The sequence below is a fragment of the Malania oleifera genome, chromosome 10, assembly GCF_029873635.1.
Source record: "Malania oleifera isolate guangnan ecotype guangnan chromosome 10, ASM2987363v1, whole genome shotgun sequence".
Taxonomy (NCBI): domain Eukaryota; kingdom Viridiplantae; phylum Streptophyta; class Magnoliopsida; order Santalales; family Ximeniaceae; genus Malania; species Malania oleifera.
In genome coordinates, this window is record NC_080426.1 from 1,302 (window position 1) to 62,249 (window position 60,948).

Genomic DNA, 60,948 nt, shown 5'->3' on the forward strand with positions numbered 1-60,948 from the left:
TATTTATTTTTTATTTTATTTTTTTTGGGAATCACTCCACTAATCTTCAATATCCCTTTTTTTTAGGGGTTATTACTGTCTAAATCTCGTCGATGAGAAGTAGGCGTTCATCGACAAGACTATTTCTTGGACTCGTCGATGAGGCCACGTGGACAACACTCTTTATATATTCAAAAACAAATTTCCTGCGAAAAAAATTTGTTTTAACAATTTTCTCTCTCTCTCTCTCCCTCTCTCTAAATGAATTCTCTCACTTCTCTCTAAGTTTCCGGTTTCGTCTCTCCTCGGTTCAATGATCAGAAGCTACCACGGTGATCCTGAAGAGATTCTCTACAACATAACCAAAGCGAAAATGTTGATTTAAGAAGTTTGAGAATCATTCCAAAACCAGGGTCAGTGGATTATTTGAGTATTTCCAATATTACCAAGTTCATTTGAGTTTAGATTTTGTATTATATGAGAATATACTGGAGTTTTGTGAAGTAAAATCAAGGTATTATATTTTCAAGAATAGGGTATTTTGGGACCCTACATGAATGAGTTAAGGACTCCAGTGGGTGGTATTTCAGGAATCCAGGTAAAATGATAACATGGTTATAGTCTAGAAATTATGCATATGGATTTGGGGAAATATGTATGTGATTATCATTTAAGTGAATTTAGTTGTTTGATTGGGAATTATACGTGTTATCTCAGGATTTTGGAATTACAAATGCTGCACACGTGAGATTGTAATAGCAGTTAGTGCTCAGATAGTCTGATAAAGGAAATATGCTAAGTTAGGAAATTTTAGTATGGTTTCAGTATAAATTATATATTTTACCAGATTATTATTTAGACCATAAAATATTAGTATAACAGAAAATACAGATTCTAAAGCATGTGAATATTATTATTTAATTATGTGGCATGAGCTTGGAACGGACTAGTACAGTATTTATACAGTTTACAAATACTATGTTTTACAGTATATTAAATAGAAAGTATCATGGAATATATATGTTCTATAGAATGATAAATTTTTAGTATACAACAGATAGGAATTTTACATAATATTCAGAATACCATGATTTATGTAATTTCCATGATACCATGATTTACAGTATATGTATAGAAACATATATTTTCAACATTTTCAAAATACCATGATTTCAGAACCATAACACCCAGATACTCAAATATACAGATATTAAATATTCAGTCAGTTATTCAGATTTTCAGATTATTCGGATCAGTTTTGTAGTGTTATGGTTATTTCAAAATCATGGTAAAACAGTAATATAAAAATATCGGTTATGTATATATATAGTATCAAACCCTGATGGACCACATTCAGTCAACAGACATGGTACCGTAGCTATTTTCAGTTCAGAGTGCAACCACATAACTCTAATAGTATGTGAATTTTCAGCAGTCGATCGTGCCTATGTTGTGGATAGGCTCCCCATCAGTTAGGGTTGAGGGGGCCGATCTGACTTTTGGAGTTTAGTTGACTTATCCTGGTCGGCCAGTGATAGGTCCCGCCTTCGGGCCGCACAACCTAAAAATATAGAAGTTTAAAGGTACAAATTTTGATGGGGATCAACATGCTTTGACCATCTCCTTTGCCAATATGGTGACATGTGAACGACCTCCTGATGTCCACTATTACTCATAATTGTTTTGTGGATGCATTCTTGAAAATGAAACTTCACGCTAGATTTTATATTTTGCATGGACACTTTAATTTAGACTTGGACATTTTATTTCAAGACTTTATGGACTCATGGATCGAAGATTTGAATACTTAGATATTTATTTTTGAAGACTATTAGGTGCATGAAGACTCCAGTGAAGATGTTTAAGCAAAATCAAGCCCCAAGACCCATATAGGTTCCACACGATTTGTGAGCCCCACACGATTTTATGCTCCATAGGCCACATGGTTTTGGCCTCCTTTTGGCACATGTTTGAGTCTCTAGTTAGTCTATATGTGAATATTGAATAAAAACTCCATTGTTGAAGCTTGAAACTTTGTCCAATCTTGTAATTGTGTAGAGTGAGATTACATCGTTTTCTCCAGAGATCAAATGGTGAGTGACCACCCTATCCAACATCTCCATCACCCCCTCCTCCTTCTCTCACCCACACGGCCTTCCACTATAAACACCCACACGGCCTCCCCCTCTAAACACCCACACGACCCACTTTTCATCTTTGTATTTCAAAGCTTGATTGAAAGACTTTCGGCGTGGTCTAAGCTCATGCTGAACAATGTCAAATCATCCAACGATTCTCTTAGGTAAACTCGTTACTTTTCTTGAATCCTTACTTGATTGTGTGAGTCATTGCTTAAAGCCTAGAATCTCATATTAAAGGAGCCCACTTGAATTCTTAGATTTCAATATCGTCACTTGCTAATATCAATCGTAAGAATATTAAGAACTTGCATTCTTGAATTTTGACATTAACATCTTTCGGCATAAAAACTTAATTCTTTGATAAAGGAACACTTGAGACTTGATTTTTGGATAAAATCATACACGTTTTCAAAAATCTTACAACATGTGAATCGTCACATGATTTATGATGTTGTGTTTGGTTGATTAAATTCTTAAATCAAAGTGTTCACGTGTATGTGCTTGTTTGGACTTTCAGTTATCTATCCAGGGAAATTTCTCAGTTATTATTATATATATTTAGATTAACAGAGACCATAGTCATACCTATAAGTATTAGAAGTATTATGAATAGAAAATTCAGAAAAACAGTTTATGTTAAGTAACATAACTATGAGCTATACTGTACATGTTTTCTCAGACTCAATTATTTATAGTATTTTAAAATCAGATTTTACAAATATGTAAACTCACTTGCCACACACTAGCAATAGTATATTTTGTCTTACTGAGCATTTTCTCATCCCAGTGATTTAGCATTTTTTAGGTGATCCAGGTAGGTAAGCAGATCAGGCTCGCAGATAGAGGGGACTACAGTACTGTCCTGTCTGTTGGGTGAGTATTTTGGGAAGTCATTTTTGAGTAGTCCCTCGGTTTAGATGAGAGTATTTTGAGAATAGTTATGTATGCATATTTTTGGGAAGAATTTTGACACTCTGCTAGTGTATATATTGACGTGGTTGTATGTATTTTGCTCTTCGCTGCATAGGTAGTTTATTGTGTCTCAAATTCGACGGTTTCTATTAGGACCGTGATGATGGTTTGATTTATATTTGAAGGTATTGGAGCAGTGAAATTTTATAGTTTATATTTGTAAAAAAAAAAAAAAAAAAGGCATGTACAATCAGGTCGTTACAGGTAGGCCACATAAAACCTGACTGTCCATAGCTCAAGAAAGAAGCTAAGAAGAAAAAGAAGAAAGCAATGAAAGCCAGAACTTGGGACAACTCTAGCTCAATAAGCTCGGAGAGCAACTCGAGTGATCAAGAGGTAGCAAACTTTTGCTTCATAGCGATAAATAATAATGTAAATTCTTACTCAAACTCATTTACTAAATCTAGTGATGAATCTTGTAATGAATCATGTGAAAGCATGTCATCATACACTAAAATGCAAATTGAACTATTTAAATTGCATAAAAGATTTGTCAAGGTGTCTAAAAGAAAAAACACACTAAAGAGTGAGAATGACATGTTAATGAAAAAAATAGAGTCAACTCGATCAGTTGAAAAAGAAAAGGATTTGTATATTGCTGAACTAGAAAGTAAAATTAACAAGATGTCCAAAGAACTAGTATATGTGAAGTTACAAGCAAATTGTGAAAATGCGAAAGCCTCAAAAATAACCAGTCTAGAAATAAAAATAGAAGACCAATCAAAAATCATTTACAATTTCATAAGAGGAAATGAAAACTTTGATAAACTGGTTGGATCTCAAAAGATGTCCTTAAACAGGAAGAAAAAGAACCCCTACAAGGGGTATTTTGTTAAAGCTTCCAAAAACTATGCCAGCACCTCCTTAACCAATACATGTGCACACACCACATGTTTCTTGTGTAAGGAGAAGGGACACAAAATTTGAATGTCCATTTAAAAGAAAACATGTTAAAACCAGAAAGGTGTGGAGAGTCAAAAATACCTCTAAAACAAACCAAAAAGGACCTAAGAAGCTTTGGGTACCTAAAGTAACATCTTAAATCCTTTTTGTACCTATTTTAGGTCCACCCTATCAAAAGACAAGTGATACTTGGACAATGGATGCTCAAGGCACATGACGGGAGATAAGTCCAAGTTCACCTCATTGACCCTAAAGCAATGTGGATATGTCACTTTTGGAGACAATGCTAAAGGTAAAATTATTGGCATCGGCAAAGTCAGTAAGGAATCCTCCTTGATAATTGAAAATGTATTATTGGTTGAAGGGTTAAAGCATAATCTACTAAGCATTAGTCAACTAAGTGATAAAGGTTTCGACATAACATTTAAAAAGGACAAATGCATAGTTGAAAATACCGAAAAACATGAAATATTGTTTATTGCAAATCGAGTTGAGAGCGTATACTACATAAACTTTGAAAACCTGGTATCTAAAGATGTAAAATGCTTCACAGTATTAAATGAATCTAGTTGGCTATGGCATAGGAGACTAGGACATGCTAGCATGGACCTGTTATCCAAGTTAGTTAGAAAGAACTTAGTTGAGGGTTTACCCAACACAAATTTCACAAAAGATAAAGTCTGTGATGCTTGCCAAATTGGGAAGCAAATCAAGACAAGTTTTAAAAAGAAACAACTAATCTCCACTAGAAGGCCATTGGAATTAATTCACCTAGATTTGTTTGGCCCAACTAAAATACAAAGCCTAGGAAAAAAACAATACGCATTTGTCATAGTTGATGGCTACTCTAGGTTCACCTGGGTGTTATTCTTATCCTCGAAGGATGAGGTGTGTAAAATGCTCACTAACCTGTGTAAGAAACTACAAAATGAAAAAGGGTATGGTGTTTTACACATAAGAAGTGATAGAGGTGGAGAGTTTAAGAATAAAGATGTTGAAAACGTCTGTGATGAAAATGGGGTTTCTCACAACTTTTCAGCACCACGTACACCTCAACAAAATGGAGTTGTTGAAAGAAAAAATAGATCTTTATAGGAAATGGCTAGGACTATGCTAAATGAGCATAACCTGTCTAAATACTTTTGGACTGAAGCGGTGAACATTGCCTGTTACGTGATGAAAGTGTCCATTAGGGCTAGTATAGATAAAACCCCCTATGAACTTTGGAAAAGAAAAATACCAAACATTTCATACTTCCATGTATTTGGATGTAAGTGTTTTGTCCTAAATGATGAAGGGGACTTAGAAAAATTCGATACTAAATCAGATAAAGGAATCTTTTTAGGATATGCTGTAAATAGCAAAGCATTTAGAGTATACAATAAAAGAACACTATCCGTTATGGAATCCATACATGTAGTATTTGATGAAGCTAATCCATTTTCTTCTAAAACCACTTATGTTGATGATTTAGACATAATAAAGAGTTTAAAAGACCTAACAATTCACGAAATCAAGGATGAGAGTTTTGAATCCAAAGAACCATCTAGTGATGACTCTAGAACAACCTGAATTGCCTAAGAAATGGAAATTTGTGAAGAATCACCCTAAGAACTAAATAATTGGTGAACCATCACTTGGGGTGACCACTAGATTTTCACTAAAGAACCTATGTAATCATTGTGCGTTCCTATATTAAGAGGAACCTAAGAACATTAATAATGCAATCAACGATGATTCAAGGGTGGTAGTCATGCAAGCAGAATTAAATTAGTTTGAGAGAAATAAAGTTTGGAAGTTAGTTCCTAGACCTGTTGATCATTCAATAATTGGCACTAAATGGGTATATAGGAATAAAAATGATGAAAATGGAATTGTTGTCCGTAACAAGGTTAGATTGGTAGCATAAGGTTATAATCAAGAAAAAGGTATTGACTTTAATGAAACATTTGCTCCTGTAGCTAGAATGGAAGCAATCTGTATGCTATTAGCCTACACATCTCATAAAAACTTCAAACTCTATCAAATGAATGTGAAAAGTGCATTCTTAAATGGTTATATAAATGAAAAAGTATATGTAACACAACTCCCTGGTTTGAAGACTTCCACTTTCCAAATCACATACTTAGACTAACAAAAGTCCTATACGGTAAAAAAAAATAAAAACAACAACAGAAACTCAATACCTCAATAATTAAATTAAAATAATAAATTTTATTTTCGTATAATAATAAATTATATTTTTTTATTTATAATTATTAATTAAATGTATGACAATAGAATATTATTTATACTAAATTAAAAACTTTAACCTAGAGAAAATTAAAATTGAATTATTAATCAATTAAAAAAATTCAAATTTTAGATTTAGTTACCGATTCATGTTTAATTTAAAATTAGTTTATAAAATCATGTTTGAATTTAGTATTTAACACTTAAAACTTAATTTTACATGTCCTACCTGACAATCCTGTGGAAACATATGAATCTGCACAGCCTTCCTCCAATATGTCCAGAATGGATAAATATTCCTCAGAAATTGAGGAACTGCCACCAACAACAATATTTATGCTCTTCAACCTTGAGAAAATTAAAATTAAAAAACAACATATTCAAATATTATATATTAATAAGTTAAAATAATTCAAATTTTAGATTCAAGTTTAATTTAAAATTAGTTTATTAAACCATACTTGAATTCAGTATTCAACACTTAAAGCTTAATTCTACCTGACAATCCTGTGGAAACAACTCATGGGTTATTCATCACCAGGTGCAGTGATTAATGGTACAGTGCAGGGACAGGCTCGTATTATGCAGAAAAAAAGCCCAAGGTCTAGAAGCTGATGGATTGCAGGTAATGATCAACACAACAAAATAAAAGCCTGTAGAACTTCTCAAAGTGTTGCGTAAGTATAAGGACAGTAATCCAAGCAAAGAGGGGGTGATGAATGGGAGTTTACAAACCAAGGTTTAGAACATCCAAGTTTGTTAAGACGATATTGTTGGCATTTTCTTCTAATTCTGTAAAGGTGATGTAAAACTTTTCTTTGAACTCTGTACAAATGATGCAATGTTGAACACAGTTGTCTGGGGCATGTAATAGCAAAAACCTAGCTTGAATTGTTGTATTTGCTCATAATTGATAAGCAATAGTAGCTTGCTTGTGTACGTTTTCTGATGGCATTTTTAGGGTGCATTAAACTGGTAGAATTAGTCCTTTGAATTTTAGTTTGGTTTTCCCAGAAGGAACATAAAGTCGCTAAGATTTTGGTTGGTGCAAATTGGTCTTTCTGTAACAGGGATGAGCATAGTGAACCTTCCATTGCTTCACAAGTTTGACAAGTGCAATGATGGTCCATGTGGAAGGTCAATAGTCACAATTACCATCCTGCTGCCTGGTCATCCAAATTGGTATAAAAAGTTGCACTAGGTGGTGTTTTTCTGAATACCAATGCCAAATCCCAAATTCCCAATTCTAAATGAGGCAGTTATATACGTGATCAGCAGCAAGGTGACAAGTTAGGGGAGCTTAACTGCCATTAGACAAACTAAGCAAAAGCTATATATACAAGTCCAATCATAAGATGCCATAAAAAATAATATTCAGATTGTAATGGCGTGTTCTGGAGCAGAAGAGGAATTATATACAAACACTTCCTACCATGGTGCACACTCTGCATTCTTTAATGCTCCTACCAAGAGTTTCTATGGAAGTGAGCATTTTGATTTCTTTCAGAAATTGTTTCGACATATATACAAAACCAAAGCCACTGGAGCACCAGCTGGCAAGGAAAATTATGTTTATATTTATATTAGAAGCTGTCTCTACCTCTGCCCCTTCGATTTGAGATAATGGTGATTCTCTGATCTTGGAGCATGTTCAAATTGGGTGCTAACAAGCGGGTGTATCGGTCAAAATACAGAAGCTGTTTCATGAGAAGTGCAAACTCCCTTGGAAATCTGAGTCCATATGATTCACTCACCCGAACCTGTGGAACAGATTAAACAAGCTGTTTAAACAGATGTATTGCAATTCAAGAAAAAATGCAAGCAAAATAATTGCAACTTTTTAGCAGATAAGTAGTCACCCTATGCAGACTCAAATAGTCACCTGTGATTGCCACAAAATTCTCCACATCTTTAAAGAGCCCCCAGTTATACCTCACTAACAATATAATCAGCGCACACAATTTAATTTTCTTACATAATTTCTTAGTTTTTTTAACTATTCATGAATTCTAAATCATTTCAAATGATTGTAAATTCATAAATTATTTCCTAAAAATTCTAAAATGTAAAAATATTTAAGCCTTTCCTTTAATTTCTTTGTGGCCAACCACTAAACACCCCCCCCCCCCGCCCAAAACCTGCTGCTCAAAACTCATCCTTGAACCTTTTTGTGATTTGCTCAAGATATTTTTCCACTTAATTCCAGAATTCTTCCTGTTGTAAAGTTGAGAGACAAGCAAAGAAGAAGATAAGAAGAGATGAAGAAAAGAAGAGGAAAAATCAAGCGGCTTCTTGTAGCATGTGTACAGCACCGGGTCTGCCTTTTAATAACAAAAAAGGCATGAAAGGCAAAGATGCCCCCACTCAAACCACATAATTACTAAAATAGCATATTCTCTTCTAACAGATCCCATATTGTTAATCATATTGTTGCCTACAGCAGTGACACAAGTACACCAAGATACTGCAGACAGAGATCCAGGTCTCACAATGAATTGAATAGCGCAGCTTATAATCTCTGAACACTTCAAACAAGCTGTTTGGCCGTTTTATAAGCATCAAATAATCATTCATAGCAATAAGTCCATAAAACATTCATTCACATATCCTTGGTGTTGGAGCTAATAAAAACCTAGTATCACATCACAAGCCCTATATAAAGTAGCACCATCTTCAAAAAAATTTAAAATTGATATCTTACCACATCAAGAAACAGTACATTCATCTGCCTCTCATCAACCATGAGATTAGCAGAGACAGCAGTTCCAGTTGTACCTCTCCCCCTTGCTGTTGCAACAACAACTCGTGTATCCAAATCCTGCATTTAAGTAACAGATGGCACCAATTCAAAAAACCTTCATCATGATTTAGCCAGTGCATGAGAGTTCCACATTGGAGGTTTCAGGTTGTAACCTAAGAAGGGGGTAGAAAGGAGGGCAGATGGGGGATAGGCTACCCCCACCCCCCTCTCTTCCCCTTGTGTAGCCCAGGCCTAATGGGCCTCCCAGAGGACCAAACAAAATGTGCTGAGAAGGCCATTTAACATTTTCAAAACAAGATGCACCTATTATTATTTATCTTGAGTTTTGGGATCATAAAAATATAAATATATCCATTAACTGACTAAAATATTGCATTTTTACAAACAATTAAGAGCATTCCCTTCCCTTCCCTTCCATCAATCATAGTTCTCAAGTTACAACTTCCCTAGAAAATATACCAATGAAGACAAGAAAACAAGACAGCTTCATGTTCTCAACTTCCAATGAAATGAACTGAGAGAACTTGCCTGTACTGAAGAAAAAATCTTTTCCAACTCCCTTGCAAAAGTTTTATCATCAACATCCTTGTTTGCAGCACCCATTTCAATTAAGGCAGATGCCATTGACTCGTACTCCTCAGTAGCAATTGATGCCAAAAACATATCCATAGCAGCCCAAGTTTTAGGAGATATGTGTCCAACAATTCCTGAGGATATTTCATTTTTTAATAAGAAAACTATATTTCATGTTGAATTCATGAGAGATTACTATCATGAACTGATACTCGATGGTAATCACTATTATCAGCCTGCATTAAACAAGATTTATATAGCATTTCTATAAATGTCACAGTAATTATAGTTGGTGCATTCATGAATATCTCATAATGTAAATATAGTTCCATAAACATCATACTAGAAGCTATGAGTGGTAGATAGTGGTGGGTGGCCTGACTATAGTAATGAGTAAATTTTTGAATCATAGAAGCCAAATCAGATGTGTGTGCGGAGGTTTTGAGCTAACAAAAGTCTATCTCATCCAATAGATCACATTAAAGGAGGAATTAGATTATATTAAAGGTGGGAGGTTCAAAGCACACATCCTAATGAGAGTTTTTTTCCCTTCCTTGCTAGTCAAAAGACAATAGGACAAAAGGTATGATCTGCCCTAAATAGGTAACTAGTTTAACCTAGAGATGCTTTAATCACTTACTAGCCACTCTTGCCCCCGCTCTCTCTTCTAGGTTTCGGAGACACTTTGATGGTTTCACTCTAGATTGAGTATGGGAGAAAAATTCCACAAATCAGTGGAATACAAATCTTGCAAGCTGGTGCAGATTGAAAGGAAAACTGCCAGTCTGTAATTGGAAAAGGTGAGGGTAGGGGGCTTCATTTGTTGGGAGGAGAAATCTCAGTTTCACGGCCGGTGGATAAGAACTACCTTAACGTCTGCAATATGGATTTGTGTATGTTTGCCATTGTCATCAAGGTATGATCAGGTCAGTCGCTACACGAAGTTTGGCAAGATTCAATATTGGGCAGCAATTAAATCAAATAATTACGTTTTTTTTTGTTCTAGAGCTGGGCCTACAATCGAATGGCAAGGGTCAATTGATCTTCATTCCTGGCGGCATGGAAGGGGAAGGTTAGCGTAGATTTCTGCAATAGATGCAGGAGCTTGTAGGGTTGGAGGAGTTGAGCAATATCAAGGCTCAACTTTTGGGAAATTAATGTCACCGAGATTAGAAGGATGTTCTTTCCAGTACTTTGAGGCAACGAAGGGTGGATGGTGTTGCAGGAGTTATTAAAGTTACCAATCACCGAGTTCGGCAACGGCTGGTGGTTCAGGAGGCTCCGGGGAAACTAGGGTTAGCAATGTGAAGGGGATGAACATGTGTGCATGAGAAAGACGGGTGGGCCTTGAATGGGTTGGGCAAGGGATAATTAACATTACAATTAATCTGACCCAGCTTTTGGAGAATTAAGTTATGGACTTGTCAAGGAAGTGTGGCATATTTGCAAAATGAATTTAGAAATAGAGGCCAAACTGTTTTGAACGGCTTTGCAGGGAGTTCTTACAGGCTTGTAGGCTTTCTAACACGCACAGGGCCTTGCCAGACTGCTACAGGACTGCCTTTTTTTTTTTTCGGGTCCATGCCCATCCAAACTCAGGGCCTCACAGCATACATGAAGAGGGCATCCAGCTGAACCCTACTCTTACCTCAGCCTTCTCATCATAATATTGGAGTGTGGGAGAGGATCATGCAGCAGTATATGTCACTAAATGCAGCAGTATTGGTCTTGGTCAAAGTGAACATGTGGAAGAGAAACAGCATTGCAGTATTTCCTCTCTGAGTGGGGTGGTCAATGTGAATGAACTACATGAGCCCTTTTCCAGTGGGGAGAGAGAGGAAATATGGAAGATTGATTAGCTTACAGAGAGTTTCTAAGGAGGATGGCAGTCGGAAGGCCCACACGGAAGATAATGGTATGTTGGATTGTACTGGAAATCAAGATTGTGCAAGTTCCAGTAGAGACAAGGTGAGGTTGGATGGGATGAAACTTCCTTAGACTGCTCAAAAATCAGCAAATTCAAACGTTTACGCTTGCTGGGGGCATAAGAGTAAGGGGAAAGGGTTGATTTAATTGAAAGGCTTTCCATGGCTGCTGAGAGGCCAATTAAGTTCCTGAAAAGAAGTAGCGATGATAATTTTTACATTGAAAATTCGAAAGAAAATTTTCAACACATTCCAAAGACTCGTCTCTACCAAAGTGAATCTCGAACTGCTCAAGATGAATGGCAAATTCAAATTGTGAAATTGAGAATTGGGGGATGAGGTATGGGTCAAAAACATGTCAACTAAGTCACCACTAACCTACTTTAAACTATGTGGGGTTAGAACACCTATTTGATTACTACTGATTAATTTGGTCAACTAGCTATAGCTAAAGTCCAAATAACCGATAGTCAAAGGTCAACATACCAAAGTCCAAATTCGGGAGTACATTTATTCGAGGGGATGGTATTAGTACCCCCTACAACTCGTTCCACAAACAGTAGCGACTATGCTATGCATAGTGTCACAAATAGCATAGTGTCACGGTCCGACTCTTTTCACACCATTGTGAAGGGCCGTGCGGCGCTAGCTAAAGTACTTTTTCTTAACTAGCCAGCCTATCGTTTACCAACATTCATCCACGAAGCACTTTCATTAACATTCATTCAGATAACAGCGGAAACAATAATCAATTCATGAAAGCCGTGGCAAGCAAGCAGTAAACATTGAAGCAAACGTAATTCATTAACAAATCCTTAGTTGACATGTTGTACTTAACGAGGGAGGCAAGTAGGCTAAGCACGTTGACAATTGCTAGTGAGTTTTACAATGACTAATGAACACTCACCCTCCCCTAAAGAGGTTTTTATGTAATTATCATCCTAACACTAGGAAACATCAAAATGACCGAGGAGTCATACTGCCTTATTTGGCTTACAAAGACTCTACTAGCAGAAAATAACCCTAAACTAGTATTTACATGATGGAAACGCATCCCAAGCACACGAGATAAGCGGTCACAGGCAAGCATAATGCCCTGAACAAGCTTAGCTCATGACACATAGCCACGAATCCACATTTATTGTCCTTCAGTTTATTAAGATTACATTGTCATTTAATATTGTTGCACCTTGCATTCCTAAGGTTTTTCAATTTAGAATGCAAAACTTCCATCACCTTAATAAAACTGATATAGAGTGCTCTTGTGTCCCCCTATGGCATCCATCGTCGGATTTTTTAATTAAGGTTCTTTCAATTTTCATTTATTTCAGTCCATTCTCTACTCAAATAAGAATTCAAAGATTATCACCAAAAAAACTAAATTACATCACATGCACACGGAGCATCACATATCATTAAAGTCATATTAAACAATTCTAAGATTTTTTTAACATTAAAATAGATTAATAACATGAAATAATTAAACAAATTCATTTAAAAAATGGAGACCGGTCGACCGATCTGGCTTGACTAGTTTACTTGGACCTATCAACTGATCTACAACTTGTTTTAAACTTGCACTATCCTTCTTTTCCAATTGTCTTCTCCGGTGAAACACTGGAGAGATGCTAGAACCCTAGATTTTTGTGGGCCTGATTCTGGCCATCTCTTCCAACAAAAAGGTTGTTTCTACCACTCGATTCCTCGTGTGTCCATGATCCTAACGGAACTAAGAAAACAAAACAAAACTGCCTAAATTCAGCTCCCTAGCACTCGGTGGCAGTCGCAGCAATAATGGCGATGACCATGTCTTCCACATTTCCATGACTATTTGGGTTCCCGAACTCCACAATTAAACTCCTTTGGCCATGATTAAACTCCCTATGCCATACCAGACTGAACATGCACACATAAATAGCCTCAAATCACTCTTCTCCATATTTTCTCTCATCCTTCCATCCTCTCTATCTCTCTCCTCTCTCGCTTTTCTCTGCTTTCTCTAGTTATTCTCGACCTCCTCTGACCCAAACCTACCCTCAAACATGCATAGCGTCGAAAAATCTAAGGTTGGACCCATCCTCATACCTAGCCCTATTTGATTGTCCATGAACACAAGCAAACAAAAGCATGCTCTACATGGTTTGTTTTGTGTAAATATGTTCTAAAAATTGAAACTTTAACATTGCACATGTTATAAAAATTAATTCTTTGCCTCATACATGAAGGACATTATGAAGATCCCAACTTTGGCATGTAATAAATGAAAATTTCCAATTATTCATCTATGCATACCACTAATCTTAAGCCAAAATTCATGAAACCATGCCAAGATGTATGAGGATTAGGGATTTACCTTACTCTTCTTGAAACTTTTGAATTTTCTAAGACCTTGAGCAAGCCTTGGTCTCTCCTTCTTCTAGCTTGACTATTCCGTCTTCAATGGAGTCTCCTTTTCTTTCCTTAATCTTTCTCCCCTTTCGCTCTCTCACAAGCCTAGTTTTTCTTTTTCTTTTTTCCCTTCGAGTGAATGTACATTCCCCCTCTTGTGGCTCAACATGCGTGTGTGTGTGCAAGTCTGCAAGAGAGAGAACGTATGCCTCCTTCTTGTACCCCTCTTGCTTACTTTTTATAGAAAAAGAAAAGCAAGAGATGTTGTCCTAATCCCCAATTTTCAAAAATACTCTCTTAAGAAAAGGAAACCCATTACTTGTCCTACAACAGTTTTTGGAATCTAGTTTTCTCAAAGCCAAGGAGCAAATCTCTATCCAAGATAGGGATAACACCCCTATCAGATGGGGAAAAGGCAATTAAATACCAAAAACATAACATTTTGGTCCAAAATCAAATTGCACAGCAAAGGACTTAAAAAGTGAGGGAAGTCACAATTAATTGTTTCTTAACCAATTATTGTCCGCCATACTGCAATTAATTGATAAATCCCAAAGTTTATTCAAGTCCACCCCAAACAAAATTGGGTGTCTATAGGGAGAATATAGATCTAAAAAAGAAGATTTAGTGAAGAAACTCCTATCTGGATAGTGATCTTGATTATGATGGATGGCCACTTATAGATGAGGTAGTGAACAAGTGAGTTTTGGATAAGATTTATCAGCTTTTGTTGCGTGCTTTCCTCTCCACTGGATGATTAAAAGGGAAAGGGAGTTCTTGGTTCAGGGAATGATGAAGTAAATGAGGTAGAAGACAAGATTGGGCAAAATGAGACCTGCTTCTCTCCTTTCTTTGTGTCACACTAGCAACATTTGTTGGATTAAAAGGATTCACAGCTAGTTGAATCAGAGGGGAAAGGAAGTCCGCTTGGATGGTCAAAAAATAACCCTATACAAGAACTAGCTAATTTTTTGTGCTCTATCAACTAAGATGGGAAGGGTTTGAAACCAAGCTTTCTTAGGTAGCATGCTGTTGGGGAGTGCACAATGGTGTTTTGGATTTTGTTTAGGTTTACATTTGGGAGGTGGGCATTTGTGGTTTTTGGTAGTCTTTTTTTCTTTGATTTAATTTTCTTTTTTGAGGATATCTTTTCATCACTTTCTTGTGTTCTCCTTTTCTCTTAATATATCTCCTAACTATCTATAAAAAAAAAAAATTATATTGAAGAAGTTGTATACCTTCCGCCCCCCCCCCCTCCCAAAAAATAAAAAAAACACAACCATGAGTTGTCCAATAAAATAAAAACATACCAAAATCAAGAAACCCAATACGCCCATCCCGTAACAGCCACAAATTCCCTGCATGTACATCTGCATGGAAGGTTTCACAAGCAAGCAAGCTACCAAACCTGCAGAAACAATTGCATCATTGGATTAAACTTGTAGAAGTTGTCATGGGATCTTCTATAGAAACATATATCTTTGCAAGCATGAAATTCCCAAAATGGCTCAAAATCCTACCACACATTAAGGGCAGTTATTATACAGGTTTCAGGACTTGAAACAAGTGAAGTTAAAGAATCTAGATCAGTAAGAGGTACTCCATAAAGCCTCTGCATTGTTAAAACTCTCCGGGTGCTGCACTGCTGATATACTTTTGGAGCTGTTGCCTGCCTTGTGAGTCCCATGGATTCTAAATATCTCCTGAAAGACTCAATATTTGCAGCTTCCTTATTAAAGTCTACTTCTTCAAGCATCGAATCCCTAATGTCTTTGACAATACCAACCTACTAATAAATAATGATATATTATTATGAAGCAAGGAAGAATACCACAGCTTTTACAATTGAACAGGTGAAGTCAGTAACACTTTAAAATTACAAAATAGAGCATACGTTGATCCACTATTTCTTAACAGGTTCTAGTAGACCATAAGAAAATGAAGCAACATTCTCTCTGCATCGACAGCAAAAAAGAGTCATTTATTATCTGTCATTGTTAATGGTTATTTGGTATTTTACAAGTCTGAGTTAGTAAGGCTATTATGGTCATTGGTATTGTACTTGAGATATAAATAGGGGGAGAGACATATCATTGAGGTTTGATCTTCCATTTTATCCAATTGTTCAACATGGTACCAGATCTGGTTAGTAGGAGGTCCTGGGTTCTAGTTTTGTTGCCCGCCTTTAATGTAAGTTTCTTAAAAATTCTCTTGTTCCCAATATGGGTGTTATCCTTCATGTGTTCTCTCACATGCAATCAGGCTGCACATGTGGGAAAGTGTTAAGACTTGATATACATTGTTGGCCAGCCTAACAGCTTAAGCTGTTGCATAAAGTGGTAAGCTGACATGGTATTAGAGCAAGATCCAACCTAAACCCTACCACCCCCACCAAACCAAACCCTAAACCTAGCCATCCAATGCAAATCAGTCAGTGGAATCCGATGCAAATCAGTCAGTGGAGGAGGACCACACTACTACACCTAGAAACAAGGCAACAGATTGTTGGAAAACTCATCTGTCGTTGGAAAATTCCCTAGCCATTGCTGCCCTTCTCAGAACCTTCAAAACCTTCCATACACAAAACCAACCATATAACCAACAAAGAACCCTATGATTTGTAGATCTGCAAAACCTCATCGCCAGAAACCTCCTCATGCACCTCCACGTGCCTGCTACTTGCTGGCAGTGCCAACCCCGCACACTGATGCATGACACAATTTCTAGCCATCTTTTTCTACATGTTTTCCCACAGAATGTCTTGATTACTTTCATAGACCATAATATCAAGCTATTGGGCATGTTTTTTTTTTTGTTAAAAAATCCAACCTTTTTTGACTATATAGTCATGATAATCTGATATTGTTTGGTATTAGCAAAGTTCACTGGTGAGTCTCTTGAAGCAATGGCAGCATTCATACATTGACTTTGTAGGGCTGTGGCAATGCTATGCCCAGTTGTTGGTGACTCATGCGTGGTTGAATCAGTGGTTGACTCATTTTTGGTTGTTTTCGTTGGTTTAGAAGTTCACTTGTGGTGGTTTTGGTTGGTCCTGAAGTTCACTTTTGGAATCTGAAAAGCATTTTGTTCACTGTGTCTGATTTGCTGTCGTATTGAGGTTTTTTCCGTGTGTTTGGATGGCCTCCTCAAATCCCAAGTGTGTTTCCCTCTTCAAGCACTTTGTTAGGTGAACGATGCACTATAAATATCTAAAGGAAGAGTATTCAAAGTTCCTACAATATCAAGCATCCCAACAAACATCTCATCACATTGCATCTTTTACACAGAAGGGTAATCCTACAGTCTATATGCCATCTAGTATCTCTCCCACAAGTCCTTCAAATACCTACTCTACTGCTACTGACCATATGACGTGTAACTAAATTCTTTTCTACACTCCAATATCCTAAAAATCTACCTCAAGTTACCCTAACTGATGGGTCCACAACTATTGTTAAGGGGATAGGATCAGTAAATCCTACTCCCTCCATCTCTCTTCCTTCTGTTTTGTACATTCTTAAGTCCCCTTTTAATCTTATGTCAGTTAGTAAGCGTACAAAGACACTAACCTGATATCTGTGCCCAATCCTCTTACATCTTCACCTAGTTTAAGTCCTCATTACTCGAATCATCCCAATTTGCAAGTATACCAATGGTGACTCAAGGTAGGTGAGCCTCCTCTAGCTTCCACTTCTACGCATTTAGTTCCCTTATCAGATGATCATATTTCCCAAGGTGTTGATCCTCCCATTGCTATTCAAAAAGGTAAAAGTAGTTGTACCCAACATCCAATCTCTAATTTTGTTTATTATGATTTCTTGTCACCCTCATATTACTATGTATTAGTACTTGGCCTTTTGTTTCCCTTCTTAATTCTATTTCTAAAGTGTTGTCCCATTCTAGGTGAAGGAATGCAATGATTGAAGAGATAAATGCATTATAGGATAGTGATATTTGGGGAGTTGGTACCTTTACCTCTTGATAAGTCTACGGTTGGTTGTTGCTAGGTGTATACTATAAAGGTCAATCTAGATGGTTCCATGGCTCGATTGAAGACCTCCCTATGTTGCCAAAGGATATAGTCAAGTGAATGGTTTGGATTATTCATACACATTCTCTCCAGTTGCTAAACTTGCTTCAATACATTTATTCATCACCTTAGTCACTACTATTTTCTTTTTAATAACAAGAGAAAATATTTCATTGATAAGAGGAGAATTTACAAAAAGAAGAAAAAGATTTCTCCTGTCAAAATTCTGGAAAAATCTAGAAAAAAAAACAAACTAATAAAACAAAAGCTGGAAGAAAACATTAATTCAGAACAGAAGATTCCTCCGATCTTACTGAATATTTTGAAAAATTAACTTCCCAAAGTAATCAAACCCAATACACGATAAAGAAACCAAGTAATGAATCTTCTCCCAAACTAGCTGCCAAAAAAAATATGCATTACACTCAAACCATAATCCCCACAACATCACAAAAATATCACATTTCCAAAGTGTCATCCTCTCCTTCCTTCTGCCAAACCCCTCAAAAGAAATAATCAATTCCTCCACCTGCATCGAACAAACCCAAGATTCTCACGTCACACCAAATAGATATTCTAAAAGTCTCCAAGCATAGTCACAATGTAAAAATAAATGAGGTGCCGTTTCACAATTCAAATAGCATAACAAGCACATCTAGAGACAAGGCCTTCAAAGGTCTCTTGACCTACAAGTCTACAATAGGTTATTAGTACTGATTTTACAAAGCAAAATCAGCCATATGAAAGCCTTAATTTTTGAGGGTGCTTTTGCCTTCCAAATAGATGAATATAGGAGATAACAAGAATTAGAACGGGTCAAAAACTCAAAAAAAGGATTTACAAGAATATACCCCCAAATGATCCAAAACCCAAGATCAAGTATCCTTAGCTAAAGAAAGATCAGAACTGTTCAATAGCGACAACAAGGATGAAAGTTCCAACAGCTCTCTAGCGTTAAGAGGTCTTCCAAAATGGAAATTCCAAGAAACCAAAGTTCTACACAAATCAACCACAAAGAAAGAAATATACTCTTGCCTTGAGCACAAACGAAAGAGATGTGGAAAAGATGCAGCTAGAATGTCTTTCCCCAACCATGGAACTTTCCAAAAACAAATCCAAGAACCCATTCCCACCAAAAATTTAATGTGAAGCGTAAACAAAGGATAAATTTGAGAAATAATCTCCAAGAACATCTCAAACGAACATTGGTACCCCACCCATTCTCAAACTAACATTGGTACCCATTCTACATCAGTTAGATGTAAAGAATGCTTTCCTACATGGTGATCTTCAGGAGGAGATCTTTATAGACCAACAACATGGGTTTTTTGCTTAAGGGGAGTCGGGCTTAGTGTGTTGGCTCAAGAAAACATTATATGGTTTAAAACAATCTCCAAGAGCATAGTTTGGTCGATTCAATGTTGTCATAATTGAGTTTGACCCCCAATGGTACGTCAATTTGTATTTTATCGTCACAATCCATCTGGCAAGATTTTGCTTATTGTGTATGTAGATGATATTGTGATTACAGGAAATGATGCTCAACGCATCCAAGATCTAAAGTCAGGCCAAGCATTTGGGACGTTTGAAGTGCATCTTGGATATAGAAGTATTGTGATCTCATATGGGAACGGTCTTGTGACGAAGAAAGTGTGTTCATGATTTTTTAGATGAGATTGGGTTGTTAGGGTCCAATCCTATTGATACACTCATCACATAGATAAGCTTAGCACCAGATATAGGTGATTTGTTGCCTAATCCAAGATAGTACCAGAGACTTGTTGGAAAGTTGAATTATCTCACAGTCACTCAACTTGATATATCTTTCGCAACAAAGTAAAAAGAGCACATTGAAGTTTATTGCCACTTTGTTTGGTAGAGACTTGTACAGAAGCTCATTGCAACCACTCATGTGAAGTCTAATTTTCAGCTTGTCGATTTATTCACTAAAGCCTTGGGAGGTGTTCATGTAAAATTTATTTGTAACAAGCTAGGAGCATATGGTATAGATGCACCAACTTGAGGGAGAGTGTTACTGGTTATTTGGTCTTTTAGAATTGATGTTTGTGCAAGTCAATAAGGATATTATGGTCATTGGTATTGTACTTGACATACATTATAAATAGAGGGAAAGACCTATCATTGAGGTTAGATCTTCCACTTTACCCAATTATTCAACAATTATTATAGCATATAGTGTGCGGCTAGTACAAGGACATTCTTCAAATTAAAAAAAGATAATTATCGATAATAATATAGTGAAACAAAGATGGTCTTTGTAAAAGGTCAAACAAGCACTGAAGTCAAATATTGCAAACTTAAGAACATTCAATCCACAACGTACCAGTGATGTGCGGTCCAGTTTAGGATTCAAGAACTCCAAAATACGAGCAACAATGTACACGAAGTTTAGATCTGCTATTAATATTTCCTTTATTCCAGGCTTCAAGACCTTTATAACTACATCCTCTCGACTGCCTTTGAGCCTAGCACCATGAACCTAGAGAAAATGACAATTCCATACATTTACCATCAAATGCAATAGTGAAAAAAAAATTAAAAGGAAAAATGCAAGTATGCACCTGTGCGATTGATGCTGAGGCAATTGGAGTTGGATCAACATATTCATAAACACTATCTATTGGTCTCTTTAACTCCTCACGCAAAATTGTTTGAATATTTTCAAAAGGAACCACAGGAGCTCTATCAAAACAATTCTGAAACTCCTGGACGTATTCAGGTGGGAACAACGTAGGTGTGGATGCTATGAACTATATTATACAATTAAAAAAAGTCACATAAGCCCTTGCATAAGAATGAAACACAAAATGAGGTAGTGAGAAATGAAAACTAAATTTAAGTCAATAACCCTTTGTCCCAACTCCCAAGTTCCAAACTATGAATGCTATGAACTATCAAATTGCATGAAAAGAATTGGTCAACTAACAATTGAAAAATATTGGTCACATTCACATTGTATTAAAAGGTCAATCAAAATGTTCTTTGAAAATATAAGTGGAAACTATAAATTAAATTCTACAAGGAAGACAACTGGTACAACACATGAGGCTCGTGGGCTTTACTACTTTGAGTCACTTTCTCCTCCCATTGCCTGCACAACCACAGTCATCCATCTTTTGAAAAGTTGAAACAGCTAGTTCCTACATTGAGTTTTGTGTCTAATCTTGAGTCTGAGTCTTGTTAATTGGGAAAATATCATCATGTTCCTTTTGCATCCCAATTGACAAACAAGCGGCTAGTCCTTTCATGCTAGCCCATTACGATATTTAGGGTCCTAATCGTGTCATGTTTCTTTAACATCATATGTGCCTTTTGTTCTCAAATAAAGACTCAATTTGATATGCCAATCAAGATACTTCATAATGAAAATGCTAAAGAGTACTTCAATATCCAATTCACTACCTATATGAGTAATTTTAGTATGATCCATTAGTCCTCGTGCCCACAGTCCAGAACAAAAAGGAGTTGTATAGTGGAAAAATAGACATTCTTCAAGTCACTCATACCCTATCTGTCAAATTAGGAGGATCTTTGATTGACCTTTTTTGTACATTCTTTCTTCCTAACTAAAATCATCTTCATTTGCATAATAAAAAATAAAATAAATAAAATAAAATGAGATTAGGCTTTTGGTATACTACAAATTTGGTGATCAAACAATAATCTAACATAACTAATAAAAGAAACAACAAAAATTTACCTGACCCAACTTAATATAGGTTCCCCCCATTCGTTCAAATAACCTCCTCAGATAAAGAGGAGAAAGCAATCCAAATTGCATTTGAGTTTGTAATCCAGTGGACGTATTCGTTGGCTGTATAAAATGGAATACATTAACAGTTTCACCCATGCAAAAAAAAAAAAAACAATGGGTATTTCAGAACCACTAAAATGGCATTTACCAAATTCATTTACTTAACTAAAAATAAACAATAACCTAAACAGGAGCCATCACACATTTGCATGCACGAGTCATAACCAATTGCTTGGTCAATCTCACCTGGATATCAAACCAACCAAAAACCATAACTCAATAAAACTACTTATGGTTTGATTTTCAACCATCTTTTAAGAAACTAGATATGCTTGTAGGACTACAAGGTGATATGCCAGTGCAAACATTAGTTAAATAAAAATAAGTAATCAGGTATATACTAACTTTTAAAGCTTGATATACATTTTTGGCCCACAATCTAACAGCTTAAGCTTTTAGGTGAAGTGGTAATCTAACACAGTATCAGAGCTAGTTACCAGGAGATCCTGGGTTCTAGTCCAATTGTCCACATTTATTGTGTGGCATTTTAAAAAATTATTGCATTCCCTATAATGGGTATCGTTCTCTCCACATTTTTTCGGGCTGCATGTGTAGGGGAGTGTTAAAGCTTGATATACATTGTTGGCCCACAACCTAACAGCTTAAACTTTTAAGTAAATTGGTAATCTAACACTAACTAATTCATGAAATGGCTAGAATATAAGTTTTTTTTTTTTTTCCCAAGTACGTAAATAAAGGCGGTGCATGATACAACCCTACCATTTGATTCACATTAAATCTAATTAACTTGCAAATTTTGCATGTTGTTTGCTTTTCCTATTATTTAAAAAAAAAAAAAACGCATAAAGGTGTCCCCAGGCCACAAGGCTTTCTACTTTTCCTATTATGTTGAATAAACTTATGCTAAGCATATGTATGCATTTGTTTTAATAGGAAGTCTCTGCATTTTCCTTTAGGTTAATAAACATAAAGACAGTTATTGACTTTAATATAAGATGGTTATCCAATTTGATTGTAGAAGGAGGGGCATGACTCGGATCAAAGTAAGAGGGGTTAAAAATAGAATAATAAAGAATTGTGGTCAAAAAAAAAACATTAAAGAGCTGGACATTTACAGCACCAGCATACCAATTGTCTAGCAGAGCTGTCTTATTCTAAAATCCTACTGATGCAGCCAGCATATGGAGGATCTTAATTTTATTTTTTGTTTTTACTTACAGCATTTTTATCAGCATAATATCCTCAAGATCCTAGGCTATTTTGTATTTAGGAGCTGGTATTTTGGCTTAATTAGGTTTTAATTTAGTTTCCTTTCCTTCCAAGCATTGTAAGCCTTTTTAAAAGGCCCTTATGTATTAGGTTTTAAAGGGATTAGAATAGAAAATGAAGGTCGGTGGGTCCTGCATCAAGTGGTATCTGAGCACACACTAACCCAACATGGCTGTCAGTGTCATTTGACAGGTTCACTATTTTAACACAAGTCACTGCAGCTATTAGTGTTTGGTAGGGTTGTCTATGAGGTTCAACTCAACCTTGCAAGGTTCACACTTAGATTCAAATAGCCTTGCATCAGCTACATCTCCCCTACCATCCTCATCAGCAACCACACCTGCCTGCCTCAGGATCTTCACCATCAATCCTTTTCTTTTTCATTTACAGCTATACAACAACAACAACAAATCAAGCCTTAAGTCCCACTAGGTGGGGTCGGCTACATGAATCTTTTTCCGCCAATTTCTGCAATCATGGACAATTTCATTCACAACTATATATATGTATATGTATATTCTGAATTGCCACGACCAAATCAAGCCCCAACATCCAACAAATCCTAAGGGAGGCAACAACTTTGCTCATCATCCCCAAAATTGACGAAGGCAGACCTCCATCATTGCAAGTTTTCCATCATCGTCCATGACAACATCACCATAATTTTTCACTTTGACTTTGCACGCCATCCCCAAAATTGATGAAGGCGGACCTCCATCATTGCAAGTTTTCCGTCATCGTTGTCACAGTCCCAATCGGATGTATACTAGGGAGATCTTAGGCTTATAAGAAGAGTTGGGCTCCAACTAAATGAGGCATATTTTATAGGACAAATTCGTGAGGCCAATGGACCAAAGCGGACAATACCTCATTGGAATTGGACCCAAGACCATTACATTTCGTATTAGAGCCTCCCTAGGGGTATTATCATGTGAGTGGATCTACCCTAAGGATGCTATCATGTGAGTAGATCCTATACAGAGGTGTAACCCATTTTGACGAGGACTTTAAAGATCGGATAAGAGGGCCCGTCGCGGTCTCACATTGGATATGTACTGGGGAGATCACGCTGACGAGAACGTCAAAAATCAGATAGAAGAGCTTGTCACAGACTCACATCATATGTGTATTAGAAAAATCATGTTGACGAGGATGTCAGAGATTGGACGGTAGGGCTTGTCACAGTCCCATATTGGATGTGTACTAAGGAGATCTTAGGCTTATAAGGACGGTTTGGGTCCAACTAAGTGAATCACCTTTTATAGGAAAAACGGACAACACCTCACTAGGGTTCGGCCCAAGACCATTACCATCGTCCATGACAATGTCACCAAAATTTGAGTTCACCCAGATTAACCCGCATTAATCATCACTCGTGGTTCTTGTTGATGACGAGTCTAGCTAGATTAGAGCTTTGTTGGGCTCTTCAAGGTTTTCCATCAATGTTCCTACGGTCCTACCACCACCATGCCACATTGTCGCCACCAAAGCTTCCCATAAAGCTGCAAGATCAAAGCCCTATGGTGTCACCACCTTCAATGGAGTCCTAGGGTTGTGCAAGTAACTTCACAAAAATTTACTGTAATTCTAGATTTTTCATAGAATAGACCATGGGAAAATACGAAAGAAATTAATTAGGGAATTGGAGGTGGACAAGGGAGTGATTATCTCAAAGAGTACCAGGATTGCCTCTGAGATCATTGATTTCTATCAAAAGGATCTTCATTAGGGTTTTGAGTCAAATAAGAGAAAAAAGATTTACCAAAGAAATCCCTAGAAGGATCTAAACTCCAAATCCTTTTATCATTTCCTAAATGAAAGGGAAAAAAAAATAATCAAATTGGTTAAAAGAGCCAACTCATCAATCTCTTTATCGTTGAGATTTCTCCCAAAATGGAAATTCCAAGAAAGACTATCCCCCTTTAAAATATAAAAATCAGAAATATGGGTATCATGAAGAACAAAGATTCAATAAAGACGAGGAAAAGCAATAGCCAACAGCATCTCCCCAATCCAAAGGTCCTCCCAAAAACGAATTCGCACCCCCTTTACCCACCAATGTACTAGGTTTTCAATGAATTTTATGGGAATGGGGTTTTAAATAAGAGTATTAATTCTACCTTCATTACTTCGGTAAAAAAAGTAGGTAGATTAAGATTTCAGATTATAGGCCTATCAGTTTAGTATCCAGTGCTCTTATAAAATAATCACCAAAGTAATAGCAAATGGGTCAAGTGGGGTGCTGGACAAGACTATTTCTAAGGCCTAAAGTGCTTTTGTGGGGAGGAGACAAATTGTTGATGCCATTTTTTGGTTGTGAATGAAGTTGTTGAGGACATTAGAAGGAGGAATAAGAAGGGCTTCATCTTTAAGCCAAATTTCGAAAAGGCTTAAGACAGAGTGAGTTGGAGCTTTCTTGATAACATTTTTATAAGGAAGGGGGTTAAAAGAGAGAAGGCGAAGATGGATGAAAGGATCTATGTCTAACATGTTTTACTCGTTGATAATAAACGAGCCTAAAATCTTGCTTTAGGGCCACGAAGGGGATTAGATAAAGGATAATCTTTCCCTGTTTTTGTTGGTTTTGGTGGCACATGTTTTGAGTTGGTTGGTTGATAAGGTGATGGATAGAGATTTTGTGAAAGGTTTGGAAGTGAGGAGGGAGGAGACTATGATCTCATACCTTCAGTTTGTTGATCCATATTTTTCTTTGGAGGATCACAGGCCTTCTTTTTTAATATTTTGGGGCTTCCCCATCTTTTTTAAAGGCTTTCAAAGCTTAAAATTAATATGGGTAAGAGTGGTATCACGAATTAATGTGCTTGTAGAGCATGTTAGAGAATATTCTTTGGGGATGGGGTGCCTCAAGCTAGAGTGGCCATTGTCCTATCTAGGGGTTTCTTCATCAGGTAATCCTAGGCCAATTAGCTTTTGGGACCTAGTAGCTAATAGAGTATCTAAGGGTCTAGACGGGTGGAAGGGACTAGGGAGATATTGTCCACAAAAAGCTATTTAACATATTTACCCTCCCTTAATTCCCCATACTAAATTTGTGTTAGGTAAGGGGTGTAACATTCGTTTTTGGAAACACCTTTGGTTAGGGAATATTGTCTTGTCCACCTCTTCTCCTCGACTATTTTAATTGAGCTCAAGACAAAATGATCCCATTTCCACTTTCCTTGTTGATCCGAATGGTCCTCTACCTTCTTGGAATTTTCATTTCAGGAGATCCTTGAACAATAAAAAAACAAATAAGTTATCTTCATTGTTGATCCTGTTGAATAATTGTTGGGTATCCTTGGAAGCTAATAGCCGATCTTGGCTATTGGATCACTTGAGGGTATATCTTGCAAATCTTTTTGTGGTTGGTTAAAACCTACTTTTTTCCTCCCCATTCTACATATTTGCAAGGCCAAAACCCCCCTAAAATCAAAGCTTTTATTTGGTTGGTTGTGCTTAATAGGATAAATACTAATAATGATTAGGGCAACTTAAAAGGCTCTCTCTCCATATATATGCGCGCTTTGCTTTAACTGCTTAGAATATTCTCTACATCTTTTCTTGCATTGTAATTCTGCATGGAAGGTTTGGACCATTTATTCAGTTATTTTTGAGAAAGTTGGGTTTGTCCAGGGACAGTGGAGGAGTTTTTGGCAATATCTTTTCTTAGATTTGGTAGGTAGAAGGAAGACAAAGCACTATGGATTAGTGCTTGCAGTTTTTTGGGATTTGTGGAAGGAACGAAACTCGCTTATATTTTCAAGGAAGAAATTAGCATTTTTATTGGTGTGGGAGAACATTCATTTTCTAGCTTCTTTGTGATGGGTGGGTAACGATAATTTCAAAGGGATATGCTTCTCAAGTATTTTCTTATTTTGTTTTCCCTAGGGTTTCCTAGACTTTGTTAGGGAGATGTCTCTTCTCTTGATTGTACATTCTTATTCGATCCAATGAGTTTCTATTGTTATCAAAAAACAATTAAATCTTTACTTACCATTACATTCCAAGTTATTTCAGCCTTTCTGGTATACCCTTACCCCTTCTACCAACACTAATAGTAACCCAGTCCTCATTGCTACACTAAATGGTCTATGTTGTAGATGCCCAAATCATCTAAGTCACCCCTCCCTTACCTTACCTTGGCACTATCCCTAACTTTCAACAAATATATTCATTTCATAATTTATCTTTGCACGAAAGTCATCTTTCAATATTGCAAGTTTCCACCTCTCTCTTACAAACGAAATTCCACTGGGTATCCTATTTGTCGAACTCAATTTCATCGTATCGGAATTTGTCAATAGAGCTAGCAAGGGTAATAAGATCAACGGCTTGGGAGAGCAGCTGAACGAGTAGCTATGCATCTACGGACTATTAGTAACTCTATACCACTCATCCACCTTAGTATTCTCACTTTGGCAGCTTCTACTTTTTGGATATGTTGTTTCTTTAGTTGTCCAACATTCTTATCCTTATAGCATAGCTAATTTTATAGCTGTCCTATAAAACATTCCTATTAATTTTAAAGGTATTCTACAATCACACAACACACCCGAAAATATGGAGGAAAAATTCATTTTAATCGATCATTAGCGAGCAATGTACTTCAAGTTATATGCCTTGAGCTAACAAGACAAAGATGTTGATGCATACATGTTTGAGGATGCAGACACCTATTTGAAGGGAATAAATAGTAGCGTAGCCTGCAAACAGGATATGGAAAAGGCTTTTGATCATGTGAACTAGAAATGTCTGCTTTATATTCTCAAGGCAGATGGATTACAGGAAAAATTTGGTGCAGTTGGATCAATCAGTGCATATCCACGCCCTCATTTTCAGTGCTCATTAATGCCCCCCCCCCCCCCCCCCACGGAGTTCTTCAGATCTTAGTGCAGTTTGTGTCAACAGGACCCCCTCTCTCCCCTTTTGTTTATCTTGGTTATGGAAGTTTTGAGCAATATATTAGTCAAAGCCAATGAAGGTGGCTTGCTTAAGGGGCTTAGCTGTCAACGGAACAGCAAACAGCAAAGCAAAAGATTTCTTTCCTTACTTCAGCCCACATTTATTTAGGGCTAGAATCATGCAAGACCTTATCTACTTTCCATGTATAGCATTCTTGTAAAGTCCATATAAAATATACTGAACTCAAGGCCAATTCATTCGGCCACTCACAAAATATTTGACATGGGATCAGAGTGCCGACTGCTAGGTGTTTTTTTCCCCCTTCGATTGTCTTCTCGGTTTCGTGGCTTTTGGTTTTGTTTTCTCTTCTGTGCCCGCGTGGCTGTCGGAACAGCAGGTTTCTGGGTTGCCATTTATTCCTCCAGTTTATGTCCTTATGATTCTCGGCAAGCAGGCAACAGTTTTCTGTTGCTGTTTGTGACTTTTGGCAAGCAGGCACAGCAGGTTTCTGGTTTGCCACTTATTTCTCCACTTTCTGTTGCTGTTTGCGACTCTCAGCAAGCAGGCACAGCAGGTTTCTGGTTTGCCACTTATTTCTCCAATTTCTGTTGCTGTTTGTGATTCTCGGCAAGCAGGCAACAGCTTCTGTTGCTGTTTCTAGCATTTATCTTCTCGGCATAGCAGGTTTTTGGTTCAAGATTGAATTGTTAGTTTAGTTTTTTGGTTCAAGATTTAATTTTTTAGTGCAGGGAGGTTGTTGGTTTTTCTTTGTACCTGCATTGTTTATTTTGGGCTTCTAGATTTTCTGGTGGTCTGTTTTTTTTGGCAGTCTTTTTTTTTTTGGCTTCTCGATTTTCTCCATTATTTAGCATGGACTTTGCACCTATGTGCGCCAAGTTTACAGGCAACAATTATTTTACGTGGGCTTTTCAGTTTGAACTTTTCCTGAAAGGAAAAGATCTTTGGAGTTGTATTGATGGCATGGATTGTGCACCCAATCCTGATAAATCCAAGGAGTCCGCAGCTTGTCCTTCATGGGTTGTACTTGATGCTCAGATTATGTCTTGGCTTCTTGGCTCGGTTGAGCCACATATTGTCCCCAACTTGCAACCTTATCGCACCACTCAATCCATGTGGACTTATTTAAAAATAGTAGATCATCAAGATAACGGTACCCGTCGTTTTAAGTTAGAGCATGCAATTGCCATGTTTCAAAATGACAATCATTCCATCCAAGACTATTATTCAGGGTTGCTGACTCTTTGGAATGAATATTCTGATCTGGTTATTGCGGATGTTCCTGTGGCTTCTCTTCCCATTATTGAACGTCTTCACGGGACTAGTCGTTGTGATCAATTTCTTATGAAACTCCACCCTGAGCATTAATTTGTTCGCTCCTCTCTGCCAAATCGCTCTTCTGTTCCTTCTCTGGAAATTTGTTTTGGTGAATTACTTCATAAAGAACAACGGCTTAGTACTCTCAAGTTACTCTGGCACAATCTCATGGTAGTTCCGGGTCTGTCCCTGTGGCTTATGCTACGCAACGATGAGGACTGCCTGCACATTCTAGCACTTTGCAGTGTTTTTGCTGCCAAGAATTTGGACATATCGCTGCTAATTGTTCCAAGAAATTCTGATCTTATTGCAAGAAGAAGGGTCACATTATCAAAGAATGTTGTATCCGCCCGCAGAATCGTCAGGCCCAGGCATTCCAAACTTCTATTAGTGTACCCCCCACAGTGACTTTTGCGGCTCCTGGCTCTTCGTCGGGGACTTCTCTGTTCCTGCACGTCCTCCAGCAAATTACTACACCCCCGAAATGGTGCAATAGATGCTAATTTCGGCATTATCAGCAATAGGGCTCCAAGGTAACAATTCTACTAATCTCTGGTATATGGACTCGGTGCCTCTAATCACATGACGAATAGTACCACTACCTTGTGTCATGTTCGGCCCTACGCTAGTCAATCTGCTATTCAGACTGCCAATGGCAGTTCTTTGCCAATAGCTATTGTCGGAGATGTCTCTTCTAAGTTCACTAATGTGTTTCTTGCTCCTCAACTTTCCACGAATCTTTTTTTTTTTGGTCAATTAGTTGATAACAATTGCGCTGTTAATTTTTCTAATAATGGTTGTGTTGTGCAAGACCAGGTAACGAAGCCGATCGCGAAGGGACCTAAAGTGGGGCACTTGTTTCCACTACTTTTGTCTGTTCCAGCGCGTTCTCCAGTTTCTTCTGTTAAGTCTTTTGCTTCTAATAATGTTTCAGATCTTAGTATCGTGTGACATCGTCGTTTAGGCCATCCCAATACTCAGATCTTATCTCATGTATTGAACTTTGGTTTACTTGGTGATAAAGAACGTTCTTCTTTATCTCGAGTGTGCCTCTTGCAAACTTGGTAAAAGCAAAACTCCTCCTTTCCCTTTGCATGCTAGTAGCGCTTCTCAGTGTTTTGATCTTATCCATAGTGATGTTTGGGGACCTTCCCCAATTAGTTCACATGAAAAATTTTAATACTATGTGACTTTCATTGATGATCATAGCATATTTATTTGGGTCTACTTTCTTCGCTCTAAATCTGAGGTTTTTCGCACTTTCACTAAGTTATTAGCGTATGTTGGCAATCAATTTTCTGCTTCTATTAAGACATTACGCATAGATTCTGGTGGTGAATACGTGTCTACTGATTTTTAGGCATTTTTGGCTTCTAAAGGTATTATTCATCAATGCTCATGTCCCGCTACTCCCCAACAGAATGGAGTAGCGGAAAGGAAAAATTATCATCTCCTAGATGTGGTACGTACTCTCTTGCTGGAATCCTCTGTTACATCCTTGTTCTGGGTTAAGGCTCTGAAAATTGCTACTTACTTGCTTAATCCTTTACCTTCTCAAGTCCTACTCATGGAGTCTCCCTATTTCTGTTTTTTTGCTAAGCAACCTAGTTATGATAACCTTCGTACCTTTGGTTGTGTATGTTTTGTTCATTTAGCTCCTCATGAGCGACATAAATTATCGACTCAATCTATTCGATGTGCATTCTTGGGATACAATGTGTGTCAAAAGCATGGTTTTAAATCCCCACGAAATTGTCGAAATTTCCGATTTCCTTCACCCCCGAAATTGAAATGGCAGTCGATTTCCGTCTTGCATAATTTCCATCGAAATCTCAACGAATCATCCGAAATTTATCGAAACCTTGAAATTTTAGTGAAATTTGTCGAAATTTTAACTATACAATGAAATTTTGTTGAAATTCAAACGAGAGATTCAAGAGTGAAGTGAAATTTCTCTTTTAATTTATTTTATTTATTTTATTGAAACAAAAGGTTAACACAAGTGCTTTTGAAATTATATGAAAAAATAAACTTATAGTAATATTTTATTCAACCATTCATGTCTAAATTATCAATATTTGTATAATAAATAATATTTAAATGAATTATGAATTTCATTTGCATTAACTAAATCTGTTTAATATACATTATCTTACAAACATGTCTGATACACATACTATTTTACAACTTTTCCACCCTATACAAAACATAGATGTATTTAATTTGTAATATATTAGTCTTAAAACTTATATTATTATATTTGTTAACCATTTCTAAAGTTTCACAAAGAATTCCATGCTTTACTACTAGTTTCCGTTATTTTTTCAAATCAAAATCGAAATTGACATCGAAATCGAAATTTCTGTCAAAATTTCCGTTCTTTTGGAGCTTCGAAATTTGAGTCGAAATCGAAATTTAAGACCTTGGTCAAAAGGGATTTGTATGCTATGATCCTACATTACATCGTACACACATTTCTAGGAATGTTATTTTCTTTGAATATCAACATTTCTTCCCTGTGCTCTCTATACCCTGCTCTCCTAATGTGATTCTCCCCTCCTTTGAGGAGCAATTCTCATATCCTTATCTTGTCAGCTTTTGTCTTAAAACAGGTATTGTGTATACAAGGCGCCCCCGCCCACAGTCTCTTCCGGTCTCTTATCCGATATCTGACCCTGCCACGCTCCAAATTCAGTCAGTTGTAGCACCTCCAGAGCCTTTGGTACGTCGCTTTTCTCAAGTGTCTGTACCCCCAGACAAGTATGGGTTTCCCTCTTCAAGTTCTGGTAACTCTGTTTCAGCTCTTACTGCTACATTGTCCAATTTAGATATTCCCACTTCCTACTCACACGCTGCCAAGCATAATTGTTGGCGACAAGCTATTGCAAGAAGAAATTGCTGCTCTAGAGGCCAATCACACCTGGGACATTAAGCCTTGTCCTCCCACCATTGTTCCTCTGGGTTGTAAATGGGTTTACTCAATCAAGGTCCGATCTAATGGAAGTCTAGATAGTTACAAAGCTCCCCTTATTGCACTTGGGATTAATCAGGAATATGGTGTCAATTATGAAGAGACCTTTGCTCCTATGGCTAAGATGACTATTGTTCATACGATTCTGGCTATTGCTACTTCCAGTGAGTGGACTACATCAGATGGATGTCAAGAATGCTTTTCTTCACGGGGATCTTAAAGAGTGCATTTATATGAAGCCACCCCCTAGCTTGTTTTCCTCTCCAACTTCACATGTGTGTATGCTTTGTCGTTCTCTTTATGGTCTCAAACAAGCTCCAAGGGCTTGGTTTGATAAATTCCACACCAATTTATTACAATTTTCATTCCAGCAGCGCAAGTATGACACTTCATTGTTTCTTCGGAAATCAGACATGGGTATTGTTGTTCTTTGGTTTATGTTGATGATATTGTGATTACGGGTTCCGATTCCGCTTTACTTGCTCAGCTCAAGACTCATCTCTCAGAGTCCTTTCATATGAAAGATCTTGGGTCTCTCACATATTTTCTTGGTCTTGAGGTGCATCGTAGTCCCTCTGGTATGTCATTCAATCAACATAAGTAGGCTAGTGACCTAGTGGCCACAACTGGCCTTCAGAAGGGTACTTCTGTTGATACTCCCACGGAATTAAATGTCAAGCTTCGCAAAGAGGAGGGTGACTTACTTGCTAATCCCAGTTTATACCGGAAGTTGGTGGGTAGCCTTGTCTATCTCACTATTACTAGACCAAAAATTTCTTTTGTTGTACAGCAAGTCCACTAGTTACTTCAGACTCCTCGTCATCTTCATTTGGCTGTTTTTCGTAGGATCATACGCTATGTTCAAGGCACTACTGCCCGTGGTTTATTCTTCCTTGCAGGCAATTCTACTTGCCTTGCTGCTTATAGCAATGCTGATTGGGCTAGTTGTGTGGATACACGTTGCTCCATCACTGGTTGGTGTGTGTTCTTAAGTGATGCATTGATCCCTTGGAAGAGTAAGAAGCAAGACAGAGTTTCTAAGTCATCGACAGAATCTAAATACCGGCAATGTCTCTTGCTTGTTCTGAAATTATTTGGCTTCGAGGCCTGCTTGCTGAGCTAGATTTTTCTGAGACCGATCCTACACCTCTACATGCCGATAAAACGAGTGCTATCCAAATCACAGCCAATCCTATCTATCATGAGCGCACAAAGCATATTGAAGTCAATTGTCACTCTATCCGTGAAGCATTTAAAGCTCATGTTATCACTCTTCCACAGATTTCCACTAAATTACAAAATTGCAGATTTCTTCACCAAGGCTCTCACTTGTCATAGACATTGCTTCCTAAGTAGCAAATTGATGCTTGTTGATCAACCCGCATCAATTTGAGGGCAAAAGATTTCTTTCCTTACTTCAGCCCACATTTATCTCCTTAGATTTCAATTCATTATTTTGTACACTTAGCATATATTTAGTTTACATGTATATGGCTTGACAGATTATAGTTTACTTGTATAGGGCTAGAATCATGCTAGACCTTATTTACTTTCCACGTATAGCATTCTTGCAAAGTCTATATATAATATACAAATCTCAATGCCAATTCATTCGGCCATTCACAAAATATTTGACATTAGCATCGGAACTAACAGCGAGATCTTAGTGGTCTTCCACCTAATTTTTGTAGATGATTCTATTATTTTTGCAATGAATGACCTACAAATCCTTAACCTCACAGGCATTCTTCTTGGTTTCTAGGCAATTACAAATCTAAAAGGTGAATTTGGGTAAAAGCAAAATCAAGTTCAAAGAAAGGGTGTTTGTGATCCTATAATTGGCAGATTTGAAAGGAAACTAGCTGGATGGAAAAGGAATTAACTCTTAAAAGGGTGGCAGATTCACACTCATCAAAAGCACCATAGCTACAAGACTGGAAGGGATCCAAAGAAGATTCTTTTGAGGGAGCACAAAAAAGGAGTTCAAGTGTCATCTTGTGAAATGAGGCAAACAACCTATGCAAAAGGGAGAGCTCGACCTTAGATCCCTCCTTGCCTTCAACAAGGCTCTCTTAGGGAAATGGTTGTGGAGGTTCATGTCCGAGAGAGACTATATCTAGACGGATGTTATTGCAACTAAATATGGCCTTCATCATAACAGTTGGTTTCCAAAAAGGTTACTAAAGGCATGGCACAAGTGTTTGGAAATTCATCCAAAGAGGTTGGGAGAATTTCCTCTCTCACATACACTTCAGCATGAGTAATGAGGAGGATATATTTTTTTGGCATGACATTTGGGGTGGCAAATCCCAGATTAGCTTTTCTTTCCCTGCCATTTACAAGCTTTCCTGAAATTGAAAAAAAAAAAAAAACCCTCATTCGTCACCATCAAGAAAGCACTAATAATGGGGTCTTCTGGAACATTCCTGTGATCAGGAATGTTTATGAATGGGAGATTGACACTCACACTAATTTCTACAGAAGCCTTTATCATGTTTAGACACAAGCCTCTACCAATAAGCCCATTTGGAACCTGAGCAAGGAGGGTTTTTGATAGTCAAGTCTTATTACAATCACCTTTGCAGGCAAGTGTACTTTGTGACCAATTTTCCTTGGAAGCTTGTATGGAAAACAGCAGCCCCTTTGAACGCAGTTTTTTTCACCTACGAGGCTGCTTTAGGGAAGATCCTCACCTTAGATAAACTCCAATAGAAAAGTTTGACTACCATGAATAGGTGAATTGGTGAACCACATCCTTCTCCACTGCACGACCAGGAATCTCTAGAGCTTAGCCATTTCCATGGGCAAATAGAAGTGGGTCAAGGCAGCTTCGGTTGAGGATGAGATTTGGGCTTGCAAAAGGATCCGCTCCAACAAGTAATAGGAAGGCCATTTCTCTTATCCCTCTTGCTATTCTTTGGGCTGTTTGGAAAGTTGGAAAGAAAGGATTAGGAGAGCTTTCAAGGGCAAGGTTTCTTATGTGCAGAACGTCTTGGATAGCTGGATTTTTATGATCTCTAGTTGGTATAGTGGGTTGCCTCGGAGAGACTTGTCTGCAATTCTCAATTTCCTTGATGTACTCCCTTGATTGGGGTTATTTTTGTTCTTTTGATGTTCTTTCCGTACTGTTCGGCATCCCCTTGATGCCCAGTTTTCTCTAATAAAATCCATTTCATTGCTGATCAAAAAACAGAAGACCTCTGAAAAGTCCCAAGAGAACTCATTCCCATTAGAAATAAAGAAGTCAAAGCAGAATCTCCCACCCAAACATCTTACCAAAGACAAATGTTGTGCACATTACCCACAATAAGTGTAGTACAAGGAATAACACGAAACACACTCCCAAGGAGACAAAAAGAATATGGCAACTCCAAATTAGCATCCCACCCATTACCCTTCCTTACACATTTACTTCTAATAACTTGTGCTGAAGGGAAGACTCTCTAAAGGAAAATGCCAAAGCTATTTACCCATTAAAGAGATTTTCTTAGACACTGACCTGCCAAGACCCAAAACCCCCCTCCTTGTTGGACCCACAAACAATACAAACAATCTTCCAACTAACCAAATGGTCCCTTTCCTCCCCAATCCAAAACCATAAGAAATCACTCAAATTAATACAAGCTAACCCACTCCTCCCAAATTTATTTTTAAATAAAAGACCCTCTCAAATAATTGCAGAATAGTAATCAGTTTTTAAAAAGATAAGACACCACCGTCCCCTCACTCCCCACCCTAATCCCCCTAACAAACCCTCTACCAATATCCCTATGAATCAGTAGAGGGTGGATCACCTTGCCAAACACTGTTTGAAGCCCTTAACCATGATTTAGGCTCTCCATTAATAATAACAAGAAAATAGGCATTAGACAAACACACTTTCATCCAAGCCCTCCATCTTTCACCAAACCCCTTGCTCATATAAATTTAATCTAGAAAGGTCCCACTTATTGAATCAAACCTCTTCAAAATCAGCTTTAAAAACAATGTCCTTTTCTTTTCCCCTACAAAGACCCTCAACAAACTATTTTGCTACTAAAATAACATCCACAATCTACCCATTTCCCACAAATGCACTTTGAGGCTCTAAAATAGTGTCTCCTATCACAAAACTCAGCCTATTTGCTAGGACCATATCAATGATCTTATACACTAAACTGATAGGTAGAAAATCTGCAACATTAATGGAAATATTCTTCTTAGGCAACAAAGCAGTGAAAGTTGAGTTAATACTCTTGCTCAAAATCCAATAAAAATAGACCTCATGAAAATCTTCATTAAATCCCTCTTGACGGCATCTCAACAGCCCTTCAAAAGAAAGCCATACTAAATCAATCCAGAGCTGGAGCCTTATCCTTCTTCATCCTAAACACAACACGTCGACCTCACTTCCCTAAATGGCTGTTCCACCCAATGAACTTTCTCTCCATACATAGGACTCCGCTCCAAATCCCTTACACATAGGTCTACGAACATTCTCTTGAATAATAATAATAATAATAATAAAATGGAAAAAAGTAATTAAAAAAATATAACAACAACAAAACCAAGCCTTAGTCCCACTAAGTGGGGTCGGCTATATGAATCATTTTCCGCCAATTTACGCGATCATGGACCATTTCTTTTGATAGATTCAAGGATATTAAATCCTTACTCATTATCTCCTCCCAAGTTATTTTAGGTCTACCCCGACCCCTTCTACTGTCCCCCATAGTAACTAAGTCACTCTTCCTCATAGGTGCACTATGTAGTCTACGTTGCAAGTGTCCATACCATCTGAGTCGTCTCTTTCTTATCTTATCTTCTATTGGAGCTACACCTAACTTACCACGAATGTGTTCATTCCTTAATTTATCTTTCAATGTTATACCATTCATCCATCTAAGCATTCTCATCTCAACAACTTTTACTTTTTGGATATTATGTTTCTTCGTTGCCTAACATTCCGATCCATATAGCATTCCTGGTCTTATAGCTGTCCTAGAAAATTTCCCTTTCAATTTTAAGGATATTCTACGATCACATAGCACACTTGAAGCACTTCTCCATTTTACCCAACCTGCTTTAACTCTATGCATTACATCATCTTCAATTTCTCTTTCAGCTTGCATAATAGATCCAAGGTATCGAAATCTACAAGTACTATTTATTTCTTCATCATCATGTTTAACTTTGTCTCCCATATTCTTCCTATCATTACTAAAATTACATTTCATATATTCTTTTATTTCTACTTATCCTAGAGTCTCTAGATTCCAAAGCTTCTCTCCATAACTCTAACTCAACCTCTACTCTGTCCCAAATTTCGTCAATTAATACAATTAATTTTTTAAAAAAAAAAAACGTAATCTTCCTCAGTTATCAAACTAGAATCGATAGTAACCTCCCTCCAATCAATTCCAAATCGCTAATCATATTCCTTCTTCTCTTTCCCTCATTGTATAGGGGAAACAAATATTTGAGTTGCCTCCAACTCTTTATTTGCCTTAAGATCACCTCCTCTAACCCATTTTCAATAACACCTTCTTAATCTTATAACGATCATGTTAACAACCACTTAACCTAATAGCTTAAGCTGTCAAATTGTCAAGCAAACAATGCATATCAAGAGGATAAGAAGGTTTTGGGAATCTATTGTGCAAGTGGACAAGAGGGTGCCTCTAACTCCACAAATTTTTCATTGATTATTAATGGGCAGCCTAGGGATGGTTCAGTGTTTCCCAAGGGTTAAGGCAAGGAGATCAAATTACCACCTTTCTTTTTTACTCTAGTTGTTCATGTTCTTAGTAGGATGATTTCTTAAGCCCAGGACGGTAGGGCTTGTGGTTTTTTTTTTATAGAAAAAAAAATTCATTAGATAACAAAAGAATGTACAATCAGGAGAGAAGACATCTCCTTAACGAAATCTAAGAATCCCCATAAAACAAAACAAAAAAGGGAAACACAAAAAGAAAAACAGCTAGCTCAAATCAGCACACCCTTAGAAGTGGCTTCCAATCCCACTAAACATCTGTCAAACACAACCCCGTAAAAGTTCCATTGCCCACACACCACAAAGAAGCCATAAAAAGCACTTTCTCCCACACCAACCAGTATGGGATCTTCTTTCCTGAAAAATTACATAGATTACATTCCTTCCACAAGCCCTAAACACTACCAATAAAGCACAATTCCATAATGCAATATCTTCCTTCCTCCTACCAACCCCAAAAAAGATATTGCCAAGAACTCCTCCACTATTCTTAGACAAACCCAGCTTTCTCCAAAACAATTCATTAACTTATTCCAAACCTTTCATGCAAGATTGTAATCCGCTGATATTGAATGTATTGTTCTTGTTCGATAATCCACTGCACAGGAATCTATAGAGGGGCTTACAGCAAAGAAGGGCTTTCTCTTTCCTGAAATGGGAATAAGCGCTCTAGGAGCTGTGAGTGGATATAACTATTCTCAACGTCGGTATTGCTATGCTTCCCCCTTAGCTTAGTTCTTGGGGCATTAAAAACAAGTTAGCAGGATTCGCAGGCGAAACAGATATTTTCATGTCCATAGTAGCTTGACTCTGAGTCTGTATCCACCCATAGGATAGGACCAATAGACGGGGAAGTATGGCATCGGTTGTTCTTGAATCCACAATCAAAAGGGCAAGGACATCTAGACTAGCCATGGAAATTCCCTCAGAATCTGTTTACACTTTATCCACTCTTGGAGCTATGAGGGAAGGGAATATTTTATCTATGGCATCAGTCGAAGAAGGGGTTGTGACAGAAAAGGAAGCAGTCAGTAGCAGTAGCAATTGGAGAAGGTATCTTATGGCTACAGGAGGGGCACTTCTGCCCAAATCTATGATTGATCTAGGATTCCCCAAGACGAGACGAACTGTCGATTCTAAACAATCCAAACGAAGCAAAAAAAATATTAGGGGATAGAGCCTTTAAAGGTCTCCCCATCCACAGCAAGCGTTTAGTATTTATTCTATTAAGCACAACCAACCAAAGAAATGCTTGATTTAATGGAGGATTTAGACCTTCCATATTACTTGGTAGTTTGTAGAGTGGAAACGAATGATTAGCACCAACCAAGAGATCAAAGAAGGATTTACATGAAAAAAAACACCTGAGGAACCCAACAACCAAAAACGACTATCATCCGTGGACGACACCCTACAGTTGTTGAACATAACCAACAAAGAAGATAATTCAATAGTTTTCCTATCATTCAAGGCTCTCCTAAAACGGAAATCCCAAGAAGGTAAAGGACCGCCCGAATCAACAATAAAAAAAGAGATGGGATCATTTTGCTTTGAGGTCAAATGGAATAAGTGAGGAAAAGAGGTGGCTAGAACAACATTCCTCGACCATATATCTTTCCAAAAAGAATGTTACAACCCTTACCCATCACAAATTTGGTATAAGGGATAAAGAGAGACTAAATTTAGGAAATAGCTTTCCACAACCTTTCTGAAGAACATCTAGAACCATAAATTAGTATCTCACCCATTCCCATCAAAACCAAATTTACATTTGACAACTTTATGGCACAAGTAGGAAGCCTCTAACAAGAACTGCCAAAGCCATCTAGCCAATAGAATCGTAAAAAATTTCTTACAATTCTCTCAATCATACGAGAAAATCCTATTTGAAGTTTTAAACATAGACAAAAAATAAAACAAAATACTATAAAGACAAACCAAAAATAAAGTAATCCTCCCTCCCCCTAGAGGAAAAAGGGCTCACTTCCAACCCTCTTACTGCTTTCACACTGACCTAGGGGGTTATAAGCAGTCTGTCTATAGAAGGGGAGGGGTGGAGGTGTCTTGCCTTTAGTTTGTGAACGATATTATCTTTTCCCTTGAGAATAATGCTTTGAAATTTCGCAAGCTTCTAACCTTGCTTAGAATCCTTGATAAAATCTCAAGATTGAAGATTGATCGGTCTGTGGGTGGTGTAGTGGGCATTAATTGTATAGTAGGGAGCTTGAGGTTTTTAGATCTTCAGCAGATTGTGAGTCTTTAGCTTGGCATTTGTCTTATCTTGGTCTTCCTTTAGGGGGGAACACTTTATTGAATGTTTTTGGGAACCAGTGATCAAGAGAGTGGGGAATACATTAGAGGGTGGAAGAGGGCTTTGTCTTTCTCTAGGGGGTAGAAACACTCTCATTAGTGCTTCACTAACTAATATTCTTATTTATTTCCAATCCCTTTTCAAATTTCCCTCTAGGGGTGTGCTATGAGTCTAATGAGGCTGTTTGCCACAAGTTTGTTCAATGTAAGGTAGTGAGATACATATGGAACAATTTGTTTTCGTACTTTGGCGAGGATTTGGCAGCTTCGGCTGCCATTCAGGATTTTTTGAAGGTGAAGTTTTAGGGTTTCAAGAAAAAGGGGAGGGAGGGAGGGAGAGAGAGAGAGAGAGAGAGAGAGAGAGAATATTTTGGGACTGTGCTGTTTTTACAATTCTTTGGTTGCTTTGGCTTGAAAGGAATTCTAGAATTTTTGAATATCAAAAGACTTCTCCAAGATTGCTTTGAGAGAAAGTTATATTTATTGCTTCTTTTTGGGCTCATTCTCTTGGGGCTTTCGGGGGCCTTTTTGATGTCCGACATTCGAAGGGGTTGGAATGCAGCTTTAGTGTAATTTTAGTCTTTTCTTTTTCTTTTCTTTTTTTTTTTTGCACTTTTTCCCTTCAAGGATTTCTTATCCTCATTTCACAATAACTATGTCTTCTATTTAATAGATTTGTTTTATTATTTAAAAAAACAAAAAAAAAAACAAAACAAAACAAAACAAAAATAGAACCCAAGACCTCTTGTAACTTGGCTATGATATTGTGTTAACAACCACTTAACCTAACAGCTAAAGCTGCTACATTGTGGGCAAGCAACGTATATCAAGCTTCAACAAATCCAAAAGGCCTCTCCTCCTTCGCTCCTGTCCAATACATCAAGCTCCCTTAAAATGTAATTTTTCTTAACCCAACATCCCCAAAAAACTTCAATTTCCACTTTTTTAACCCCTGTTTCAACTGCTTGAGCTTTTTCATGAAAAGCCTTCCCATCCCTCCTTAACATCCTCACTCCAAATTTCCCTAACCAAAGATTGAAGACTTATGACCAAGCCATCTATTCTCAAACCTAAGATTAGGGAATTCACTCCCACTCACAAGAAAATAAAAACCAATCTTATCTACTAGTCATAGATACCCCCCCCCCCCCACCCCTGAAAAAAAAAATAATAAATAAAATAAAACCAAGAATATAAGGCACTACCGAAAGGGAGGTCCCTCAAACCACAATCCATAATAGACCTATCAAAATTCTTCACAATAGAATTAATCCTACTATCCGCTTTTCTCAGTAGGGAACCTTGCCACATTAAAATCTACCCTTACCACCCACCCAAGATAACAAAAGCCATATACAGCAAATAACTCATACCAAAAAATAAGACCTAAGTGCAAGCGTAGTAAGCTAATAGACCAATTAAAACCACCACTAACTTGTATCTTTAACTTCTATAAAAACCGACAAGGGAAAAAACTCACTCACAAAACAATAAATTTTAACAATTGAATAAAAATCCCAAGATAAGAATCCCAAATCATTCGCAATATGACCACAACAGTTTTGAACCATCATTTTTCCGGAAAGTATGGAATCCTTCACTAGAGCTCATCCAAAGAATCCACATAGGATCTATCCAACCTTCTCATTGCCATAACTTTTCCCTCTAATTCGACTCATCGGATATTTCTCCAAACATATTCACCACAACAAAACATCATCCCTCCATCCTTCAATTGTCTTTTCTCTTCTCTTGACAACCATAGCTGCCACCATTGACCAAGAAGCTTAGGGTCTATTTGGTATCATTGTAGAAAAATATACATAAATTTCAAAAAAAAATAGTAATAAAGCCAATTACAAAATACTTTTACTATTTTTTAATTGTCATGTCCAATAAATTTTTTATTGTGAAGTAAAATATGAAAGTAGCACAATTAAGTAAAATAATTATAATAAATTTGATTTTTATTATAGTAATTTTTTAATGTGTATTGTTTGTAATTTTATTATTTTAATCATATTCTAATAATTTTTTTATTTAAAGATGAAAATGAGCATTTTTTAATTAAATTTTTTTTTGTATTAGTTTTATAAATGTTAAATACACAAGTTGCTGGTTTTTTTTTAGTTTCTACTTATGTACATTTAAGTCTTAAAAATTATGTTGTGACCACATTGTATATGCATAGATGCATGATTACTTCTTAGATTGGTGAAATCCAAAGTGATAAAGGTAGATTAAGGACACAAACTTGTAGTTGCTCATCCTGTTTTTTTTTTTTTTTTTTTTATTACTTTAAAGCTCATTGTGAATAAAGGAAAGCCATATTTTCTGAACTTTCTAAAAGACCTATTATCCTTTCAAATGTGTACTACAAGTTATCACATAGATATAGTGCACGTATTTTGTGATTTTGTAACATGCATAATCTCTAAATTTTATTTTAATTTTTATTCTACGGAGGATGGTAGTACATTGATGGTTGAAGGTTTAGAATAGAATCCTTGCTTGGTTGGAGAGACCTTTTAAGGAAGAGGAAGTGAAGGTCACAGCATTTGGGATGCAGAGGTATAAAGCTCCAGCGGACAGGTTCAATTTGGCTTTCTTTCAAGATTGTTGGGAGGTGGTTAAGGATGACTTGCTTAAGGTCTTTAAAAAATTTATATGAATGGGATTTTAAGTAAGAGTATTAACTCCACTTCCATAACTTTGGTGTCGAAGAAGAGTAGATCCATCAAGATGCCTAACTAGACCTACTAGTTTTGTTTCTAGTGTTTTAGCTAACATTTCGGGTGTGGTGCTTGATAGGACTATCTCTATGGCTCAAAGTGCATTTTGGGAGGGTGGGTAGACAAATTGTGGATGTCATTTTGGTTGCTAATAAGGTTGTTGAGGATACTCACAGAACGAAGAAGAAGGGACGACTCATTTTTAAGTTGGATTATGGAAAAGTGTACAACAGAGTGAGTTGGAATTTTCTGGATAAAATTTTTGCAAGAAAGGGATTTGGAGAGAGATGACCTCAATGGGTAAGAGGTTGCTTGTATAATGCGAGTTACTTGGTTTTAGTGAATGGCAAGCCTAAATCTTGGTTTAAGGCTATGAGCAAGATTAGGCAAGGTGACCCTCTCTCCCCATTTTATTTTAGTGGCTGATGTTTTGATTAGATTGGTGGACAAGGTTGTGGATAGAGGTTTAGAGAAAGGGTTGGAAGTGCGGAGGGAGGGGGCGATGGTTTTGCACCTTCAGTTGCTGATGATATTATCTTCTCTTTAGAGGACCATAGACCTTCCTTTCTGAATATTTTGGGTTTTCTCCATATTTTTGAGAAGGTTTTTGGGGTTAAGATTAATATGGGGAAGAGTGGTTGCGGCTATTAGTTTTCCTAATGAGAGTGTTAGGGAGTTGTCTTCAAAGGTGGGGTGTAGTTTTTTTCAATTGGTCACTGACCTATTTAGGGGTTCCTTTAGGGAGTAACACTAGAGCAATTAGTTTTGGGATCCTGTTGTGGAGAGGGTTGGTAAACACAAGAGAGGTGGAAGGATGCTTTTTTTCCTCTTAAGAGGTAGAATTACTTTCATTCAATCTTGTCATTCTAGTATACTGTTATACTTCCTTTCAATTGTTAGATTCCTATTGGGGTTTCTAGCAAGATTGAGAAAATAATGGGAATTTCTTGTGTTCAAGAGCAGGAGGCTTAAGGGATCATTTGGTAAATGGGAAGTGGTATGCAAGTACAAAACAGGAGGGTGGTTTGGATTTTGGAAATTTGGTGTCTAAAAAACATAGCTTTCCTGGCTAAATGGCTTTGCTAGTTATCGCTACAGAATTCTTTTCTATGGCACAGAGCTATAATAATTATGGATTACAAAAGAATGCAAGGGATACTAATTTTGGATCTAGATGTTCTTTGGAGAATCTGTGGAAAGCTATCTCTTAAGATTATCAAATTTTCATTTCCTATACTAAATTCCTATTGGGTAGGGGTTGTAATATCCGCTTTTGGATAGATCTTTCGTTGGGGAATGTAGTTTTGTCCTCCTCTTTTCCTCACCTCTTTCACTTGAGCCCAAGGAAAGATGCCTCCATTTCTTCTTTTATTTTTAATCCAGGTAGTCATTTACCTCTTTGGCATTTTGACTTTCAAAAGTCATCGGATGACAAGGGGATGGTAGAGTTATCTTCTTTGTTAGTCTTGTTGAATAGCTGTCAAGTTTCTTTGGAGGAGGATAGTCAGCCTTGGTCCTTGGATCCTTCATGATTTATTTTTGCAAATCTTTTTGTGAATTTCTAATTAACTCTAATTTTTTTCCTCTCTATAGATCCATATGGAAGGCCAAAGTCCCCTCTAAAATCAAAGCTTTTATCTGGTCGGTTGCACTTGATAGAATTAATACCAATAACTTGATGCAAATCAGGAGACCTTTGAAGGCTCACTCACCAAATGTTTGTGTACTTTGTTTACACTATCTAAAATATGCATCGCATTTTTTATACATTATGATTTTTCTTGGAGGGTATAGGATAAGTTATTTGATTTTTCGAATGTTGGATGTGTTCAAAAGCAGTGGAGGATTTTTTTCTAATTTCTTTCATTGGTTTGGGAAGGAAAAAGGAAAGGACAGTGCTCTGGAAGTGTGCTTCCTTTGCAGTTTTTTGAAGGCTATAGATGGAGCGCAATGCGCGTACTATGTCAAGGACGAAGTTGTTGCAGTTGTTGGTTTAGGAGGAGATTCATCATTCAGATTCTCTTTGGAATGTCAGTCATAGGAATTTTAAGGGGGTGAGCATTTTGGATATTCGGCACAATGGGTGTTATGTGTTGGTTTGTTAAATTGCACTGGTTTTTATTTGTTCTTTCTGCTTTTCAGTTTTTCTCTTGTTTTTTTCTGAATTTTTTCCAGACTTTGCTAAGGAGATGTCTTATACTCATGATTGTACATTATTAATCTATTAATAAAACTCTTCTTTTGCTATCAATATATATATATATATATATATGCAAGAAGACCATTGTGAGCACGTGTAGAATAAATTGCACTAAAAATGTTGTATGCATAAGGTGAGTAAAGCCCAATGTAAATGAGCTTGGTGAATGCAAACTTTCTTATTTTATAACTTTTTTTTTCTTTTTATTTTTTGTGTGTTCTTTCTAAACACACCCATTCCTTTTCTCTTTTGACATAATATTCTCACTTTCAACTTCAAGAAGGCAAAATTACTTTTCTCTTAAAAAAAAGAAAGGATTCCAGGAAAACATCTCTATTATTTGTAACAAAAGATGAATTTCAATATTATTTCTTCCTAAGCCCAGTATACTTGCAAGATTTGTCAGGGCTTGTCAGGTATGAGCCATTAAACGTGACAATGCCAGCACCAAGTGAAACAGCAGGAAAAATGATAAAAACTTCATAGAGTTTAATTATTCCTTTCACTTGATTCTATATGTAGACGTCTGCCAGATAGAACCAGCAGACACAAAAGTAATAGGAATTCCATGACATAAAAAGTAATGACAAAAATTGCGACCAACTTGAAGGGCCATCTACCTTTGATAAATCAGTGAGCCATTCACCACCAACCCCAATAACAGCTTGAATGCCTTGAGCTAGCCTGAGAGCCCCCTGGGGACCTGTGTTTATAGATGCCTGGACAATATCCTCAACTAGTTTGGGCAACTTTTCAACGCCCTCTGTAAAAGAACATAAAAAATTTAGAAGCTCTAGCATACAACTACTCCAGGACTAGATAAAGAACTGGAAAATAACTCATACAGAACTTATAAAAATTCATAATCAGATGCCCAGCACATGACTACTGGAGATTAGTCTGGTCAGTTCAGTCATCAATAGTGGGCCTAGGTTTTTCCAATCATTTATTTCTTTGGTTGTTTCTGTTTTTATTCTCTGTTTCCTAGAATTCAAGTTTGCCTCTTTTCTTTCTCCTCTAGTTGGTGAAATTAGGATGTATTCTCAAGAGGGGGTGAATTGGGTTATTTAAAATTTAGTTGCGGAATTCTTATTTACTTTAACCCTTACTTATTTTAAAATTCAACAATTAAATACACACTATATCTATACAGTGACCTTTCTATACCAATCGGAAGACCTAGGTATGAATATAAATTTGTATATGAAATCCAAACTTATTACACAAAATCAAACTTCAAGATATTCGGTTGATTAATTTGGTGGAGTTTGATTTTCAGCAAACCTCAACAATATATTCAGGAAATATAAACTCAGTGATCCAACTTATGCTTCAATAATATAATCAAAATCAACTTTTCAGCAATGGATAACACTTTTCTTCAAAGAAACAATTTCTGTAAAACACTTGTTTAACTTCAGCACTTAAGCTTTAATCTGAAAATCAATTTACAACTAGTTAACCTCAGATTATTTATTTACGAATCTAGTATTATATGCTCATCTGAATTTTTAGTTTAACAACTCAACCATATAACTGATCTATGTTCAATCACAATCAATCGATCTTCAGCAAGATCCGATATTCAGCAAGTTTAGATTTTCAGCACAATACAATATTCAACAAGATTATATGTTCAGCAATTTTCAATATTCAGCAAGTTTTTAATGAAGGGGGGCTGAGGCTCAACGGTAAGGTTGTCACCGTGTGACCTGGAGGTCACGGGTTCGAGGCGTGGAAACATCCTCTTGCAAAAATACAAGGTAAGGCTGCATACCATAGACACATTGTGGTCCGCCCCTTCCCCGGACCCCACAAAAACGCGGGAGCTTTGTGCACAGGGCTGCCTTTTTTTTTTTTGGCAAGTTTTTAATGAAAATATAATCAAGCACGCAGGTCTCACATGAAGCTTCCAAGATTTCTTCTAACTGTTATGCATTGCCTCAATGAATCTTCATGTCTCACATGACTTGAATCGTCATGTTTATCATGTCTCATAGCCTTAAGTGTGATTTTTCATTCAAACTCTTCAAACATATCCACTTGAAACCATAAGATCACTTAAGCCCTGAAACTCAAACTTAGATGGACATGTTAAGTGACCTTGATTTGTTATCATCAAAACGAGATTAAGCCTTGTTAAGCCAACAATCTCCCCCTTTTTTATGATGACAAATAAGGAGCAACAATGAGAAAGCATACCCTTAACAAGTCATACACTCATATCAGAATATTTCAGATGTTTAGAATATCATGCTTTCAACATTCATGGTATAGCAATTTCAAGCATTTAGAATTTTCAATATAATATCATGCTTTCTCAATAACTCATGTCATTCAAGCATTCAGAATTTTCAATATAATATTATACTTTCTTAATAATTCATGTCATTCAAGTATTCCGAATTTTCAATATATATCATGCTTTCTCAATAACTCCCCCTAAATATATGTTCATATGCCAATCATTAAGTGAATCATAAATTCTCATTTTGCCCTATTATTTCTCCCCCTTTTGACATCAAAAAAAAGGGTACCTGACGAAAATGAACATGCATGACAACATAGGACTTAAGATCATAAGTCAGTTCACAAGCATAGTCCATAATTCAACATGCAATTGCTCAGATCAATCATTCATCAAATATTCAGTCATCATGCAAAAGATATTCAATAGAATCAAATTCTAGCATGAAAAGAGTCATGTTTAAGTTAAGCAAAGATAAGAAACAGTGTAAAGAGCTGTAAACAGCTCACATAGTACAACTCAAAATGTTTTAAAAGATCATAAATAAGACAAAGCTAATCTCCATTTCCATCATCTGATTCAGTGCCTTCCTCATCATCATCATCTTCATTTCCAGAGTTTGTTTCCATAGGAGCCTTGCCACGTAATGAAGAAGAACTTTCCATATAATGTTCAATACTTCCAAGCCACTGGTCAAGGGAAGTGTAACTTGACTGAAGTGAACTGAAACCAGTACGCACTTCTCCACGAAATTCAGTCAACTACTGTTGATAGGAAATAAACCAGGATGGAGCATCATCTGCTGGTGGTGCGTCTTGCTGGGGTACAAGAGCGTGTTGAGGTCCTGGAGCTTGTCTACATCCCCTACCACCCTTGAGCAACCATCCATGTCCTTCATATTTAACGTAACCCATTTGCTTCACCGTAGTAGAAGAAAACATATCGTAATGGGTTCTTTTGATGTATAAGGTAGATGGTGTGGTAAGGCCTAGATGGTCAAAAATTTGGTTCAGCATTCCCCTATATGGAATAACAACTCTTCTAGCCTCTTCTCGTGAAATCATCCACTTTAACATTAAACTGGGCAGATCAAGCTTCTTGCCTTTTAACAGACACCACATCACAAAACAGTCAAGGTAGGAAATATGATCATGTGACCCTACCCTAGGCAATATATTATACGTGATGAGTTTCTATAAGATTTGGGCCTGCAAGTTCAGTTGATGATACAGCGGAGGATGACCAAAATAAACAGGAGTTTCAGTCATAATCAATGGTAAAAATGCCTCGAGGGTAAAATCTTGTGTCATAATCCAAGATGTACCAATAGGTGGACACTCAAATTCACCTACTTGGATTCGAAGCCTAGTGGCTAAAGTTTGTGGGGTTACTGCAAACGATTTATCCATAATCTAAGTAGAGCAATAGTTTCTCCCTTCACCATATTTGCATAAAAGAGTTTCACAAGATTTGGATACATCCCCATAACTTGATAAGATATAAATCTTTCCCAACCCAAAGCAGTAAACATCGACAAAATAACTGGACACTCATCTCTAAAGAACACAAGATCTAAAACCTTACTGAAGATGGGTTCGGTAGAGCGAAAATGTTTCCAATAGACTTCCTTGGCGTGGGGTGACATCAACCATCGCTCTATATTGTTGAAATCACCTTTGCCTGATGAGGGACCTCGATTAGCCGTATGCTTGGTTCTAGGCATGATTTTAGGAAAAATAATCAGGTAAATCCTTCAAAAATAAGATGTAAATGAAGGATAGAAAGATCTTTTGAAGATTAATTGGTGTGAATTTCTTCAAAATCGACTTGGGAATGAAAGAGAGACACTTTGAGAGAGTGGAGATATACGATCAGTTGACTGAGATGTGAAAAGTTAGGGTTTTTACGAACATTAAGTATATATACCGCCACGGGTCAGTCGACTACGCTCGAGGAGTCAATCGCATTACCTATGTATTTCTTCAAAATTTCACAAGTCAATAGCGAGTCAGTCGACTGCACTCAAGGAGTCAGTAGCCTGATGAGCCTGAACCTGAAATACTAGTAAGTCAGTGTAGTTTCAGTCGATTGATACTGAGGTGTCAGTCGCCTATCCTTCAAGGCTTATGACTTACATATTCTTTTTAGCCCGACCACTCATTCACATTAAGGTCTTCTTCTCAAATCACCTCCCTACTATGCAATAAACCTAATTCACTTCAAATTCTCTCTCTTTTGATTTAAAAATTATTCTTTTGCATATGAATGCCCAATTTTCATATTGCTTTTCAAATTAGCTATTGAAGCATAGGACTATTTGAATTCAAAGCTTTCTAAGTTAAGCTTTGTACAATCCATCCTTTGATTGTGGCTAACCATGTCATTTTGATAATCAATTGATTTCAATAATAAGCTTGGAAACTATTCTTCAACATTGTCATAATCCATTTCAACTTTGTTCAATACTCTTGTATAAATTGTAATTTAGGAATTTTCCATAGTTTGAGCAAAGAAGACTTTTCTACTTGGAATTTGTGAACCCTCTGAATTTCTTAGTAGTAGCTTCTTAAGGCTTTTAAGCTATTATGAGTTACTAACTTATATAAACTCAAAAAAAACTACTTAGATGCTCTTTTCTTCTTGAATCAACCATATGTTGTGAGTAATTTCGTAGCACTCACACTTGAGGACTTATTTGTGTTTTAAGCCCATTTTAAGATGAAAATTGTGTTGATTTGTTCAATATTTACAATGCTGAATTACTAATTTTCATTTAGAACTTCTTTCAACGTTTGATCAATCAACAAGGTCTCTTGATGAACTTGGGATTTGATGAGCAATAGTACTAAAGGCTATATTGATTTGATCTTCTCAGTCTCAAGTTTGTGCAAGGGGCAATATCAGCTATGCTTTAGATATTTTACCTTAGGCATTAGATTATCTTTAACAATTCAACTAAGGTTACCACTTTTGTCCATGGGAAATGAATCAACTTGGTTATGCTATCTTATCTCTTGAGCTATAACCATTATTTAAATCAATCAATCATGATATGCTCAGTTAAATTAGGCTTTACATTGATTCTTAGAATCCATCATCTTTACTCAGCTTCTCAAGGTCTCTACTATAGTAGACATATCTATTAGTAGTTTATACCTTAAGCATTATCTACTATTAGAGCACACTTATAGTTATTACTACATCCCTTTCTTATGTTAGGAATTACCAACTTAAACTCTATAGGCTGTGGAGGCATCACAAGCCCTTTACAATTTAGCTTTCTTAATTCCTAAAAGGGAATGACCATTCTAAGATCTGTTGGCTTTCATTTTTGGTACCCATTCCTTCTTGGGTCTTAATGGTTTAACAAGAGATGATTCTTTTACTCTCCAAACCTGTTTGGTTTTCACACCCTTTCTCTTATATGGACATTCAAACTTTATGTATCCCTTCTCCTTAAATAAGAAACACGTAATGTGTTCATATGTATTGACTGAAGATGTGCTTGCATAACTTTTAGAGGCTTTTACAAAGTACCCCATGTAGAGGTTCCTGTTCCTTGTGTTCTCAACTCCATTGAAGCCTATTCCTTCTTTATCCAAGGACATTCTTTGTGCTCCAAAAAGTTTATCGAAGTTCTATTTCCCTCTAGTAAAATTGTAAATTATTTTAGTTTGATCCTCAATTTTACTTTTCAAGCAAAGTATCTCAGAGTCTTTTATTCTTTTACAGTTGGCTTGCAGTTTTACAAGTTCTTTAGCCATCTGGTTAATTTTACTTTCTAGTTTAGAAATATACTGATCTTTCTCATTTTCAATAGAAGTTTGAGATCTTAGATCTTTCAGTTCTTTCATCATCTTTTCATTCTTGCTTTCTAATCTCTAAAGTTTTAAGTTCATTTCTCTTTCAACAATATTTTGAGATTCTAATTCTTTCATTACTGATTCACTCTTATTTTTCAATGAAGTGTACCATTTGGTAACTCCGCCTGTGATGCACTATATGTCCTAATTCTTTCACACACAGCCGGTCCCAAGCCCGGGCAAAGGAGGAGGGTTGTGTTAGGTAGCTGACAGCCAGCTTAAAATTTGTCAGATCATTATGATATGAATCCTTACCAAATATTTGCGAGGGCATCCCCTATGAGCAACGCATTGCACTTGAACCACCAGGGTGTAGCGAAAAGTGGGTGAGGGTGGGCTACGTCGTCACCCCGAACCAACGCGCCATGTCAGCGCCCGGGTACGGTGTCAAATATGTGAGGGTTCCTGCATCATTCTAGACATGGGCAGGTAAAGACGTTAGTTCAGGAAACTAGGATTAGATTAGCAACTTGGAATATAGGGACAATTATGGGTAAAAGCATGAAAATTGTGGATACAATGATCAGAAGAAGAATTAATATAATTTGCCTTCAAGAAACTAAGTGGGTAGGGGGGAAGGCTAGAGAAATTGATAAATCAGGATTTAAACTTTGGTACACTGGAAAAGAAAAACATAAGAATGGAGTATGCATTATTATAGACAAAAACTTAAAAGATAGCGTTGTAGATGTAATTAGAGTAGGGGATAGAATTATAAAAATCAAGATGATATTAGGACAAGAGATAATAAATATCATTAGTGCTTATGCTCCTCAAGTCGGCTTAGCAGAAAATTTTAAGAGACAATTTTGGGAAAATATGTATAGTATACAAGGCATACCGAGGACTAAGAAAATATTGATAGGAGAAGATCTAAATGGGCACCTTGGAAAAGATAATAAAAATTATGAGAGAATACATAGAGGATTTGGATATGGAGACAAAAATGAGTACAGGGAGATGATCTTAGACTTTGCTATGTCATATGATTTTAGTATAATGAATGCTTGCTCTAAGAAGAGAGAAGAACACTTAATAACCTGTAAAAGCAGACAAAATAGAAGTCAAATAGATTTTTTTTTAACTAGGAGAGTAGATCGTTTATCATGCAAGGATTGTAAAGTTATTCCAGGTGAAAGTCTAACCACACAACATAGAGTCTTAGTGTTAGATATATGTATTAAAAAATGGAAAAAAAAAAAGATAAAATAAACCAGTGTAGGAGAACTAGATGATGGAACCTAAAAGGATAAAATATAATAAAATTTAAAGATAAAATGATCAAAGATGGGGATTGGACCTTAGAGGATGGGATTGATACACATACTTTTTGGAATAGATTAGTTAGCTCTATTAAAAAGATAGCAAAAGAGATTTTAGGTGAATCAAGGGGAAGATTCTCGAATAGCAAAGAGAGTTAGTGGTGGGATAAAGATATACAAAAAATCATAAAGACAAAAAGAATTTGATATAAAACGTGGCAAAAATGTAGAAACGGAGATAACTTTGAAAAATATAAGGAGGCAAGAAACGATGCAAAAAAAAGCCGTTAGTGAAACTAAATATAGATCATTTAATAATTTGTATGATAGATTAGGTACAAAAGAAGGGTAAAGAGATATATTTAAACTTGCTAAAGCTAGAGAAAGGAAGAGCAAGGAATTAGGAAATGTAAAATGTATAAAAAGTGAGGATGATATTGTCTTGGTTAAGGACGAAGACATTAAAGAAAGATGGCGAAATTACTTTAGTAAGTTGTTTAATGAAAACCAAATAGAAGGCTTAAATTTAGAATTGTCAAATGAGGAAAAGACTAAAAATATAAGATTTATTCACAACATTAGAGTTAACGAAGTTAAGTTTGCACTAAAAAAGATGAAAAATTGGAAAGCTATGGGACCAAATAACATCCCAATTGAAGTTTGGAAATGCTTAGGTGAAAACGGAATTATATGGTTAACTAATTTATTTAATACAATTGTAAAAACTAAGAAAATGTCAGATGAATGGAAGAAAAACACTTTAATACCTATATACAAAAATAAATGAGATATTCAAAATTGTAATAACTATCGTGGAATTAAACTTATAAGTCATACTTATAAGTCATACAATGAAACTATGGGAAAGGGTAGTTGAACAAAGATTAAGGTTAGAAACGAAGATCTCAGAAAATCAATTTGGTTTTATGCCTAGGAGATCTACCACAGAAGCTATTTATCTTTTAAGAAGATTAATGGAAAAGTTTAGGGAAAAGAAGAGAGACTTGCATATGATATTTATTGACCTTGAGAAAGCATATGACAGGATACCTAGGGAAGTTCTATGGTAGGTTTTAGAAACAAATGGTGTATGTAGTAGGTATATCGATGTCATTAAGGATATGTACGATGGAGTAATGACTAGTGTAAGGACTATAAATGGAGAAACTAGAGAATTTCCAATCACCATAGGTGTACATCAAGGATTTACTTTGAGTCCTTATCTTTTTGCTTTAATGATGGACCAATTGACTAAGAGTATTCAAAAGGAGGTTCCATGGTGTATGTTGTTTGCGGATGATATTGTATTAATTGACGAAACTAGGGACAGAGTAGAGGCTAAGTCAGAATTATGGAGAGAAACTTTGGAATCTAGAGGCTTTAGGATAAGTAGAAATAAGACAGAATATATGAAATGTAATTTTAGTATTGATAGGAGGAATATTGGAGACAAAGTTAAACTTGATGATAAAGAAATAAATAGCACTTGTAGATTTCAATACCTTGGATCTATTATACAAGCTGAAGAAGAAATTGAAGATGATGTAATGCATAGAGTTAAAGCAGGTTGGGTAAAATAGAGAAGTGCTTCAAGTGTGCTCAGTGATCATAGAAGACCCTTAAAATTGAAAGGGAAGTTTTATAGGACAGCTATAAGACCAGCTATGCTATATGGATCGGAATGTTGGGCGACGAAGAAACGTAATATCCAAAAAGTAAAAGTTGCCGAGATGAAAATGCTTAGATAGATGAGTGGTATAACATTGAAAGATAAATTAAGAAATGAACATATTCGTGGTAAGTTAGGTGTAGCTCCTATAGAAGATAAGATAAGGGAGGGACGACTCAGATGGTATGGACACTTGCAACATAGGCCACATAGTGCACCTGTGAGGAAGAGTGACTTAGTTACTATGGGGGGTAGTAGAAGGGGTAGGGGTAGACCTAAAATAACTTGGGAGGAAATAGTAAGGATTTAATATTCTTGAATCCATCAAAAGAATAGTCCATGATCGCATAAATTGGCGGAAAATGATTCATATAGCCGATCCCACTTAGTGGGACTAAGGCTTGGTTTTGTTGTTATTATTGTTGTTGAAGTGTACCGTTTGGTCACTTTAACCAGAATCTTATGAGCTTTGAATAATTCTCTTTGTAGTTCTTCATAAGATGGCATACTTTCATTAGATGAATCATCACGAGATTCATTGCATGAATCATTAAACGATTTGGACGAAGAACTTTGCGCTTCATCGTCGTCCTATGCCATAGACAATCATTAGCAACCTCTTGGCCGCTTGATTCACTTTCTAAACTACTGGAACTTACATTGTCCCATGTAGTGGCCTTCATTGCCTTTTTTTTCTTCTTCTTAGAATCCTTCTAGAGTTTATGGAAAGTCCAGTTTTATGTGGCTGACTTTCTTACAGTTATAACACGTTGGAAGTTTAGCCTTTGTTTCCTTCTTACTAGTTTCTCCTTTATCCATTTTGGAGTCTTAGAATTTTTTGTGAATTTGTTTCTTTTTCTAAGGAATTTAGCAAGTTTCTCGGTTATGAAGACTACATCATTAACATCCATTACCTTTTCATCTTCCTAGCTAGAGCTTTCATTTGACGCGTTAAATGCTATGGATTCCTTGGTTTTAAAATTTCCACTAGCTCTTTCATTTATTGACATCTCATACGCGAGAAGCGATCCTATCAATTCATCTAGGGAAGTATTGTTCAGATTTCTACCCTCAGTTATGGCAGTGGCCTTAGGTTCCCAAACAGGAGGAAGTCCTCTAAGAACTTTCCTAATCATCTCATAGGAAGAATATTTTTACCTAATGCATTAAGGGAATTTATTACGTGGGTAAACCTAGTATACATACCAGTGATAGAATCTTCTAGGTTCATCTTGAAGGCCTCATACTCGCTAGTGAGCATGTCAATCCTACTGTCCCTAACATCTACAGTTCCCTCATAGGTGACCTCTAATTTTTCCCAAATCTCCTTAGCCGATTTACAACCCATAACTATATTGAATTCGTTGGCATCTGAGGCACAAAATAGTGCATTCATTGCACTGAATTAATTTGTATTTATTTCATGTTTGTATCATTCCATTCTTTTTCTTCTTTAGGGACTTCTTCATTATCAACATTTTTAGTGGGAATCAAGTCACCATGTGTGACTACTCTCCATACCTTATAATCCATAGTCTGCAAGAATATTCTCATTCGTTGTTTCCAAAAGATGTAGTTTACACCATAGAAAATGGGAGGTGTAGATGAAGATTGGCCTTCACCAAAAGGGGATACTCCTAACTGTGCAATAGGGATCTTTATGTAGCTACTTGTTAAGATTTGCTACAACCTACTCTCTGATACCAACTGAAATTAGGATGTATTCCCAAGAGGGGGGTGACTTGGGTTATTTAAAATTTAGTTGTGGAATTCTTATTTACTAACCCTTACTTATTTTAAATTTCAACAATTAAATACACACTATATCTATACGACCTTACTATACCAATCAGAAGACCTAGGTATGAATATAAATTTGTATATGAAATCCAAACTTATTATACAAAATCAAACTTTAGGATATTCGGTTGATTAATTTGGTAGAGTTTGATTTTCAGCAAACCTCAACAATATATTCAGGAAATATAAACTCAGTGATTCAACTTATGCTTCAATAATATAATCAAAATCAACTTTTCAACAATGGATAATATTTTTCTTCAAAAAAACAATTTTTGTAAAACACTGGTTTAACTTCAGCACTTAAGCTTTAATATGAAAATCAATTTACAACTAGTTAACCTCATATTATTTATTTATGAATCTAGAATTATACGCTCATCTGAATTTTAAGTTTAACAACTCAACAATATAACTGATCTATGTTCAATCACAATCAATCAATCTTTAGCAAGATCCAATATCCAGCAAGTTCAGATTTTCAGCACAATACAATATTCAACAAGATTATATGTTCAGAAATTTTCAATATTTAGCAAGTTTTTAATGAAAATATAATCAAGCACGCAGGTTATATCTTGCAGAAATTTGAAAGAGAAAGGGGAGAAAAGCTGAACACTAATTTTTAAAACGTTCGGCCGCAGCCTACGTCCTTGCCCCAAGCAACCCGCTGTGAGAATTTCCTTTCCCAACTTCATTACCAGGTGCAGTAAAACCTCTCTCCGTTCAAGGTGCAGTTTGCCTCTCTAACGAGAACAATCCTCTTGCTAGGCAACGATTCACAATATCTGAATCGTCAAAACAATACAACCAAAGCAACAATTGCTTGTACAAGATAAAGCTCCTCAAATGAGCATATTAGTACACGTTCGAAAGCATATCACCAGAACTGATTCAAGAGTGTGAGTTTCGAAAGATCAAATCAGTTTTCTGTGAGTGTTCACTAAGAACACAGCAGTAGTATAACCAGAGAGTTTCTCAAAAATCTGTGCGTGTCGTTCTCTATTTTGTGAATTTTCCGCACCCTAATGTGCGAGAATATGATGCTTAAATAGTGCACTAGGGTTTCAAAAAATTTCTCCCAAATTTTCTCTCAATTTGGAAACCAATCACGCAAGTTTTGGAAACAACATCAGCGCTGTTAAACGTTTAAACATACGCATCAGTCGACTAGACTCAAAGGGTCAGTCGCCTAGGCTCTTTTAAAAATAGCGCATTCTGAAAGTCAGAATGGGGTCAGTCGACTGTGCCCGATAGGTCAGTCGCCTGTACCTATTCTATTTACATATTTTCAAACTCAATAGCACCACAGTCGCCTGATGAAATATCATCATTCGTTTGTCCTTTCAGCAACACTTGTTTTTCAATATTTTTGGTTCCAAACTTAAATTCATGTATTGGAAAACTTAATTTGGACTTTGAGAAAATATTTTCCATGTATAAAATCAGGTATCTAAGTCCAATGACATATCCTACGAGCTTCAATCATTCAATATTGGAATTGAAGTACTTACAAGAGACTTTCATACGATTCTCCTATCTACGTTCTTAAGTCTTCATGTTGTCAAGCTTCCAAGATTTCTTCTAAGCATTATGCATTGCTTCAATGAATCTTCATGTCTCACATGACTTGAACCGTCATGTTTATCATGTCTCATAGCCTTAAGTGTGATTTTTCATTCAAACTCTTCAAGCATATCCACTTGAAACCATAAGATCACTTAGGCCCTGAAACTCAAACTTAGATGGATATGTTAAGTGACCTTGATTTGTTATCATCAAAACGAGATTAAGCCTTATTAGGCCAACAGTTGGTTTATTTATCCACAGCAGTAGTGGAGAGATTCATCATGTTTGTGTTAAATTTCCCTCCAAACAAAGAGAACATCTTCCAAAGATTACAAAGGCAAATACACACATGAGCTTTGAACAAACATGGAGTTTAATATGGCACTCCATGAACATAAACCAATAAATATAGCAGTCCTAGATATTGTCTTTGAATTATGTGGGATAACGAGAAAGATGAATGGCTGAATGCTAGCTTCAGTCATCCTTTTTCAGAGCATCATCTGAATTATTAATTAACTTCAAACAAAAAATTTCAAAGCAAAAGTAAACCTCAGTACAATCAAACTTTTACAACCCTGGACATCTGTAGTGAAGCTTGACTTCCGACTTTTGAATGATCAATATTTAATTTTTGAGACTTAATTCCACTTTACATTTGTGAATTTTCACAAAGCAATTCCAGTTTTGTAGCAAAGTTCATTCAACAATTAGCTAATCTTGCGGATCCTTTACAACAAAAATTTTGGTTTTATAACTACACAAATTAGCTCATTTCATTTGAAGCGTGTCCAAAAGTCAACTAGAAGCTTAGAACCAACATTTGATTGAGGCCAAACATCAAAACCGCTTCTGCCAAGGAAGCAGCTATTCCTGTTTGGTCATTGCAAAACTTTTTACATGCATTCTATAATCATTGCAATATACTCGTTTTGAAGCATAAAGCATTCTTCACCGTAGATTCTTACCAGTTGGTGCATATAATATTCACCAAAAAAAACAAGAAGAAAAATGTTTTCAGGATCTAAATGAAAAATGCAATAAATAATTGGTCATTACTGCTTTTATGAACCAATTTCTTGTGACACAAAATCTGAACCAAGCACAAAGATTGACATGAAAAAGGCATAAGTGACCAGACATGATAAGCTGGGCAGATGGAACAGTATACGAAAGGAAAACTGCAGTACCTTGGATGTGAAGAGAAAAAATATCTGGTGCTTGTGAATGTCGAGCAGAAAGAGAGAATCCTTTTGAGCGACAATGAAGCTTCCTTGAAGGACCCGTACCTGTACCAGGCAACTACGGCCAGCCCAGGAATAAAATAGTGAAGCAGATGAACATTAGAGCAGAAAACCATGAAAAATGAATGCAGCATGGAAATTGCACTCAGAGGAGGTGGCAATGCAGAAGAATAAGATTCGGATTGCACAATCTAAGGGCCCATTTAGTTGTGGAAAACATTTTCCATTTTCCAATTTTTAGTTTTCCAAAGTATTATAAATTTTCAGCTTACTTTTTAGTTTTCCAATATTAGCATTAAAAAGGTCGATAATAGAGTCTGTTCAGTTATGAAAGCAGTTTTTCATTTTTTATTTCTAGATTTCAAAATAATTATAAAAAACACAACTCGTTTTTCAATTTTTCAAAAATTATATAAGGCAGTATTTGGAATTATGAATTTTGGGACTTGGATTTGGATTTCTGCAGAATTGGAAGAAACTCACAATACATTATCAACACATATCATGGCTCAAGATCTGAATTTCACGCTTTCATATCCAAAGTAAAGTCATAAATCTATAAAATAATAAAAAGATGTTTTCCAACTTTTCTATATAAATTTAGAAAATTGAAAATAATGTGACATTTTTGTAATTATTTAAAAAAATTAAAAATGGAATGTAAAATTAGTTCTGTAAGCAAAAAGTACCAAAAATTTTTATTGCTGTTTATTTATTTTATATAAATGTTATAAAACTGAAAAATTATTTTGGAAAATTCCAAATAAAAAATAAAAAATTCTTTTCCACAACTAAATGTTCCCTAATATTTTACACATACTCAAGTTTTCCCGTCAAATTTAGAGTAAAAGACCATACAATTACAAGGCATTCTCTAGGAAGGTCCTCGTTATTCAGGAAAAACGAAAATCAACAATCTGAAACATCTAATGAAAAACTGAAATAACAGTCAATCATCCGTGAATTTACATTGTTCTTGATTGTCGCCGAAATTTGTATTCGCAGTTAAAACCTAAAAAGGTTTAAACCTAATCATGCAGCGAGACGAATGTTGTGATCAAGAATATTAAAAAAAAAAAATACATAAGTTCAGTTACAGAAAGAAAGAGAGGAGATAAGGAAATTCAAAACAAGTGAACAGAACGTAAATTCAAAAGAAATATTCAAATTATAAAATAACCATATAAACAACTCAGCAAAGCAGTCCGTCAGGACCTAAATTCCTGGAAAAATCTCACATGTTTAGTTTCTTCCTTTTAAAAGGGAAAAAAAAAAAAAGAAAAAAAAAAGTCGTGTAAGGAATGAGAAGGATGGGGAAAAAAATACAAACAAAAAAAAGGAAATATAAAAAAAAAAGTGAAGAACCTGAGAAAAATGGAAAAGAGGCAGACGAGCAGAAGCAACGCCTCTGAACGCTGAAACCACCATGACTCAGGGCTCTTTGGCACCTTTGCTCCTTATATTACATATACAAAGTGCAAGTGGCAGAAGGACGGTGATAATTGATGAACGGCCAGCACTCAGCAAGCGCTCTGCAGATTCAGGAGACGGAAGTACTCGAAGAAGGAGAAAATAAGACACCGCTCTAATTATCGCTAGAACACAATAAGGTTTTTGGTTTGCAGTTCGCCGGCATTGAGTTTTGGAAAATGTTGGATATCTCGGCCAGACGCGCCCACGTCGCGCGAGGATCGTGGACGCAGGGCTGTTGAGTTTCGGGCCAAAATAAAAAATATAAAACCAGATAATATCCACCAGACTATAAAACCACGAATGGGGAAATATTGCAACTTCAGTAAATTTATAATGTACGATATTCATGAGATCTTATGTTATTTTTATTATTTTTTATTATATTTAAATAAAATGTTTATTTTATCATGTTTTCCTTTTTTTTCTTAATTTTCTTTTTTTTCTATGCAGTTTTCTTCCAATGTATTCTCCCTTTACATTTTCTTTCTTTATTTTATTAATATGCCTTTGAATTGTTTTTCTATTATTGCTTTATTATATTGAAAATTCCATGTAATGCTTTTCCAATTTTGCCGTTTAACTTTTCGTTTCCTTATTTTTGAGCAACTATTAATATTATTTTTATTAATGTGTTTAAAAATTCAATACC

The 60,948-nt window shown here is 36.4% G+C and overlaps 1 protein-coding gene across 2 annotated transcripts; it reads right to left on the reverse strand.

Moving 5' to 3' along the window:
- Positions 1–7,564: 7,564 nt before the first annotated feature.
- Positions 7,565–60,601, reverse strand: LOC131166285 (uncharacterized aarF domain-containing protein kinase At5g05200, chloroplastic). 2 transcript variants are annotated; one of them, XM_058124689.1, is made up of 11 exons: positions 60,192–60,601; positions 58,773–58,884; positions 45,792–45,934; positions 21,626–21,739; positions 20,487–20,675; positions 20,249–20,404; positions 15,395–15,660; positions 15,185–15,282; positions 9,517–9,695; positions 8,929–9,045; positions 7,565–7,987 (listed from the first exon to the last, which is right to left on the reverse strand). In XM_058124689.1, exons 1-11 carry the CDS (start codon positions 60,252–60,254, stop codon positions 7,811–7,813), a joined length of 1,614 nt encoding a protein of 537 aa, XP_057980672.1. In that variant the 5' UTR covers positions 60,255–60,601; the 3' UTR covers positions 7,565–7,810. The 2 variants fall into 2 exon arrangements, with proteins under 2 accessions (XP_057980672.1, XP_057980673.1); XM_058124690.1 differs by lacking the exon at positions 20,487–20,675 and having other exon boundaries at positions 60,192–60,574.
- Positions 60,602–60,948: the final 347 nt, after the last annotated feature.

Excerpts from the sequence above, each read along its gene's own strand:
- LOC131166285 (XM_058124689.1), bottom strand. The coding sequence starts at position 60,254 with ATGGTGGTTTCAGCGTTCAGAGGCGTTGCTTCTGCTCGTCTGCCTCTT. Across the intron at positions 45,935-58,772 it reads TTTTTCTCTTCACATCCAAG|AGGGCGTTGAAAAGTTGCCC; the intron begins GTACTGCAGTTT and ends GTTCTTTTACAG. Across the intron at positions 15,661-20,248 it reads AACTGGACCGCACATCACTG|GTTGGTATTGTCAAAGACAT; the intron begins GTACGTTGTGGA and ends ATTTATTAGTAG.